Source organism: Taurulus bubalis (genome assembly GCF_910589615.1).
Source record: "Taurulus bubalis genome assembly, chromosome: 3".
Taxonomy (NCBI): domain Eukaryota; kingdom Metazoa; phylum Chordata; class Actinopteri; order Perciformes; family Cottidae; genus Taurulus; species Taurulus bubalis.
In genome coordinates this window covers 12,789,721-12,848,209 of record NC_136591.1, presented here as the reverse complement: position 1 = coordinate 12,848,209, position 58,489 = coordinate 12,789,721, and the positions used below count along the sequence as shown (strand labels likewise).

The 58,489-nt window shown below is 39.7% G+C and overlaps 3 protein-coding genes across 3 annotated transcripts; all 3 read right to left on the bottom strand.

Annotated features, from left to right (window-relative positions):
* Positions 1–3,067: 3,067 nt before the first annotated feature.
* On the bottom strand, positions 3,068–23,660 carry LOC306734290 (uncharacterized protein; the record flags this gene model as incomplete). The annotated part of the gene is made up of 7 exons (XM_079215647.1): positions 3,068–3,077; positions 3,523–3,676; positions 9,477–9,644; positions 17,114–17,236; positions 17,842–18,127; positions 23,108–23,412; positions 23,657–23,660. The coding sequence occupies 7 exons, from the start codon at positions 23,658–23,660 to the stop codon at positions 3,068–3,070; spliced, it is 1,050 nt and encodes a 349-aa protein (XP_079071773.1).
* Positions 23,661–26,329: 2,669 nt separating this feature from the next.
* LOC306734289 (immunoglobulin kappa light chain-like) lies at positions 26,330–28,012 on the bottom strand (the record flags this gene model as incomplete). Its single annotated transcript, XM_079215646.1, has 5 exons — positions 26,330–26,449; positions 26,613–26,620; positions 26,707–26,829; positions 27,098–27,805; positions 27,958–28,012. The coding sequence occupies 5 exons, from the start codon at positions 28,010–28,012 to the stop codon at positions 26,330–26,332; spliced, it is 1,014 nt and encodes a 337-aa protein (XP_079071772.1).
* A 6,302-nt stretch (positions 28,013–34,314) lies between these two features.
* Positions 34,315–41,460, bottom strand: LOC306734287 (uncharacterized protein; the record flags this gene model as incomplete). Its single annotated transcript, XM_079215643.1, has 7 exons — positions 34,315–34,434; positions 34,562–34,605; positions 34,690–34,812; positions 34,895–35,602; positions 39,679–39,801; positions 40,904–41,026; positions 41,253–41,460. The coding sequence occupies 7 exons, from the start codon at positions 41,458–41,460 to the stop codon at positions 34,315–34,317; spliced, it is 1,449 nt and encodes a 482-aa protein (XP_079071769.1).
* Positions 41,461–58,489: the final 17,029 nt, after the last annotated feature.

Sequence of the window (58,489 nt, the reverse complement as noted above, 5' to 3'; positions counted from 1 at the left end):
ATGCGTTTCACCTGGGTTTTAAATCAGTTTGCGATACTCTGCCTCTTGCCTGTTCATGCCAGCTCAGCTTTGTGGTTTGTACACAAACCAACTAGCCCACAGTTTGCAGAGCTGAGGTAGAGATGCATGTCCCAAAAAAATCCCACATTTATGGTCGGAAAGAAGAACACACATAATTGTTTTTTGAATTAATGAAAGACATATCAACAGGTTGATATGTGCAACTATAGTCATATCACATCATGGCGGTCGTTTTGGGGGGTGAGTATGCACAGCTGCATGTATACGGGTATTTTAGTGGACTTTTCAATTTCTTTAGCCGTGGAAAAAGTTTAGTCGGAATATTGTCTGTTTTTCCGAATAATGGCAGACATGCATGTAAACTTGTCAGTGTTGGCTGGAGTATTCTTTTGTAATCTTTCTCTCTCCACTATTTCTCACAAGTCTAAATGCTGCAGCTGATTTGGCCAGTTGTCTCAGCTTCCCCTCGTGGTTTCCACAGAGCTGTGACTTCAGATGATTATAACCTCAGTGGCATCAAACCACACTGCGCTGTCTCTTCCTGTCAAACAAGTGATGTTTACGTCCCTCCCTCCACAACACAAAGTCAGTGTCCTTTCTGACTCCTCCTCCATCATGCATTAAGCACACTCTTTTCCCCCTCACACAACACAAGAAGTATCGACACTTTGACTGAGAGACAGAAAGAAACACGAGTGAGAAAATACAGAATAATTATTCAAAATGTATTTGTTGCCAGTGGCTCCTTCCACTAAATATCCACACACAATCACACCAGCAGATCAATATAATGAAGCATCAGTTCTTCAGTCTATCTGGTGGCAGCATACACAACATTTGGTTCCAGCTCTCTCTCGCATGCAGCCCGGCGGCTTCTTTTTGGTTTCACCTGGAAATTTAGAGCCACGTAGTTCACTTCATCTGTGCCCAGATCCTGTAAAGAGTCAGAGTCACACGCTGTATCACACACACAATCTGAGGTTAAGAAAAAAATTGCAAAATGTTTAGATTTGTGGGGGTTTCAACAAAGGGATCATTGAAACTAATATGAGTGTAAACCATAGTAAAGCTTAGTCTTCGAAATGATGAAAACATGATTTTTATTTAAAACCTCGCTGTGCGGCACAATTGAGATGAAAACAAAGTGCCAGTACTCCCCTCATTCACATGTTGCTGTGTGTATCAGCCAGTATCAAGAATCTCATGCTACTTATGTATTATGTTGTTGCTATACTGTGCCAGTCATAGTCTGTTGTGATATTACTATAAAGTTATTATACTTGTGTTATGCATCTTCTATAGTACTCCTATAAAGTAGCCATAACATTACAGAGTTAAGGTGCTGTGTTTGTATATTTACCTGTAGTGTTAATATTTGAAGTGCTTTCTTGTGTCATTTGTGGCCTATAGTTTCACTCTATATAAGATATGACATGATGTCTGTAGCGTGGAATCAACACCAGAAGTCAGACAGGGTGAGCTATTCATTCTGTTTTAGGAGCAGAGTCTCAGTCAGGATGCTCGTCCATGCCTTTATCTCCTCAAGACTGGACTACTGTAATTCACTGTTCACTGGGATCACTGGCAAGGACATCCAGAAACTTCAATACATCCAAAACCGCGCTGCCAGGATCCTGAAGAGAGTCCGGAAATATGAACACATAAAACCCATTCTGCACTCACTACACTGGCTCCCTGTCTCATTCCGGATTGACTACAAAGTCCTACTACTCCCCTATAAATGCATAAATGGACATGCACCTCCCTACCTACAATAACTCATTACTCCCCAAACCTCCACCCGCACCCTCAGACAAACCGCTCGCTCCTCCGGGTCCCCAACACCAAACTCCGCACCATGGGCGACCGGGCCTTTTGCTCGGCAGCGCCGCGCCTCTGGAACAGTCTCCCGGGCAACTCAGACACTGAACTCTTTTAAGACTGACCTAAAAACCTTTTTACTCAGGAAGGCATTTTTTACCTTGTGCTGATTCATTGTCAGCTATTTTTATTTTTTTTAATAGGGGTGGCTTTAACAATGTTTTAGCTATGTTTTTATTTGTTTTTCTATATATGTTGGCTCTGTGGCACTCTGAGTTTCTTTTGAAAGAAAAGTGTGTTTAAAAATGAAATCTATTATTATTATTATTATTGTTATGCAGCAGGATAAAGAGACACATTTGGATTTCTACAGTGAAAAAAAGCCATGAGGAGATATTGAGTTTGGGGTTCCTCCCTCAAGAATAATTGAAGGGTTTTGATTTAAAACTATAATTTGCACCGTTGTTATTACTTTGGATACACCCCAAGACTTCCTATCGTTAAATCATTGTTATATTATTTACACATTGTCTGAACATTTAATACCTCTGGCAATGTTTGCCCTATAAAATGATATTCTGTAAATCAAAAGATGATATTCAGAAAACTTTTAAATAAAATCTTTTAATAATATTTGTTCATGAATTTCTATAGCACCGTGGTCGGCTCTTCCAGATAAAACATTTTTTATTTGTATGTTCTTATTGCGTATGAGGCGTGGCGCAAAAATGCTGGTGCTGAGCCGCTATGAGTCGCCATTATGAATAAAACAAGAGCCTGATAGGGAGATCTCAGGAAACAGTACTGGTAAGACGTGCAGAAATAGTCCTAATCATTTTAATTTGAGGTAAAAGAGGACTATTTTTCATTTGATGCCATCTGCAGCAGCTTGGGACAAAGGTCACTAACAGACTGGTCATGTGTTAAAATGCTGATTTAAAACAACAACATACAGTTTAGTTAAGGTAATAGTTTAGTTCACCTTGTTTCTTTCTGGCTGCGGTTTGTCATTCACAGCTAAAAAGCAAAAAACAAAAGTGTTATTAGTTAACTATTACTGATATATACATATAGATTGCTTTGGATTTATCCATTGTGTGCAACACAACATAAATCTATTGCACCTGTCTGAAGTTTTCTGATTTTAACGGCCAGAACAATGACGACTATAGCGAGGAACACAGACAGACCGACCAGGATCACACACATTAGGTTTGTCATTCCATCAGGATCCTCTGTAAGAAAAATCATATGAGACAGTTTTCAAAGACACGGTTAAAATATAATTACTGGCTGTGATGATTTGCACAGTGCAAAAGGAGAACCTTACTTTCAATCTCAGAATCCATTTCACCGTCAGATTCACTGTTACCTAACAAAAAAACATGGTGATGTATGATAAATATCACACATTGTTTTTTGTCTTTTTCCAAACAATATATTTGAGATGTACTGTAAATATGATGAGAAAAAGGCTTAAATACAATCTTACCTTGAACGATCAAATGTGTTGCATTGGTAATGACTGTGTGTCCGCCTATGTAGAATCCACAGAAATACCGTCCACAGTCAGATAAATTCACTTGCTTGATTTTAAGAAAGACAGTAAAGCTGTCGGAGCTCATTTCAAATCCATGTTGAAATCCAACACAGAACAAAGTTTCGCCTTCAGACCCGTACATTGAAGAGATGCAGCTGAGCTCGGTTCCGTTGGTCAGTCTGAACCACTGTGTCAGAGTTGGAGTGCTGGACATGTTTCTGCACGTCAGTGTGACTTCTTCACCAGGCTGGACCTCCACAGTCTGAGACTCAGACTCAGAGACAGAGATCCAGCCTGAAACAGACAGCAGAGACAACAAGAGATTTACTTATCAGCTATGAAACCTCAAAACACCTAAATTAGATAAATACCACCAATACCACCAAGTACAAAATAAATATTTGGGTTTCTGGATAACCTAGAGATTAAAATATTAGTTGATACTCAGGATAATTCAATATCGGTACTTACTGAGGCTGCTGAGAAGCAAGACGGTTATTAGGTTGAAGCTCTCCATTGTGCATTTACCCATGCAACAGCAAGGGCACTTTATATCCCTGTAGAGGGGCTTTCATTTGAAAGGGGCGGGGTATTGAATAGTTCATGTAAGGAAACTCAAATCTTTCATCATCAAATATCTGTACCAGAGGCAATTTGAGCAGTCTGATGCGGCATAAATCACATGCAAGTGTGTTCTCATTCAGACATATTGAAGTATGCAGTTAAACGTCAAAGTGCATAGAAAGCAAATCAATGTGGCCCACCCTGCTGCCCATTGCCATCTCTTCAGTCCACATGGAGCAACCCTGTCTCCTAAAAATTACGTTCCCCCAGAACTAATATGCATTCCCAATTACGTTTGATCCGAAACGTATCTCCTCCCTGATTATGTTTGTGTTTGACGTATTACACATACGTTCATAATCGTGTGTTTGTGTTATTGTTTTCTTGCTTTATTTAAGCATATTTAAATTTTTAAACTCTGCGGAGAAAAAAGAAAAGAGGGGCGGGGTGAGGCCAGTGACGGCCGGCCATGCCGGCCGAGCCGGCCACACCGGGAGCCTGAGAGTCGATCGCACCGGCAGCCGAAGACCGCTTGCCCGCCGCCGTCGGTAAAATACTAACTGATATGAATGTGTTCAGAACATTTCTGACCACATCCACACATCTTAACTGTACTGGTCTTACAGAAATGTTGTAATATGTCAAATACAACGTACTGTTACAGTTAAGATGTTTGGATGTGGTCAGAAATGTTCTGAACACATTCACATCAGTTAATATTTTGAAAACCGGACGTTGGGTCCCGTGACTCCTTCCGCCCGTTTGAATATTTTTCACGTCAGATTCTGCACTTGATGTGACCACAGAGATCCGAGTGTCTGCTGATGATCTCAGTGGTTTACTGCACTAGATGGAGTTTATCACACACTTTGGGCTGCATTCACAAACAACCCGACTCAGAGAAGACCGCAGCCGGCGCGAAGGAGGCTGTTACCGACGGCCTGACGGCGACGCCAAGCGTCTGAAGACCGAGCCCCGGTGCAAGCGGTCTGAAGACCGTCCCGTTACCGGCCCGTTACCGGCCTAACAATGGCGGGCAAGCGGTCTTCGGCTCCAGGTGCGGCCGACTCTCGGGCTCCCGGTGCGGCCGGTGTGGCTAGCGCGGCCGGCCGTCACTGGTCTCACCCCTCCCCTTTTTTATTTTTTCTCCGCAGAGTTTAAAAATATAAATATGCTTAAATAAAGCAAGAAAACAATAACACAAACACACAATTATAAACGTATTTGTAATACGTCAAACACAAACATAATCAGGGAGAAGATACGTTTCTGATCAAACGTAATTGGGAATGCATATTAGTTCTGGGGGAACGCAATTTTTAGGAGACAGGGTTGCACATTTTTATGCACATTTGGAAGTATCACATTAGAAGCCCTGTGTGGAAACAACAAAATTCAAGTTTTGCTTGAGGTGTTTTTTGGCCTTTGTGGAAAAAGACTTGATGTGCTTGAGGTGTTTCCATATCTCATTTGAGATATGGAAACACCTTACTTCTTCTACTACTACTACTACTTTACTGGCGAATTAGAGACATGCGTAACTCATAGTCCATGCCGCCGACTTCTAACCAAACTAGTTCATTCACTCAAAACCAGTAAATGTAAATGTCACTTTCATATATATTTTTCAACACTTAAAAAGTTCTCTTGAAATTTGCTGGACAATTGAATGGAATCATGACTATTACCTTTCATTTAGGTGATGCTTTTATCCAAAGCGACTTACATTTTTGCTCTATACACAGCAACGGGGAGCAATTCAGGGTTAAGTGTTTTGCTCAAGGACACATTGACGTGGACTAGCAGAGCTGGGGTTTGAACCACCGACCCTCTGAATGAAAGACAGGCATGCTGAGCCACAGTCGCCCCCATTTACATCAACAAAACATTTTATGCGGTCCATGTAAACAGGATATTGCTTTTGAATAGTCCGAATTAGGCCTTTTTTTTATGTAGCATTTTCAGATTAGGATTAGGACGGGGTATGCCGACATCTTTGGACATGTATACAGCACATTCGATGCGTTTCACCTGGGTTTTAAATCAGTTTGCGATACTCTGCCTCTTGCCTGTTCATGCCAGCTCAGCTTTGTGGTTTGTACACAAACCAACTAGCCCACAGTTTGCAGAGCTGAGGTAGAGATGCATGTCCCAAAAAAATCCCACATTTATGGTCGGAAAGAAGAACACACATAATTGTTTTTTGAATTAATGAAAGACATATCAACAGGTTGATATGTGCAACTATAGTCATATCACATCATGGCGGTCGTTTTGGGGGGTGAGTATGCACAGCTGCATGTATACGGGTATTTTAGTGGACTTTTCAATTTCTTTAGCCGTGGAAAAAGTTTAGTCGGAATATTGTCTGTTTTTCCGAATAATGGCAGACATGCATGTAAACTTGTCAGTGTTGGCTGGAGTGTTCTTTTGTAATCTTTCTCTCTCCACTATTTCTCACAAGTCTAAATGCTGCAGCTGATTTGGCCAGTTGTCTCAGCTTCCCCTCATGGTTTCCACAGAGCTGTGACTTCAGATGATTATAACCTCAGTGGCATCAAACCACACTGCGCTGTCTCTTCCTGTCAAACAAGTGATGTTTACGTCCCTCCCTCCACAACACAAAGTCAGTGTCCTTTCTGACTCCTCCTCCATCATGCATTAAGCACACTCTTTTCCCCCTCACACAACACAAGAAGTATCGACACTTTGACTGAGAGACAGAAAGAAACACGAGTGAGAAAATACAGAATAATTATTCAAAATGTATTTGTTGCCAGTGGCTCCTTCCACTAAATATCCACACACAATCACACCAGCAGATCAATATAATGAAGCATCAGTTCTTCAGTCTATCTGGTGGCAGCATACACAACATTTGGTTCCAGCTCTCTCTCGCATGCAGCCCGGCGGCTTCTTTTTGGTTTCACCTGGAAATTTAGAGCCACGTAGTTCACTTCATCTGTGCCCAGATCCTGTAAAGAGTCAGAGTCACACGCTGTATCACACACACAATCTGAGGTTAAGAAAAAAATTGCAAAATGTTTAGATTTGTGGGGGTTTTAACAAAGGGATCATTGAAACTAATATGAGTGTAAACCATAGTAAAGCTTAGTCTTCGAAATGATGAAAACATGATTTTTATTTAAAACCTCGCTGTGCGGCACAATTGAGATGAAAACAAAGTGCCAGTACTCCCCTCATTCACATGTTGCTGTGTGTATCAGCCAGTATCAAGAATCTCATGCTACTTATGTATTATGTTGTTGCTATACTGTGCCAGTCATAGTCTGTTGTGATATTACTATAAAGTTATTATACTTGTGTTATGCATCTTCTATAGTACTCCTATAAAGTAGCCATAACATTACAGGGTTAAGGTGCTGTGTTTGTATATTTACCTGTAGTGTTAATATTTTAAGTGCTTTCTTGTGTCATTTGTGGCCTATAGTTTCACTCTATATAAGATATGACATGATGTCTGTAGCGTGGAATCAACACCAGAAGTCAGACAGGGTGAGCTATTCATTCTGTTTTAGGAGCAGAGTCTCAGTCAGGATGCTCGTCCATGCCTTTATCTCCTCAAGACTGGACTACTGTAATTCACTGTTCACTGGGATCACTGGCAAGGACATCCAGAAACTTCAATACATCCAAAACCGCGCTGCCAGGATCCTGAAGAGAGTCCGGAAATATGAACACATAAAACCCATTCTGCACTCACTACACTGGCTCCCTGTCTCATTCCGGATTGACTACAAAGTCCTACTACTCCCCTATAAATGCATAAATGGACATGCACCTCCCTACCTACAATAACTCATTAATCCCCAAACCTCCACCCGCACCCTCAGACAAACCGCTCGCTCCTCCGGGTCCCCAACACCAAGCTCCGCACCATGGGCGACCGGGCCTTTTGCTCGGCAGCGCCGCGCCTCTGGAACAGTCTCCCGGGCAACTCAGACACTGAACTCTTTTAAGACTGACCTAAAAACCTTTTTACTCAGGAAGGCATTTTTTACCTTGTGCTGATTCATTGTCAGCTATTTTTATTTTTTTTAATAGGGGTGTTTTTAATGTTTTTTTTAATGTTTTAGCTATGTTTTTATTTGTTTTTCTATATATGTTGGCTCTGTGGCACTCTGAGTTTCTTTTGAAAGAAAAGTGTGTTTAAAAATGAAATCTATTATTATTATTATTATTATTATTGTTATGCAGCAGGATAAAGAGACACATTTGGATTTCTACAGTGAAAAAAAGCCATGAGGAGATATTGAGTTTGGGGTTCCTCCCTCAAGAAAAATTGAAGGGTTTTGATTTAAAACTATAATTTGGACTGTTGTTATTACTTTGGATACACCCCAAGACTTCCTATCGTTAAATCATTGTTATATTATTTACACATTGTCTGAACATTTAATACCTTTGGCAATGTTTGCCCTATAAAATGATATTCTGTAAATCAAAAGATGATATTCAGAAAACTTTTAAATAATATTTGTTCATGATTTTCTATAGCACCGTGGTTGGCTCTTCCAGATAAAACATTTTTTATTTGTATGTTCTTATTGCGTATGAGGCGTGGCGCAAAAATGCTGGTGCTGAGCCACTATGAGTCGCCATTATGAATAAAACAAGAGCCTGATAGGGAGACCTCAGGAAACAGTACTGGTAAGACGTGCAGAAATAGTCCTAATCATTTTAATTTGAGGTAAAAGAGGACTATTTTTCATTTGATGCCATCTGCAGCAGCTTGGGACAAAGGTCACTAACAGACTGGTCATGTGTTAAAATGCTGATTTAAAACAACAACATACAGTTTAGTTAAGGTAATAGTTTAGTTCACCTTGTTTCTTTCTGGCTGCGGTTTGTCATTCACAGCTAAAAAGCAAAAAACAAAAGTGTTATTAGTTAACTATTACTGATATATACATATAGATTGCTTTGGATTTATCCATTGTGTGCAACACAACATAAATCTATTGCACCTGTCTGAAGTTTTCTGATTTTAACGGCCAGAACAATGACGACTATAGCGAGGAACACAGACAGACCGACCAGGATCACACACATTAGGTTTGTCATTCCATCAGGATCCTCTGTAAGAAAAATCATATGAGACAGTTTTCAAAGACACGGTTAAAATATAATTACTGGCTGTGATGATTTGCACAGTGCAAAAGGAGAACCTTACTTTCAATCTCAGAATCCATTTCACCGTCAGATTCACTGTTACCTAACAAAAAAACATGGTGATGTATGATAAATATCACACATTGTTTTTTGTCTTTTTCCAAACAATATATTTGAGATGTACTGTAAATATGATGAGGAAAAGGCTTAAATACAATCTTACCTTGAACGATCAAATGTGTTGCATTGGTAATGACTGTGTGTCCGTCTATGTAGAATCCACAGAAATACCGTCCACAGTCAGATAAATTCACTTGCTTGATTTTAAGAAAGACAGTAAAGCTGTCGGAGCTCATTTCAAATCCATGTTGAAATCCAACACAGAACAAAGTTTTGCCTTCAGACTCGTACATTGAAGAGATGCAGCTGAGCTCGGTTCCGTTGGTCAGTCTGAACCACTGTGTCAGAGTTGGTCTGCTGGACATGTTTCTGCACGTCAGTGTGACTTCTTCACCAGGCTGGACCTCCACAGTCAGAGACTTAGACTCAGAGACAGAGATCCAGCCTGAAACAGACAGCAGAGACAACAAGAGATTTACTTATCAGCTATGAAACCTCAAAACACCTAAATTAGATAAATACCACCAATTTGCAAGTATAAAATAAATATTTGGGTTTCTGGATAACATAGCGATTGAAATATTAGTTGATACTCAGGATAATTCAATATCGGTACTTACTGAGGCTGCTGAGAAGCAAGACGGTTATTAGGTTGAAGCTCTCCATTGTGCATTTACCCATGCAACAGCAAGGGCACTTTATATCCCTGTAGAGGGGCTTTCATTTGAAAGGGGCGGGGTATTGAATAGTTCATGTAAGGAAACTCAAATCTTTCATCATCAAATATCTGTACCAGAGGCAATTTGAGCAGTCTGATGCGGCAGCTCAGCTGGTCCGACAGGCATAAATCACATGCAAGTGTGTTCTCATTCAGACATATTGAAGTATGCAGTTAAACGTCAAAGTGCATAGAAAGAAAATCAATGTGGCCCGCCCTGCTGCCCATTGCCATCTCTTCTGTCCTGTCCACATCAAGAGTCAATCCACCACTCTTGTGTCATTTAGTAACATGACTGAATGTCTGCTATGTATTATGTGTGAATGGCACTGGGCCGAGCATGTGAACCTGTTCTCCCTCTCAACTCATCAAATACTGACACGTGGTATGGACGTCTGCTAGTGATTCATTGAGGCTTCATTTAGCGACTGTATGAGACGAACCTTCACTACCTCCAATGTAAACCCTTTTGTGCAATTATTAGACGCCCGGAACAACTGAGGAAGTATAAAAAAACTGCAAAGTCAAATTAGGGAGAATATGGGGGTGCATGTTTGGGTTGAACAAATACACAGGACTTTCACCCAGGAGACTGCTCTCTGAATCTTGTGTAATACCAAGTCAATGCTACTTTTTGTATGTAACTTACACACTTAACTAATGCCACGCATGTAAGTTACGTAACAACCATACTTTTGTTGTTTAAACCTAACCATGTAAACCTAAAAAAGTGAGTCAACATACATCAGAAGTTTACTTTGAGCTTATTTTGAAAATACATTGCATTTAATGAGTGGAATCTGACGCATTCAAAACGGACACCAAAGGGGTACCTAGAACGTCATAGTTCGAAGAATAGCGCCACTGACCAAGCCGTCGGTATTTGACGAGCTGGGAGAGAGAACATGATGCACCATGGGTCAGCATTATGGAGCTAAAGATGTAGCCTATTGCCACAACATGTTGGGTCGGTTAAAGCCAAGATCCTAGTGACCGAGCGGTGTGTTGACAAGATGGGTAGAACGAACAGCCACAGACAAAACGTTAGGTACAAACAGCTGCTTTTATCAGATCAGAGGAGCCCCTGCTCATGTGCACACTACCATTCTCCCTGCTCTTGCGTAATCAGTTGACTCCTGCTCACCACATAAGTTCAACTTGTCCCCTTCAGGTGGCACTTTCTCACTGCAATAAACACTCTGAGCTCTGTGTTGGCTATTGTTACCTCAGTTATTTGGTTGAGGTTCACCTTGCAGTAAGATGTATGTGCAGATTTTTGACACAAGAGGCTGTTTTCACATGCATCTGCCAAAGGAGGGAAGTTCCTTGGTGCTCACATTAGATTTATATTTGAAGCTACTACGAGGAACTTTCCTATTGTGTTGATTTTGGCGTTGCTTCTAGTCAAAGATGACCGTGTGTCCGAGCACCAGCGTTCTTTTAGAAAACCTCTCATTATACCACAGGAGGGTCTGACAGTCTGCCCCCTGCAAGTCGGGGTCTGGTTATAACAACCTAAAGACGTTGGGATCAACTATCGAATTCGACAAGATTCCATAAACATTTTGGACGAAATGATTGACAATATCATCCGATGTGGTTTCAGAAGAAACTATAATTTCTCATCTCACTTTCTGTAAACTGTCACAGTGTTGAAGAGAAGCTTGGAACTGTATTTGACATGTTTTGCAATCCTAATATGTTAATTCATTTCCACTGACGCCAAGACAGATGTTGTCAAGTGTCACACAGTTTGACCCTCTTAGCAACCAATCAAACGTAACCCCATTTCCGAGCTGGTTTCTGCTATTTCGATCGAACCGTTTCGTTCTTGAGACCTCTGAGATGCACTTGTATATGATCGTCTGTGGAATATGTAAGTCTCTTCATATACATTATCTTCAGTGTATGTTCAGTGTCTAAATGAGCAAAAAACTTAATGTGAGCTTAAAACCGTTGTCTCTTTTTTACCTAGTTCAGCTGTCGGCAGGGATCCGGTCGGCAGCAGTGAAACAGGACATTGGGGTTATATCCGCCAGCGTTGGGGACAATGTGACTTTACATTGTTTCTACAATACCCAAGTGGCAATGCACTTCTCCTGGTACAGACAAACATTAGGAGGTGGACCTGAGCTCATGTCTAACTTTTACAAGTATGATGAACCATCCAAAGTCTTCCCCTGGTTGGAGAAGAACCCTCGTTTCTCTGTGCAAAGGAAAGAAGGGATGAATCATTTAAACATTGCATCCGTTAACATATCAGATTCAGCCACATACTTCTGTGGAAGCACACACTCCAACATGGCGGAAATTGGAGAGGGGGTCTTTCTCAGCGTCAAAGGTATCGTGCTGTTCTTTTTCATTGACTATTACTTGAGAATTAGCAAATCATCTAATTTCATTTTATTTTAGTCACCTAATGTATTTGCAAAATTGTCAGTGTTTGTTTGATTATAGCGTTTAAGCAATAGTAAATACGAATCATGGATTATATAACCCTTAATATTTGTAGTCAAAGAAACTTTTCAATCAACACTTGTCGAACTGAAATATGCTGTTTATTGGAAGTTTTCATATGTATGCACAGAAAAAGCACTGAATAAAAACAATTAATTCTCATGTTAAACCGCTTTTTAAAAATGTAAATTAAAAAAGCCCTACATACACTTAATGGCTCCAAAAATGTAATACAAATAAAGCCTTATTTTCTGTGGTTTGTAGAAGCCAACCTCAACGAAATAGTCCAGTGGCCAGTATCTGAGACCATCCAGTCAGGAGGCACAGTGACATTCAACTGTACCATACACTCTGTGATGGGGACCTGCGATGGAGAACACAGTGTTTACTGGTTCCGCCACGGATCTCGCCAAGGCGTCCTTCAGACAGGCAGGGATCATCGCACACACGTCTCCACACCACCAGGGCGTCCTTCACAGAGCTGCATCTACCATTTGCAGAAGGTGAACCTGAGCTCTTCAGATGCTGGAACCTACTACTGTGCTGTGGCCTCCTGCGGGGAAGTGCTGTTCGGTAATGGAAGCCAGCTGCTCGTCAAAGTTGATGGTGAAGACCAAAGGGCACAAATGAGAACCTTAGTCTGGCTCTCCATCACTAGAACTGTGATTCTCTTGCTCTTTGGAACTATTTGTGTCCTGGTTTACATCGGCAAGAGCTGGTGAAGTCTTCAATGCAGAATTTGGCTTTAAACATATTCGGCTAAGGATCTTTGTAATATGCTATCACAGAAAAAGAAAATATTTTTTACACATTATTTTGTTGTTTGACTGTATTACAATTTTCTCAATAAAAGTAACTTTGACCAAACTACTGCTTGTAGCTGGAGATTATGCATTAGGTCGTGTGTTCATCTCTGTGTCTGTCCACGTCATCAGCCTAATATTTTTCCTGCTCATTCATGACTGTGTGCTCAATGACCTTTTGTGGTGGGGTGATTCACAACTTTTGAAAATACATTTTATTGACTGCCTATTTTATTAACTACATATTTTATTGACATATACATTTATATTGTCTTTGACGGCTGACTCCTCCCTACTTTTCTTATGACGTTTCATCTCTTATTATGCCGGTAGGAGGAGAGGTAGTTTGCTGTTGGAGCCGGTGGGAATCCTGTGTTTAGCTAACAGAGCTAACAGCTAATGCAACTAAACTCACAGCAGCCAGCACAGGGTTAAACAGCTAGCATGAGGCGTTTCACAGTGAACTGCTGCATAGATTTAAAAGAGAGTTTATCTGTTGCGTGTGGCAGTGAAAATAAGTTGAATCTATTGTCTTAAACTAATATACTTATTATACTAAAATTAACTTTGCAACATAACCTATAGCGCAACATTACCTCTGTGTTTTTTACTCACAAGCAGTGTGGTTAAACACAGAGAAACTGAAATGCTGCTTCCAAACAAATAGTTTGATCCCAAAGATAGGTTCCTGTGATCCACTGTCTGCATGGTGGAGTGACACAGAGTTACTTGTGAGGACATCCTGCTTGAAACCACCGGCACTGAAACACAAGGAGAGTTTCCTCTGACGACCACAAGATTGCTTTGAAAAGATACTGACCGTGAAAGGTGCAGCCTGTTTTCTTTGAAGCAGTAACGTCATTGAACATAGAACAACATACAAAATAGACAGAATAGTGTTCTCACTGAGTGAATTTACATAATGACACACTCGGGGCTTTTACACAAACATGTTCTGTTGTTTTGCAGGTTATCTTTAGTTGGTGAATAACCAAATCCTCAATATTCTAAATGCTTATATTAATGTCGTGTAGTTTGACTACATGCAACAGTGTTGCCACTAATGCTAAATATTTGAGGAATGCAATGGTTTTTTTTGCATGGACGTAGTTGTCGTAACAATCCTACCAAAATTGTAGTTTTTCCTTAATTGTCTAACCACTTCTAAATTCAACCGACCTCATCATGATTGTGTGTAAAAATAGTCATGTTTCTGCTTTATTCCATTATGTTGTTCATTTGTGTTGCATCTACTAATTTGTCAGACAGGACTACATGATGAGACCATTATCCTTGACAAACTACAACTACTATGATTCATAGCACCAGGATTTTATTCTGCGTATACTGAATACAACTCTATATGTGGTTTTATTCCACATACAACTGCATATGTATGGTCATGCAAGGCCAGACTTTTCAGGTATTGTTTATTTTTAATGTGCACATTTGAATAACTTTCAAAAGACAAATTTTAAAATACATAATTTGTAGGATAAGTGAAAGATTACAAATATTCATCATGCAAAAGAGCCCAAACTGCATTAGCATTAAGTATGTAAAGGGAGGCTCTTGAATAGAATCCATTTTCATTCACATATTTTGAGGTGAGAGGTCAAGGCACCTGTCATCTCGTTTCATACCAATATCTTTAACCTACCCTCTTAAAGGCCGTAATGTTGACGCCGATTGTGTCTCAGAGGGTTTCGGAAAATGAGAGCAGATATAGCCGAAATAACCACACACAGAAAGGCAATACTGAAACAGGAAGGGGAAGAGGTTGGTAAGAAACAACATTATTTCCCCCCTACACCTATGTAAAACACACTTGTCTGTCTCTGTTCGAGGTCCTCACAGATCAAAGTAAAACAATCCTATTTAACCTCCAATAAAACATTAGATTATTACATAGAACATCTTCTTAATCTTGTAATGTGTGACTCAAATTGCTAAAAGTAATTATCATTTAAGAGAACAAATATTTTATATGGCTTCAGATTTTCTAAAATATTTAGTGATACCAAGTTAAATAATGTAATATCTGGATCCACTGATGTATTGACACACATACATGGGACCTGTGGCAGTGAACAAAGAGCCCGGTCAGACTCAGGACCTTGGTCAAGTCTCGGTTCTTCAAATCTGAGTGGACCTGTGAAGACCTCTAGCTGGGACCTCCTGAAGCTTAGTTGTGGCATTACTTATTATTTAGTCATGGAATGGAGATGCATCATAGGGTTATTGGTCTGGCCGGCAGTCCAAACGTGTACACAAGTGTATCTAGTGAAAAACTAAGAGTGCTGAAACCCCTCACACACTTTGGGCCGCAGTTGTGTGTAAACCAGAAGTGGAGTGTGGAATAGCCCTTTAACCTTGACAGAAAGGGAAGGTGGGGGAAGAGATAAATGAGACACACCTGAGGGCCCAGTGGGAACAAATAATTAAAGTAAGCATGGAGGAGATCAAGAGGAGGGAGAGTGGCTAGCATCACAAATGGAAATATTTGCTATAAAGAAAGATAGAGTGGATGTTGTCCCAAGAATTGGCTGGATTTCCCTGAGTTCCCTGGACAACAATGTGCTGCTGGAAGAGTGCTGATCCCAGGAGCGGGTTTGGATTGAACGTGTTCAACTATCTCTGTGGCCTGCATGCTCGGATGTGTGGACTTCCTGGTCTTGGTCGGACCTTCCCATGTCAAAGTATTTCTAATTTCCTGCAACTACTGTCTCATCATATTCTCCTGCCTCAATTTAATTCACCCCTCATATTCTACCATTTGCCAAATTCCCTTTATCTCCTCTGCAAAACTGCCTTCAAAATCCAAACTTGACAAAAGTCCTCCAGATCCACAGGAGACGCCATACTGTTCTCAGACTGATCTAGTTATATCATGTTCAGGGCAAAATAAAACAGTATAATTATGGAGCACTGCTTGTCTTGTCACGCCACAAACCCACCTTAGTCTACAGGGAGAAACATTGAGAAGCAGTGCTGAAGAGACATCCTGCCATTAACCACAGAGACAAAGAGCAAGATGGTTTGAGATATCCTCTCTTTACTGTGAACAGCAAAAATATTTTTACGTACACCCGGCTTTGTGGCAGCATGCACAACAAACAACTTGCGAAGAACGTTCTGTGGTGGTTTTGTCCTCACTGTGAACGCGATTTCTGCAATGCCGGACTGGTTAGAATTGTGGAAACTTTTCAGAATACACACCACCACCAGCAGCGCAGACCTGTGAGTGTAGTTACTTATCAATTGGTATATCAGTGAAAGTCCACAGTGATTTTTTTCTGTGAAAAAGCTTTTATTTTAAGGCAAGCCTTTGTATTTATGTAATTTGGGAAATTATGAGTGTTCCTCCTGCCAAGAACAATAACAGATGTCATAGTACACATAGTCATGTCTACGGCTGCACGCTGGAGTACACACATTCATTCAAGGTGTCGTCCCTCTGTCTTCTTGATCTGTTGCCGCTGTGATCCCTTAAAGCAACGTAATGGAGGTTCTCTGCATCTAGACATAACTGGTAACCAAATATAAAATGAATTCTTATTAATCGCTTTAATAAACAATACAGCACAAGAGAGACATGTGCGGAAACTGGCAGGCGTCATGGATAAACTTTTATATTAATACTCTTGAATTAATCATTTGATAAGAAAACATATCATTGTCAAGTTGTGAATGTAAATTATATTGACAACTTGATAACTGTACGCTGCACATACGTTATAGCAGCAGACGACATGTAAAGAATATGAAAATATTGCAGCGTGATTGAAATGAGTTATACATACCGCTGTATTCTGAGTGGAAGTCTCTGGAAATGTTACATTACGCTCTGGGTGTGACACACAAAATGAAAGCTGTGTTATTCAAATGGGATTTTGAACTCAATACTTGCTGTCAGATTCACAGAGTAACAGCTACCTGCACTTTGATTGTTTCTTTGGTTCATCTTACACACTGTGAAAGCCAGAAAAAACGCCAGGATGGTGGTGAATGCCAACGCTCCACTCAAGAAATACACCAAAACCAGGGAGCCCCCGTCACCTGGAGAGAGACAGATGTCAAGACAAATTACAGGGATTTTAGATGTTTTTTTTCAATGTTGATTTAAAGCACTCAATTTGCACTCTCTCAAGTATATCTGAAAAATAAATACTGACATGTCCAATTGTACATTGGTTATTGGAGAAGATTCCTTTCTAAAGATATTGCAAATTAAGTAACAGACAGCTTCAGCAGTCTGAGTCTGACAAATCAAGTGGGTGGTATCTTCCAACAAAAAATGACTTTCCCATATTACGAAATGCATTGACAATTACGCATTCCAAGAAATGTAATTTCTCCCAAATTATGTTTGTTTTTTACGTATAACTAAAATGTATTTTTCTTGTAACGTTGATATGAAATGTATTTTTAGTTTTAAAAAAACACACGTATCTAGAAATGTTGATTTGAAACGTATCTGTGCTTTGCAGAAACGTACAATGCTATAGTTTTCATTTCCGTGCAGACCTGTGGCAAATAGATAGTTGTTAGAGGAAAGCAATATTTATACATACAACAACTTGACCTGGCTAACTCAGAATGCTGAACCCTTATTTTAGCTTTTGCTACATACTTGATTGATACAAGGACTGTATATTGTGTACCTTTAAAGTCCAGCTTGGTCCCGTCTCCAAACAGGATGTGTCCACACGAGGCAACAGCGCAGTAGTAGGTCCCAGAGTGAGACAGATTCAGGCTCTTCATCGGCAGGTTGTAGAAACAGGTGTGTGTTTGTGTGCTGGGTTTCCTCTCACACTGATCATTCCTGCCTCCATGGGTGTAAATGAGTCCTGGATGAGACTCTTCAGAGTCTTTGAACCAGTAAACATTGTGTTGTCCATCACAGGTCCCAGTGTGAATTGTACAGTTCAGAGTCACAGACCCTCCTGGCTGGATGGTCTCAGATGCTGACTGATGGATGTTCAAACCTGAACCCTTTACATTAACAGTAGTGCTTTCGCAAAATTTGAATTCAAGCATATTGAACCCAATGCAGAAGTAAGTGGCTGAGTCTGAAATTTGCAGATCTGAAATCTTCAAGAGATTTTTATCACTTTCAGTGTCCAGTGAGAAACGTGGATTGTTCTTATATTCATTGTGGAAGGTGCCGTTACTGTTATACTTATAGAAAGAAGACATCAGCTTTGGCTTCTGTATCAGAGTTTGCTTATACCAGAAAGTTATCACCGCTGCATCATCACAGACGCATGGCAGAGTCACACTTTCCCCAACATCATACGATTGAAAATGTAATGGTGATTGATTCAAAGTTGCCATAGGAGCTGAGGAGAAAATGAAGAGGCAAAGCAAATACACAAGTAATTTAATGCTAGAATGTAAAGATGCATGAAAACATGTCACGAGCAAAGTAAACAACAGGCAGTAAAAAAACACACAACTTACCCATATTTGTCAAGAACAAACATGTGATATACAACGGCAAGTTTGGAGGTGTCATCTTGCTTCAAATGCTGTGATGAATGAAGTGTATCTCTGTATGTTCTTCACTCTTCACAGAGAAGATCGGCCAATCAGAATGGATGTCCTTTTTTGGGAAACGGTGAACACATGTTCAGTTACCCCAACCTTGGCTTTGTTGGTCCTTAAGAAGAGTCTCATCTTCAGCATGTGTGGAAACTACTAACCACAGTTGTAACTGCGTAGCATTGATTATTTGATAACTACTTGCCACATCTTAGGGACCGTTGTATGAGGATACTGGGGCAGGGCTGCTTGTATGAAGTCAGCCCTGCCCCTGTGAAGAGAAACATGGGAGGTTGGGGTAGATGGTCAAACAAGCATAGGACTCTCACCAGATAAGAGGAGATTGCTTATACCTTACTTTTGTTGCGATAATTACGGCAACAGACTATTCTTATTTTGAGCCAATCACAAGCTTTTCCAAAAGCTAAACAAACCCGTTGCCTAAACCGGCTCTGCCCTGCAGGGGCCCGCTCGTGTTTCTGGACACTCGTAGGAGAACGCATGGAAAATAACCAATAGCCTTTTATACCATTGTATTAGGATACTTCGCATATATTCATACGTATCTGTTTCGGCAACACATCCAGCCAACAAATCTGGCAAATGAAAAATGAAATTGGACTAAAGCAATACACAAAAATAAATGTGTGCAAAATGGGTGATCAATAATAAACCGATCTGACTAAATCATGGATGATGATAGGTTACCAGATTGCATTTCAGCCAATACAATACGCCTCTTTTGCTCTCAACACGGACTGTTAAATTCAACCAAAGTCTGCCCTTACGTGATTGGTCAATACTACAAACGGAAACCAGAACGCTTCCAATACCAAAATCTTGTCCCGATGTGTACAGATTCGGCAGATTTCTATTTATAGAGGTTATGAACTGGCAAATGCATAAAGGGGCAAGTCAATTGCAGTGGTTTCCGTGGTGATTGAAAATCATACGGAGGCTGACTCATTGATAGATGACAGTTTAAAGCTCATGCAACACTGTCTAAAACCATTAAAATATTTGAGTTGGTATAGTACACAATAGGCACCTGAACCTCAGATGATACGTAGTTTGTACAGTGGGATTGCATTTCCTATATTTGCATTTAAGACATGACAATACTTTTACATAGCTGCCCTCATAACATTACTTGTCTTTAAATGTGGTTTCTGACTGGGCCAGCCTTCCTGAGTTCAAGCTAGGACTGAAGTTTCCAGCAACGGAAACCTGTTCACGGCAGATCACGCCATATTTACCACAGCAGTCAGAACAAGAGAATGCAGAGAGCTGGTTAGTTTAAAGGTTGCACCTCCCGCTCACATTTCTGGTTAGAAGAAGTTATTATTAGAACAGAGGGGATTTTTTAAGCATGTTCTGCTCATGTCTGCATCCAATGCTGTATATTGTTTTTTATTTAAATGTTATATTTGAACTTTACACTAAAGAAATGGAGATAACACTTCATAATGACACTACACACTATTTAGCATTAGTGAAGTATGAGTAAACACTTAATTCATAATTTATAAAGCATTGTTCCAACATGAACACTCATTAGTAAGACATTAGTATGCAATTCATAAACACAGTTATAAATGTTTTATTCTTGATTAATAAGCTTGACTATTATGCATTTCATGATTGGGTTTTCATACTTTATAAATGACGGATTCCCCATTTGTAAATTATATTGCAAACCAATTATTAAGGACCTATAGATGTTAAACTAATGGTTAATATGTGCTTTTAAACGTGTTTTAATACTGCAATTCATAATTAATTCAGGTAGTTACAAGTCGTTAGTTAAGTATTAGTTAAGTATGTTCTGTGACCCCCCATCTGAAGTGAGGACTATCTATGCTTTACAACGCATTTATAAATGACATTGAAAGGCCAACAGTGCCTCAAAGCTAACAAAGGTCTCAGTTATCTTCTCAAGAGAAAAGGGAAATAGACACAACACAAAATTATAAAGAACATTCATATAATGGTGATGGGGTGATGTCCGTCAGTGGCACGAGTGGTGAGTATGTTTCATAGTTTGCTGGCACATAAATATTATTGATTATGACTATCTAGTCACATCTACCTCTGGACGGCGTCACAGTGACTACGTCCACCTCTTACATACAGTCTATAAATGTAACTCATCTCTTCTCAACACATACAGTAGATGACATGCCAGAAAGTTTTGTGTATTATAAAAATGGTATATATAGTAAGACTCACAGGCAGAAGGTTCTTTGCTTATTCATCATCTGCATTTATTACCACTGTACAAAATTCATGCAAGTTATTACACCACAGTTGAAGCAACTGTAGTATTCCTTCATACAATTTAGCATCATGTTCAGAATTATTTTTACATCAGAATCATTTACATGTTTAACATTAAAAAAACTTAGCTGATCTGCTTCATCGGGAATGTGTGTGTATGTGTGAGGTTTTTTAACACATTCGCCCACAACTGCCATCATATTTTGATTCAAGGATTGCAAAATTGCTTGATCGGTGGACAGAAATATGGATCCTGATTTTTTTCTACCTGCCCACTTCAAACTACTGAGAAGAACACAGGCCAAAGAGACAGAAAACTTTCATGTGAAATAACTAAAACAGTTGTAACAGAGTTTGTCTAGGATTCGACTATTCATGGTAGCAAGCTGATTAACAAAAGGGTCTTCAAATGTTGAAGAAATGTATGGACTTAAATATTTGGTTTATCATAAAGCCAATGCATGTTGACTGATTTCTGGAAGGTCAGTCCAATTTTGTTTTACTATTTTAGTGATAAATGTCTTGACAACAAGTTCTCACAAGACTTTCTTGCTCTAAATCTGATAATGACGCCGTAGCTGTGACTCATACTGCAGAGGCGACAAGGGACACTGACCAAACGTTGGTACTTGACACGTTGGGAGTGAGAGCGGGTTGGTCTTGAAGGCTGTTTGGCCAATGAGATGATGTCAAGGCTTTGATTGCTTTGACTTATTGTTCTGACGAAGGTCTTATTTCCACTTTTAGCCCTGTAACCGTTCTCTCTCCGACACACCTTCTCGCTCTCTTTTTCTTTCTGTTTCCTCTTTTTCTTGATGAAACAGTGAGCATTCATACAGTTCTCTCTTACATACAAGTTTGAACATGAAGCATATGTTGTACATTTCTTTAGTGACTGCATCTGATTTTCTCAAACATGACTTTGTTGGAGATCGGAACATTTCAAACTCCTAAAGTCCAAAAAAAGCCAGAAAGTAACAGTTTTAATCAACACTAGCTGCTTCAACCCATAGTCACAAGAAAGACATAATGATAAGATGACCTCGGTGTCTCAGGGGCTTGATGGAAACACTTAGAAGCATGTACACTTCTACTGCTTTATACTTGAGTATGTGCATTCGGTCTCGGTGTTGTTCCTTTGTCTTCTAGATCTGTTGATCTTGTTTTCCCTTACAACCGCGTAATGGATGTTTTCTTCATTTTGTTCACTCTGCTAACAAAACATAAACCACAATGTTGTACTTGACATACAAACTGTGGCCACATACATTGCTGTGCCTGATTATTTGAAGGGTAATACAGTTAATCTGCCCAATAAATACCTCTGCATTTGTTGTGAAGGGAGCTGAACATCTTCCATGAGGCTCTGAAAAAGACAGAAAAGTGCCCCGCACTATAAAACTGTTATATAGTGAGTATAATACTGTCAGCCACAAAGAATAGTAGTTACAGTACCTGTAGAGTCGCAGCGGTTTCTCTTGTTCATCATACACAGTAAGAAAACCAGTAAGACACTCAGGATGGTGGTGAATGCTAAAGTTCCACTCAAGAGATACACCAAGGCAACAGAGTCCTCATCTGCAGAGAGACAGACAGCAGGAGACATTGCAGGGCTTAAGTGAATAGGGTAAATAGTTAACCAATAGATATCAACATAAATCTACCCCAGTTGATTACATACAATAAGACAATATATATATATATATATATATATATATATATATATATATATATATATATATATATATATATTTTACATATACATATATGGTGGAAGTATTATACTGAATTTAAATAAATGTAAAAAAAAAAAAAGTACTCACCCTCAAAATTCAGCTTGGTCCCGTCTCCAAACAGGATGTGTCCACACGAGGCAACAGCGCAGTAGTAGGTCCCAGCATGAGACAGACTCAGGTTCTTTATCGGCAGGTTGTAGAAACAAGTGTGTGTTTTTGTGCTGGGTTTCCTCTCACACTGATCATTCCTGCCTCCGTGAGTGTAAATGAGTCCTGGATGAGACTCTTTAGAGTCTTTGAACCAGTAAACACTGTGATGTCCATCACAGGTCCCAGTGTGAACTGTACAGTTCAGAGTCACAGAGCCTCCTGGCTGGATGGTCTCTGATGCTGACTGATCGACCAAAACTGGCACATTTAAACCTGAACTCTCTACACTGACAACAATGGCCTCCAGGAAATCAAACTTGTATGAAAAGCTACTTGCACAGTTATAAGTAGCCGAGTCAGAAATTTGCAGATCTGTTATCGTCAAGTGATTTTTACCCATTCCAGCATCCAATGTGAAGCGTGGATTCTCGAATTCAGCATAAAAAGTTCCACTGGTGTCGTACTTGTAGAAGGTAGAGATGTGCCTTGATTTCTGTCCCAGAGTCTGTTTAAACCAGTAAAGCCTTCCTGCAACAATGTCTTCATAGAAACATTGCAATGTCAAGTTTTCCCCAGTTTGAACTGATAGAAAAATATCTTCTTGATGAACAGATGAGGAGAAATTCAGATCGATCGTCTGAACTGAAGTGAAAGGAGAGAAGAAGCAAACATACTTCATGTTAACATGAATCAACACATCAGAAGTCATGTCATGAGGAGTGGCCACACACTTTAAAAGATTCAAACTGCAGTCACAAAAAACACAACTCACCCATTTTCCCCAAGAACAAACATGTCAGATAGAAGACACACTTTGGAGATGCCATTGTGTTCAAATTCTCGTTCTGAATGAGAAAAATCTAGATCTCTTCGACACTTTTCACTCACAAGCCTGTTTGATTGGCCAACTAAAAGAGACACTACATCCTATTTAGGAAACTTGATCACATGCTCACTGCCACCTACAGAGTCAGATTAACATGTTGACATATTTAGAGATAAATGGGGAATATAATGATTTAAATCACTGGAAAATATCTTAGATCAGATATAAACATATTTTGAGCAGTTCCAACCAAGCATCCATAATGTATACTATACTGATATACTCAGCTCTCTTTTCAAGCTGCAGTAGGGATGCATTACAATGTACTGTGTGCTACATGAAAGAGGAATATTTTTTAAATAATAATCATAATAAAATGTTTTATTAATCTAGGGCAACAATTAATTGAAACAAAATAACAATCTTGATTCCGGCCTCTCTTTATGACACTAAGTGTGTTTCGCTCCACGTGGTAAACCGTGGTAAAGAGGAGGGTCAGGTCATGCATTTAAATATATCTAGACAGAGTGAGATGTGGTGGGAAAAAAAACCCGTAACAAGGAGGAATCCCAGAGATGGCGAGAAGAAACACATATATACTGTTCAGACAAAAACTCTGCATGTGCAGTCTGCTCTTTGGGACCAGATTTAAAGACAAAGAGAAAAATATATATATATGTATATTTTGTTTCTTTTTAATAGAACAGCATTTACATACTTAACCTATTTAGAGAACCGTTACCTTCGCTAACACAGAAAAGAACTGCTAATAACCTTTCTTCATTATTTAGACATGTATATTTATTAATGACAGAACGCATTAGTTTATGGATTAGCATGTAATGCTACAAAAACTAATAACTTTACATACTATTGGACAAATCAATGGTCATTTAAAGGGGACATCTCATGCTAATTTTCAGACTCATTCTTGAATTTGGGTTACTGCTAGAACATGTTAACATTATTTAATGTTCCACACAAACACTTCATTTTTCCCTTACTGTCCATCCGAATATACCCTGCCTGAAATGTTTCGTTTGACCACCCGTGTCTTTAAATGGCCAGTAAAATTGTGAAAGGCTCTCTCTCTGTAGAGCCAGTAGTTTATCTGTTCTGTGTTACTGTATAAACAAAATGCCACACACTGTACCTTTAAGTCCTGCTCCTGAAAAGCCCAGTCTGCTCTTATTGGCTCCTGAGGAAAATATGCAGCTCCTTTGCCAAGGGAGTTCTCAAGCAGTGGGTTGAGATACTCAGATATATTCTAATGAACCTGCATGTGGAGGTGGAGTCAAATCTGAATGTCTTGTTGAATCACATGTTTTCTGATCTAGAAGGCCCACACAGAACTGACTGGTTGTCTTTTTTCATACTCTAGATACCCAAATGCATTGGCACAAGCACTGAACAAGAGACTTTTTCATGATATATCCTCTTTCAGCTGCTGTTTGACTCCAGAGTTTAGAAAGGCAGGAGGTCATTTACAGTTCCAACAGCTCTGTGGCATCTTTCAGTTATTAGTTATCGGCTGAAATGCATTATTAAAACAAAAATACTGACTAAATGATATAAACCAAATATATATTGGCCACCAATATATTGTGCATCCCTGAAACCACCTAAAACGCACATTTAAAAAGCCAGAAAAATTAAACTCAGGCAAAATTCAATAAATCTTCCTTAATTGTGCGAAAATGTTTTTCCACCTGCTTGAGGTGGGTTTTGTCTGTCGAAAAAGAGTTGATGTGCTATTGGGATATGGAAACGCCTTTGCCAAATAAATACTGACATAGTAAACACCTGCTACAGTTTGGAGGTGGAAAAATGGGTTTGCATGATAAAGTTTATATGCTGCCTTGCTGAGAAGAGAATGTCCTCTTGTGGGACAGAAAAGACAACTTCACTATTTTAGTCCCAACTCTTAATTTAAGATCATAAACTAAAGCCTCATGCTTTTAGGTCAACAAGAAGAAAGAAAAACACCTTCCTGTGCCAATTTAGTTTCACCACTGTGTGTGTGTGTGTGTGTGTGTGTGTGTGTGTGTGTGTGTGTGTGTGTGTGTGTGTGTGTGTGGGGGGGGGGGGGGGGGGGGGGGTTTGAGGTCAACCTCTTTCTCTGTTAAATATGTGAAGAAGCTCCTCAGTTGAACATGCAGACACAAATTGTTTCAAGCTCAAAGTGTTCAACGTTTTGATTATGTTTATTTTCTTTCCTTGATGTCATGAATTTCACAAACAAAACCCCACATGTGATTTGGTTATAAAAAACAACGAGGATGAACACAAAACGTAAAAGCTGATCTTGAAGTTAGAAGCGTTTGAGTGACTTTAACAGGATCGGTAAATCTGAGCTTCTAAATATACTGGTTAAGACATAAAAACTGTTATTTGTAAAAAATAATCTAGATATATGGTTTAAAGAAAACCTGCTTCAGACCACACACACAACAAATGAGTATCCTACATATGCACATCGGCGAAGGATAGAAAGATTTAATATTGGCTGCAAAAGAAGATATTCAATCATACTTATTTCCAACTGAGATATACATCTCCATTACACTTTAAAAGAGAAACCCTGTCTTGCTCAAAAGTACAAATGTAATACGTCCAGTTCTACTGCTTCACGCTGTAGTACACACATTCACTCCAGGTCTGATCCTTCTGTCTTCTGTATCCGTTGTGCAGGTGGACACTTAAAGCCGCATAATACAGGATTTCTGCGTGTTGGTGACCCTGGTAACAGATCATATATCAGTTGATCATTATTAGATTAAACAATATCCAGGAAACAATGCATTGTCCAATAAAGAACAGTATCCGAATGGGAGTTCAGCAGTAAATTTAACAGTTGTTTATTCACCATTGCATTTGCTGTGGAGGTAGCTGGACATCTTGCCTGAGACCCTGGTTGTAAAAGAGAAAAAAAGCTCTTTTATTCAAAGGCCAAATTCAGTGAAACCAAGCTGCCAGATACAAACAGCACAAGTTACCTGTGTTTTGGCAGCTGTTTCCTTTGTTCAAGATGCACACTGAGAGAGCCAGTAAGACACTCAGGATGGTGGTGAACGTCAAAGCTCCACTCAAGAGATACACCAAGAAAAGAGAATCCTCATCTGCAGAGACAGACAGCAGGAGACATTACAGGCTTAAGTGAAAAGGGTCAAATGTTGACTAATAGATAACATAAATCTTCCCAAGTTGATTACTTGCTATAAGACAATACTTTACATACTTTTTAATTCTGTCTGTATATTTAATATTGCTACTGTATTCTTCTTTACTGTTATGTATATATATATATATATATATATATATATATATATATAGATATTTGTGGAAGAATTATACTGACTATGTGAATATTAATAAAAAATAACTCGCCCTCAAAGTCCAGCTTTGTCCCGTTTCCAAACAGGATGTGTCCACACGAGGCAACAGCACAGTAGTAGGTCCCAGCATGAGACAGACTCAGGTTCTTTATCGGCAGGTTGTAGAAACAGGTGTGTGTTTGTGTGCTGGGTTTCCTCTCACATTGATCATTCCTGCCTCCGTGAGTGTAAATGAGTCCTGGATGAGACTCTTGAGAGTCTTTGAGCCAGTAAACACTGCGTTGTCCATCACAGGTCCCAGTGTGAACTGTACAGTTCAGAGTCACAGAGCCTCCTGGCTGGATGGTCTCAGATGCTGACTGATGGACCAAAGCTGGGACATTCAAACCTGAACTCTCTACACTGACAACAATGCCCTCGGCAAAAGTCAACACAAATGTAGTGCTACTTGCGCAGTAGTAAGTAGCTGAGTCTGCAATGTCCACATCAAAAACCGTCAAGTGATTTTTACCTTTTTCAGTATCCAGTGTGAAGCGTGGATTGTTGTTGAATTCATGATAAAAAGTGGCTTTTGTATCATACACATAAACGGTGGAGATCAGCTTTGGTTTCTCTCCTAGTATTTGCTTATACCAGTAAAGCCATGCTGGATCATCATTGGTATAGAAACATCGCAAAGTAATTTTGTCTCCAACATTAGCTGATACAAAACCTCTCTCTTGAAGCACAGGTGAGGACAATGTCAGATCAGTTGCATGAGCTGAAGTTAAATGAGACAAAGCAAATACACAATTGATTAAATCTGATGGAAGTCAGCATAATGATTACACATTATATATGTATAAAAAGATACGCATTTCCATGAAAAGTTGCAAAAGATGGAAAAGATAGAAACACAAAAACACAACTCACCTATTTTACACAAGAACAACCACGTCACAACGGAGGTAATCCTTGGAGATGTCATCGTGTTGAAATTCTTGTGTTGAATGAAGAGAATCTTACTTTCTTCACTCTTCAGAGGCAAGACAGTGTTTGATTGGCCAACCTGATGTGACAGTGCTGTACATCCTACTAAGGAAATAATCTTCTTCTTCTTAGAATTAATATATCAATAGTTTGGTTAGCTTTAGTATTATTGGTATTAGCTTTTGACTTTATAAGCACTACATTGCTTTGGGATATTTTAGTGGTCTTTGGCTAAATTGGCTACTAATTTCCAAACCAATGTAAGAGCTGTGTACAAAGGAACAAAACGACAATTATTTATTTGCTTAGTCCACCCCAGTTTTTTTCAATACCCTCTGCTGCTGCCGCCTGCTCTCGTCTACTTTCCAGTTGAGGCACAGTTCATCTTTAACGAACTGATGAACTGCGCCTCATCTGGAAAGTAGACTAGAGCAGGCGGCAGTAGCAGGAGGCGTTGACAAAAAACTGGGGTCAAGTCGAACAGTTTTCAGCTGCCTTTAAAGAATACACAGGAAGTCACAGAAACAGTTACTTACTTTTAGATTCGATCAGTAGGCTACTTGTAGTTTACAGACATCTTTCGGATTTGTGTTTATGAATATATATTTACGTAGAAATGTGTGTGTATCCGCATCGTCTGTTCTTTTTATGTCTGCCTGTGAAATGCATTGCACTGCTGCTCGTTTTTACTTATAAATAAGTTATTATTATTATTATCCACCACACAAGATACGTTTTAAGATTAAACCTGAGACTAACAGTCAACAATCGAGCGTTAAGTATTACAACTACACAGAAAAATAGGATTTTTTTACAAAACATGGTGTTTGTTGTCAAATCTAAGAGCAATCAGCTCTCTGATCTGGCACCAGCTAGGAATTTCCCATCATGCATTGGGCCATGCAGTCGGTAGAGAGCTACTGCGGCGTCTGGCTTTAAAAACTGCAGCCGCCTCGCTCTCGTGAGGTTATCGTCGACCGCGTGTGTCAGAGCAAGTCAGGATCAAGTCAGATAACAAATCTAACCTCCATCTACTGTGCGTCGAACAAGCCGTCAAACAAGCCTATTAACTCTGGGGGCAACTCTAACTTTTTTTGTTGTTGCTTTTTCAACACAACAGAACAGTCCTTGGCATACAACCTCCGAAGACAAGGTAGAGACTGACTTAAACAAAGATATCCGGGGAAGATTAATTTTTACCATCTCAGTTCCACCAAATGGTAAGAGAGGAAGGATTTTCAATAACACCAATTGGGTTACTTACACTCCCATCAAATTATTAATGTTTCATAATACATTACATTAACTATTAATCATTTTCACCTCAGGATTGACAATGTCTCTTTACAGGTGTGAGCTTAAGAAGCCTCTAACAACAGAATTAACTTCTGCATCGGGTGCTCCATTATGTAGAGTTTTCTGAGGCACTCACCCTTCTTGTTCAGTCTCTTATCTACCACAGAGATTTTCACTCCTTAGTCTATCTTTACTACTGACGGTCTCTAAGACCCTTGCTACTCTCCATTGACCTCTGGGCAACAGTTCATTCATGTCCATCACTACATCACCCACAGATGTATCATCGGTGCATGCCAGCGCTGCCTTGTAATGATGTTGTGAAGATATTCTCGTTTCCAACGACTCCAGAACTGCTCAGCCAAATACTGTACGCGACGCCATCTTTTTGCTCCATACATGTCCTCTCCGAGAAACGTTCCAGGTGCCGGAAGAGCTCTTCCGGATTTCATGTCGATCAGACAATTGATTGGGGGTAAATAATTCCAGGCTGTCAGGACTGTTTAAGTTATCCATAGTGAGGGGGTCTACTGTTTACTATGGCCATAGCTTCCTAGAGTAGAGTTAGTTTTTGAGTCTGCCATGGGGAAGTGTTAAGAGTGGAATTCAGAACACTCCTGACCATCTTTATCTGGCGCTCCCTCACGCCGCCTGCATGACTGGAGTGGGACGGACTGCACCCAGAACTGCAATGAAACATCGCAAGCCGTTGATGAAAGCGTCCGTGCACAAATCCTCCAACGTCTTGATGTGGATGGCCCTTGAGCAGAAACAGGTAAAGAGTAGCCAGTATCGAGGTGGTGCAGTTTGTTGCAACGCTGTAATTGACTTCCTTTGTTTACCAGCTGGATTTCTTTATTGTACGTTTGTCTTTGCAGTTCTGGGATTATGACATGTTCAGCACTTTCCGAAAAGATGTACAGTACCTTCATTCGATATTCCTGAGGTTATGTGCCTGTGTCTCCATCTTTCCAACACAGAAAGCGTAGGTAGTCGCGGTCCTCCCAGACATGCAACTGGTGAAACATTTTCTCGACATCACACATGAGAGCAATAGGATGCCGTCTGAAACGTAGGTAAGTGTGGCCGTTGCTTAAAGGGAGCGGGACACCGGAAACCGCTGGGGCTCCTCCGGGGAGCGGGGCTCGATGCCGCTCCGAGTGGCAGCTGGAACTCAGGACACGTAGGGTCACTCCACCGACTCAGGAACTGGTGTTGACTGTGCTTGTTGGATCCCGGAGTGGACCAGAGCAGGTGGCGGCACGATGGTCTGGGCTAGGGGTCAGCAACTTTTCCTATCTGAAGAGCCATTTTGCCCTTTTTTCCCACCCCCAAAAATGTGTCTGGAGCCGCAAAAGCTATTTGATATCACAGCTTATAAAGTTTTATATATATATGTATAAAAACTATAGTTAGTTGTATTTATGAAATCATAGAACAAGAACAAAGACAATTATTGACATTGTATTGTACCTGTTAACTAGCAAACTCTCATGAAGAGAAAAAAAAAATACACTGTCATGTGTCGGCCTACATTGAGGTCAATTAAAAACACAACTATGCAGAAGATAAGTCTCATCTATATATGTGGCTAATGTGGTAGAGTATTCGCCCTGTAATCTCAAGGTAGAAGAGTCGATTCCTGGCATCTTCTTCACGTGAGGGTTCTGTTTTAAAACGCATATATTTTGCTACATTTACATTTTGTGTCCTCAATAAGCCAGACTTTTAGAGCACTGCAAACGGAGGACGGATCCGTTTTTACTAACGGACGCCTCACTGTCTCATGAGCTGCCACAGAATTAGCAGCAGTAGTTAAGTTTGGAGACTTTATCCACTTCCTGAAAGTATATCTACTTTACTCAGTTTGCTGCAGCAGTTGAGAAATCTGCAGCTTGATACTTTTCAGCCAATGCTGTGTGTTTGTTCTGGAAGTATCTTTTAACAATAAATCTTTTTGTTGTTTGATAATTTTTCACCACATATCAAGCATACAGGTCAGCCAGCATTGTTAGCAAATGAATAAGCCCACGCAGAATTAAGTGTGTGTGTGTGTGTGTGTGTCTGGGAGAAGCAGGTGAGTGTACTAGAGCTAACGAGGTGTGACCAACAGGTGTACTGAATGAACTGATTAAGTGTGTGTGAAACAGAGTGACAGGAGAAAATGGAAGCTCAACTGTGACAGACAAACATTATTAGTTTATTGATTAGCATGTTATGCTACAAAAACTAATAACTTTACTAATTGGACAAGTTCATGGTTATTTAAAGGGGACAAATGCTAATTTTCAGACTCATGCTTGTATCCGGGTTGTTATTAGAACATGTTAACATTCCTTCATGTTCCACACAAACACTTACTTTTTCCCTTACTGTCCATCTGAATATACCTGCACCCTCTGTCTGAAATGTTCTGTTTTAGCACCCGTCTCTTTAAAAGGTCCAGTATGTGTTTTTTAGTTGCATCTAGTTGTTTTAATGGTCGCAGATTGTATTATAATGGAGACAACATATTGAATATATAAATGGTAAAATGTCCAAGTCAATAGCAATACTGTATAAATGTAGAGATGTACTAACTTCTAAGGCCTTGTATATAATTTATTGCTCACTTATACTTCTATATTTATCTTATTGTGTGGAGGTGTGGGGGTCAACTTTTAAAACATATATAAATTCAACAGTTTTGTTACAAAAACGAGCGATACGTATCATAAATAATGCTGGCTACTATGAGCACACAAATCCTTTGTTTTACAGATCACATAAATATGATTTGAGAGATGTTTGTAATTTTGTTGTACAAAAAGCTAAAAAGGGGATTAAAAGAAGATGTATGTCTATTGTAGGAGTTCAGTTATGGAACAATGCTAAAATGGATGTAAGAACGGTCAACTCATTTTTGGTTTTCAAAAGGATTATTTATAAAACAATTTTTGAGGGTTACAAATGTGAATGAAATGTATGTATATGGAATATGTATGTATATATATATATATATATATATATATATATATATATATATATATATATGTGTGTATGTATATATTTTAAATATATATATTAAATTAATTATCTGATTTAATTGATAATAATTATTTAGGATAGGAATATATAAGAATGCTTTGCTTATACCTTTTCAGTCTTTCTGTTTTGTATAATGTAGAATATTGTAATGATTGACTGAATAAAACACACAAACAAACAAATAATACTTCTCAATCTTTCCTTTTGAAGGCCTTTGGTAATGCCTTCACATATAAACAATACATTTGGAGCAAGTCACGTGCGGCTGGCGTTAACACGGTTTTGCATTCGGCTGCTCATTTTACAGCAGTTTCACAAGTTTGTAGGTAAACTACGGTGGCCTTCAGGTAATGTAAAATAGTGAAAGACTCTGTCTAGAGCCAGTGTTTTGTTTACCTGTTCTGGGCTACTGGGCAGAAAAATGGCGGTGCAACACAGCTGAATTTGTGAAGAGGACCAGCTCCCTATATAAAGGGCTCATTCTAAGTTCATGAAAACACATTCTTAGTTTCAGGTTATTATACACTATAGAAAACATAGTCATGAATATCACATTTATGCTAATAGATCCCACACAATGCCACACACTGTACCTTTAAGTCCTGCTCCTGAAAAGCCCAGTCTGCTCTTATTGGCTCCTGAGGAAAATATGCAGCTCCTTTGCCAAGGGAGTTCTCAAGCAGTGGGTTGAGATACTCAGATATATTCTAATGAACCTGCATGTGGAGGTGGAGTCAAATCTGAATGTCTTGTTGAATCACATGTTTTCTGATCTAGAAGGTCCACACAGAACTGACTGGTTGTCTTTTTTCATACTCTAGATACCCAAATGTATTGGCACAAGCACTGAACAAGAGACTTTTTTTCATGATATATCCTCTTTCATCTGCTGTTTGACTCCAGCGTTTAAAATTCAGCAGATCTTTTACAGTTAACTGGCCAACAGCTCTGTGTAATAACAATACTGACTAAATGTTCTTTCCTATCAACCAAATATATATTGGCTACCAATGAATTGTGCAAAAAGATTTAGGCAAAATGTATTAAATCTTCCTTAATTGTACAAAAAAGTGTTTCCACCTGCTTGAGGTGTTTTTTGCCTTCGTCGAAAAAGAGTTGATGTGCAAAGGGGATATGAAAACGCCTTTGCCAAATAAGTTCTGATGTAGCAAACATGAATTCCTTTCACCTGCTACAGTTTGGAGGTGGAAAAATGGGTTTGTATGATAAAGTTTATATGCTGCCTTGCTGAGAAGAGAATGTCCTCTTGTGGGACAGAAAAGACAACTTCACTATTTTAGTCCCAACTCTTAATTTAAGATCATAAACTAAAGCCTCATGCTTTTAGGTCAACAAGAAGAAAGAAAAACACCTTCCTGTGCCAATTTAGTTTCACCACTGTGTGAGTGTATGTGTGTGTGTGTGTGTGTGGGGGGAGGGGGGGGGGGGGGGGAGGGGCTGAGGTCAACCTCATTCTCTGTTAAATATGTGAAGAAGCTCCTCAGTTGAACATGCAGACAAAAATTGTTTCAAGCTCAAAGTGTTCAACGTTTTGATTATGTTTATTTTCTTTCCTTGATGTCATGAATTTCACAAACAAAACCCCACATGTGATTTGGTTATAAAAAACAATGAGGATGAACACAAAACGTAAAAGCTGATCATGAAGTTAGAAGCGTTTGAGTGACTTTAACAGGATCGGTAAATCTGAGCTTCTAAATATACTGGTTAAGACATAAAAACTGTTATTTGTAAAAAATAATCTAGATATATGGTTTAAAGAAAACCTGCTTCAGACCACACACACAACAAATGAGTATCCTACATATGCACATCGGCGAAGGATAGAAAGATTTAATATTGGCTGCAAAAGAAGATATTCAATCATACTTATTTCCAACTGAGATATACATCTCCATTACACTTTAAAAGAGAAACCCTGTCTTGCTCAAAAGTACAAATGTAATACGTCCAGTTCTACTGCTTCACGCTGTAGTACACACATTCACTCCAGGTCTGATCCTTCTGTCTTCTGTATCCGTTGTGCAGGTGGACACTTAAAGCCGCATAATACAGGATTTCTGCGTGTTGGTGACCCTGGTAACAGATCATATATCAGTTGATCATTATTAGATTAAACAATATCCAGGAAACAATGCATTGTCCAATAAAGAAAAGTCTCTGAATGGGAGTTCAGCAGTAAATTTAACAGTTGTTTATTCACCATTGCATTTGCTGTGGAGGAAGCTGGACATCTTGCCTGAGACTCTGGTTGTAAAAGAGAAAAACATATTTTATTCAAAAGCCAAATTCAGTAAAACCAAGCTGCCAGATACAAACAGCACAAGTTACCTGTGCTTTGGCAGCTGTTTCCTTTGTTCATCGTGCACACTGAGAGAGCCAGTAAGACACTCAGGATGGTGGTGAACGTCAAAGCTCCACTCAAGAGATACACCAAGAAAAGAGAATCCTCATCTGCAGAGAGACAGACAGTAGAAACATATCGCTTTCAAGCGCCAATGAGATGCAACAACCCCGGCTAAAAAAAGTCACTCACCCTCAATGTCCAGCTTGGTCCCGTCTCCAAACAGGATGTGTCCACACGAGGCAACAGCACAGTAGTAGGTCCCAGCATGAGACAGACTCAGGTTCTTTATCGGCAGGTTGTAGAAACAAGTGTGTGTTTGTGTGCTGGGTTTTCTCTCACATTGATCATTCCTGCCTCCGTGAGTGTAAATGAGTTCTGGAGGAGTCTCTTTAGAGTCTTTGAACCAGTAAACACTGTGTTGTCCATCACAGGTCCCAGTGTGAACTGTACAGTTCAGAGTCACAGAGTCTCCTGGCTGGATGGTCTCAGATGCTGACTGATGGACCAAAACTGGGACGTTCAAACCTGAACCCTTTACATTAATGGTAATGCTCACCAAAATTTCTAATGTGTATAGATAGCTACTCATGCAGAAGTAAGTAGCTGAGTCTGAAACGTGCAAGTCTGCGATTGTCAGGTGATTGTTACCATTTTCAATATCCAATGTAAAGCGTGAATTGTTCTTGAATTCACCGTAGAGATATTTTTTTTGATCATACATATAGAAGGTAGAGATTAGCTTTGGTTTTTCTCCCAGCTTTTGCTTGTACCAGTAAAGCCTCGCAGCAACAATGCCTTCAAAGAAACACTGCAACGTCAAGTTCTCCCCCGTTTTCATCGACACAAAATTACTCTCTTGTTGAACGGATGAGGAGAAATTCGGATTGGCCGTCTGAGCTGGAGTGAAATAAAGAGACGAGGCAAATGTAGATTTAAATAATTTTGGAAGAATTCAGCACTATTGAAATATGAGTAATATTTATATGAGGAGTGATCGTACACCCATACACTTTTAAATTACATTTGTACTCACCCATTTCCCCCCACAACAGACATGTGAGATACAGAGCCAACACTGGAGATGTCATAGTCTTCAATTTGCTGTGAGAAATGAAAAGACCGTCGACCCTTTCTCCACTCTTTGGAGCCGAGAATGCGTTTGATTGGCCAACCAGAGGTGACACTGAACTCTATGTCCTATTTAAGAAGGCAACACCATTTCACAGCCACATATGTGTGGCATTGAGGATGTGATGTTTTGAGCGCCATAATCAGCCATTCAATTCCATTAATTACTCTGGAAACAGAAGTCAAACGGAATCAGCGCTATCTGCATGAATAACTTCAACTGGGCATACAGTTGGACATGCTTTTAGCTTTTAAACAGACACCGTGCAAAGTTGACCTATTTAAGATGGTGCCGGTTGTATATAGACCACGATTGTAGATTGTTTTATATATATATATATATATATTTCATAATTAAAAGTTATAGCTATTTTATAATTGTATTGTTTTTCACAAATACACTACATGTATTATAATCATTTTCCCAATTAGCTTATTTTCTCATTGCCCAGCTCCTGTGTTGCTCTGTTGTCTGCCTTCTCTTCAGCCTTCAGCAGCCTTCAGCCTGATGTGTGGCACGGCGCCGCTGCTTTTTGAGGGTCTTATCATCCAATCACATTTCACCTCTGTTTCTCTATGCAATCGAGAGCTGGTTAAACTATATGGAGAGGCCTGCTAGCATTATGAAACGTGTGTTTGGCCACACGGCCCGCGTGACCATTAACGTGCGCTGTGATAGCGTCTACCCAACCTACAACCTAGAAGCTAGAATCTCAGGCTGAAGCCTGAGAAATGGACTTGCATGGTGGATTTACTGATGACGTCTTTCGCACAGAGGGTTATGTGCATGTGGTGAGTGAAATGCTGGTTGTGTCACAGTTTTTACACCTGCAGTCGTATTTAATCAAACAAGCCACCGCACTGTTGCTGCTGCTGGTTGAGCAGGAGTCAGTAATGCTAGTCTCCCCGCGCCAAGGTGCCAGCAGTGGCTGGAGATGTCGTGTGTGTGTGCAGTGTCTTAGTGCCGCGGTTTTGTTGGATTGTTTTGTTATAACTATATGTGACTTGTTGTTGATTTGGACTTAATGACACAGCAATGGCGAGGTTGGAGGCTTGCTCCAAGTAGTGTCCGCTGTTTGCGCACCAAGCCCCCAGAGCCTGAATTTTCTGAGAAAAAAAGAAAGTTTTTAAAAATGGCACCTTAATTATCTCCGCAACCACATGGTTGTTTAACTTCATTTAAATTGCTACAATACCGTAACCCTTGTTAATAAAAAGTCTTATTTTCTCGTCTTATGTGGTAAGAATAGCTCCGCAGGTCGGTCCACACCCCGTGTGACCTCCATCCGTGCCCGTAATAGTGCACAAAAATTGTCCGTATAGCAGAGTGAGCGTATGACAGTCTTTATGAATGCACCGGGCAGCGCACCGTGTTGAATACACATGCAGGTCGGTCTGACAGTAACTCCCGGGACACTTTTTTTCATTCCGCACCTGATGTGGACTACACGTCACTGAAGGCCTTGGACGATAACGCACGGCCCGCCACTGACCCCCCCGCCCCCCACACACACACATTGTAGCAATCCACAGATAAAAGAGAAACCACAGCGAAGTAATTTAGAATCAGAAGAGACAGTCAAAACTGCAGTGTCTACACCTCCCGCTGATTTTCACAGAGAGTCATTCGAATAAATGTATTCTTTGATTTTGGTCTTTCTTGGACAGATGACAGTTTAGAGGCAGACTAGAAAAGAGGGATGTGGGGAGCAAAAACATCAGAATTGAACCATGAATTTGTTTGGCATGCTCTCTAACCATTTGGCTACCAAGAAGCCCCTAGCGAATCTTGTGTTATAAAATACATTTGAACTTATTTTGGAGGCAGCTGGATGCCTGCGAGATCACATATTACACACAAATCCATCTCGTCAGGCTTCAAGTAATGCGTTTGTGTCATTGAAAATGGACATTGTGTCCTGACCGGGTGTAGTGGGGCAGAAACTCAGGAGCAGAGGAGACGATGTGAGTCATGGTTGGGCAAAATCAAAAAGGTACTTACTAAACAAAGTTACAAAACAAGGAAAAAGACTGGTCCTGGAAACAAATACAACTACAGCTCGAAGGCAACATACAGCCATGGGAGACAAAGAAGACAATCCTGCATCTGACAAGGGAAAGACACAGACTAAATACACAGGGGAATGCAGGCAACGAGGCACAGGCGGAAACAATGAGGGTGGGGCTTCACAATCCCACAGGGGAAGGAGGTTTTAACTAAGCAATAAGGTACAAGAGGCAGTACTGTGTCATGCAATAATGCACTGTTTAAGGGTGTTGTGAGGCCTGACGCGCAGCGGAGGGCCGGCAAACCCTTGAACTGTATGCAAACCCTTGAAACGTATGTGTATGGCGGTTGCCGCCATACACATACGGGACTACAGGCCGGTTGAAAGCAGGGTGGAGGATGACACTCGATGTAAAGAAGTGCTCTTGCTGCTTCCCAGGTAGTCAGAACGATCTGGCCCAGATCTGGCACGGGTTCGCCGGAAGAAACACTGTCGGCCCGCGTCCGATTGCCGATTCGGCTGCGACTCGGCATGGATAGCGCCCCAGAATCGGGCCGAATACACTGGCCTGATTCCGGCGGACGGGGTGGTGCAGTGACGGGAGTCAGTGCCGAACAGCATCACTCGTCGAGAAGCTGACAAACTATGATCATTTTGGGTTTTATTTCTTCTTTTGACAATACCCAAGTGTACACAAACACACATTATATATATATATATATATATATATATATATATATATATATATATATATATATATATATATATATATATATATATACTACCGTTCAAAAGTTTGGGGTTACCCAGACAAATGTTCAGTTTCTTCGCAATTTCTCGCATGGAATAGCCTTTATTTCGAAGAACAGACTGGCGAGTTTCACATGAAAGTTCTCTTTTTCTGGCCATTTTGAGAGTATAATGGAACCCACAAATGTGATGCTATGCATAGGAAGGCCAGTTGTATAGCTTCTCTCACCAGCATAACTGTTTTAAGTTGTGCTAACATAATTGCACAAGGGTTTTCTAATCATCTGTTAGTCTTCTATGCGATGAGCAAACACAATGTACCATTAGAAAACTGAGTGGAAGTTGCTGGAAATTGTCTTTAGAAAATAAGGACATTTCTAAGTGACCCCAAACTTTTGAACGGTTGTGTGTGTATGTATATATATATATATATATATATATATATATATATATATATATATATATATATATATATATATATATATATATATATATATATATATATATATGTATATATATATATATATATATATATATATCTCATGTATTTTGTAGACTTGTAGACATGTATTTTGTAGACTTAATACTTACAATATGCAATACTGCTGTACTATACTGAATATTGTTTTGCTACTACTACATTTCACTTCATAATATTACACTTATATACAATAATATGTATAATGTACCAGCCTTTTTATTTTATTTTTATTTGACCATATTATGTCATACTGTTACACCACTTTACTTTGAGGAGATGTCACTGTTAGTCTAGAACACTGATTGTTTCCACCAGGTAAACCTGAACATGCACACCTCTCTCTGTGTGACAGCGTAACTATATAGATTATAATTAACTGGAGGATACACTTTTTTCTACACATAGATCTTAAACCCTTACATATAAACAGGAGACCAGCCATCCTAGGGAGGAAGCTCATTTCGTTTTTTTTGTTAAAATAAAAGTTGGATAAAATCTCCACTTGTCCTCTCCTTATATGTAGTGAGGTGTCGGTAGGTAGAACTGCAGTACCGCTGAACTTAATTGCTGCAGTGTTAAATGTGGCAGGATTGAACAGCTATTACCTGTGCAGTGGCAGTTGTTTCTCTTCCTCATCTTGTACACTGAGAAAGCCAGTAGAACAGCCAGGATGGTGGTGAACGCCAAAGCGGCACTCAGGAAATACACAAGAGAGTCGGGGAGTCCACCTTACTGGAAGAGAGCCAGACATCATGAGATATTACAAACCAACCTCTCGGCCGATAACTTATTGCATATTTACGAGTATTGGTGTATATGTCGGCAGAAATTGAGAAATGGTGTCTCTAGGTATCTGTCACAATTAAAAGCACAATCTAATCAAAGGTATACGTATCAAGATTGTGTAATGCTTATGTTGGTGTTTTCATTTGCCTTTCAGCTGTTATCCCTGCATTGAATGAATAGAATTGTTAGAATTGTTGGAATAGTAGAATGACAATTGTTTGAAGCTCAAAGTGTTCAACATTTTTATTATGTTTATTGTCTTTCCTTGATGACATGAATTTCACAAACAAAAGCCCACATGTGATTTGGTTATAAAAAACAACAACGAGGACGAACACAAAACGTAAAAGCTGATCTTGAAGCTAGAATCATTTGAGTGACTTTAACAGGGTCGGTAAATCTGAGCTTCTAAATATACTGGTTAAGACATCCAAAAACATTTATTCGTAAAAAATATATAGATACATGGTTTAAAGATAACCTGCTTCATACCACACATAACAAATGAGTATCCTAAATATGCACATTGGTGAAGGATAGAAAGATTTAATATTGGCTGCAAAAGAAGATATAAAATCATACTTATTTCTAACTGAGATATACATCTCCATTACACTTTAAAAGAGAAACCCTGTCTTGCTCAAAAATACAAATGTAATACTTCCAGTTCTACTGCTTCACGCTGTAGTACACACATTCACTCCAGGTCTGATCCTTCTGTCTTCTGTATCCGTTGTGCAGGTGGACACTTAAAGCCGCATAATACAGGATTTCTGCGTGTTGGTGACCCTGGTAACAGATCATATATCAGTTGATCATTATTAGATTAAACAATATCCAGGAAACAATGCATTGTCCAATAAAGAAAAGTCTCTGGATGGGAGTTCAGCAGTAAATTTAACAGTTGTTTATTCACCATTGCATTTGCTGTGGAGGAAGCTGGACATCTTGCCTGAGACCCTGGTTGTAAAAGAGAAAAACATATTTTATTCAAAAGCCAAATTCAGTGAAACCAAGCTGCCAGATACAAACAGCACACGTTACCTGTGCTTTTGCAGCAGTTTCCTTTGTTCAAGATGCACACTGAGAGAGCCAGTAAGACACTCAGGATGGTGGTGAACGTCAAAGCTCCACTCAAGAGATACACCAAGAAAAGAGAATCCTCATCTGCAGAGAGACAGACAGCAGGAGACATTACAGGCTTAAGTGAAAAGGGTAAAATGTTATCTAATAGATAACATAAATCTATTATCCCCAGTTGATTACTTACTATTAGACAATATATATATATATATATATATATATATATATATATATATATATATATATATATATATATATACATATATATATATTTGTGGAAGAATTACACTGACTGTGAAAAATAACTCACCCTCAAAGTCCAGCTTGGTCCTGTCTCCAAACAGGATGTGTCCACACGAGGCAACAGCACAGTAGTAGGTCCCAGCATGAGACAGACTCAGGTTCTTTATCGGCAGGTTGTAGAAACAGGTGTGTGTTTGTGTGCTGGGTTTTCTCTCACATTGATTCATTGATTGACTCTTCAGAGTCTTTGAACCAGTAAACACTGTGATGTCCATCACAGGTCCCAGTGTGAACTGTACAGTTCAGAGTCACAGAACCTTCTGGCTGGATAGTCTCAGATGCTGACTGATGGACCAAACCTGAACCCTTTACATTAACAGTAGCGCCATCGCAAAATTCAACCCTGTATTTATTGCAACTCATGCAGAAGTAAGTAGCAGAGTCTGAAACGTGCAAGTCTGCGATTGTCAAGTGATTGTTCTTGTAATTAGTTTCCAGTGTGAAGCGTGGATTGTTTTTAAATCCATCATTAAAACTGATATTATTAGTATATTTATAGAAGCTGGCGATGAGCTTTGGTTTCTTTCCCATCTTCGTTTCTTTCGCGGTCACCAACATGAGCTGACACAAAACCACTTTCTTGACGGACAGTAGTTGTCGTAGCTGAATAGAAAAGACACCAAAAAGAGTATAATTAATGCAATGATATAAGTTTTATGATGATTAAAAATTATAGCGACAAAGAAATATTTAATCATGAGGATACAAATGCATTCATAGAATATCCAGCTTACCTATTCTCCACAAGCAAAGAAAAGTCAGATACAAAACAAAGTTCAGAGATGTCATCGTGATCAAAATGTCTTCATGAATGTGGAGAACCTCCAAACTTTCTCTTCTCTTAGAGAGAGGACTGCGTTTGATTGGCTAACAAGAAGTGACACTGAATATCTTATTTTGGAAACAGTGAACACGTGTTCAGGCAAGACACGTGGCAAGGGGTACTAGAATGATGTATTAAAATACCATAAAAAACTTGGAAAGTGGAGTCAGCAGGAGAAAGAGCTCTAACAGGTTGACCGGTATTTATTGAGGGATTTGAGAACCAATAGACAAAAACACAAAATGTATTTTCAGACATTTCCCCTCATATTAGTGTTGAAAAGTAGTAAAGTAAAAGACTTGGTATAGTTCAAACATTTAAAAGTGGGCTTGATTGAAAGATGTATTGTATTAGATCTTTGTCAGGATCAGTGGTGGCTGGTGGATTTTTTTTGAGTAGAGCCAGCCAATCAATTTCAGCAAACATCCCAGTATGATTCAATGCAAAAAAAAAGAAATATCACACATTACTACTTTGCAGTTAAATAAACACCGGGGATAGACATAAACACCGGGGATAACCAAAGTCAGCACAGTAGGAGTCAGCTTCTGGGGACCATGAATGTCTGCGCCAAATGTTGTGCCAATCCAAGATGAGCAGTTTAGACTTCCAGCAAAGTGCCACTCCCTTCGCCAATCGATAGTTACACTGCCCTCTAAATTTTACAGATAAAAACAATGCCATAATTGACTGCATCTATGTCAATGATGCAGAGTTGTAATGTGTTGATTACCAGTTATTATACTATCTAAACCTAGTCAAGCTTTTTGTCTCCGATTGTCTTATTGATACAATCTACTCAAGTAGTCTGGGCATTAGAGTTGTACTGTGTGGCTGCTGTGCATGAAACAGTGCAGAGACTTCCGGTCTGAAACCACAAAGACAACGAGACCGAGAGATAATCTTTGACTGCCGACCACACAGATGCTAAATGAAGATCCTTACATCTCTGGGTGTGTCTGTACTCAGCCTTGTTTCCATCATGCGATGAGAGGGCCGACACTGCTTTTCCTGAGCATGTAGTACAGAAGAAGTCACGTCCGCATCATTCATGCCTGATGTTTGCATAGGCTTGGTAAGTTCCGAATGTTAATAGTATGTTAAAAGCACTTGAAATATGACCTACCTTATTGATTTTTTATTTGCTTTTTGTCACCACTCAGACAGGTCAGTTATATATAGATGTACCTTCTCTGCTCCTGTGCACTCCCTCCAGCACTTTCTCTCTCTCACTCATTATTGTAAAGAAATGTCTTAATGGACAAATGCTGCTTTTTGTCTGCTGAAGAGGGAAACACTGGGTGAGCGAGAAATCACATCTGAATAACAAAAAAATTACAACGATAAACCCAGTTTTTAAACAAGCATGTGAATGCATATATTTAATCTGCTAAAGCGCTGCCCAATGACTCCAGCTCACCTTCCGTGTCTCCCTGTACCAGCGGCAAGGTTTAAATGAAAGGAATTGAGAAAATAACTATGACAAAGTGTCTCCCAGGCATTAATTAAGAGGCAATAAACAGACGGGTGTGGCCAGCTTCTGTGGTCATGTACTCACTCACAATAATAAAGCACCACCTGTTGAGCTCTTAAAAGCACTTGTTTTATTTGTTTACTGCAAAGAAAGGATCTGACAGCGATGCTCCTATTTAAGAATCAGAGACATTGTATAGCTTGATAGACACATTCCTCTTGAACAGAAATGACGTAAACATGAAATATCCCCAGCTCTATGACCTTACACTGGAGTACACACATTCACTCTGTGTGCCGTCTCTCTGTCTTGTTGATCTGTTGGCCTGGTGTCCCCTTAAAGCAGCGTAATGGAGGTTGTCTGAATCTTGGTAATCCTGGTCATAAAATATCATTTTTAATTACGCTATCAATACACATCACTTGTATGACACACACATAAACACAATAACAGCAACACATATCAAATACAATGACACATATCGAAAGCGTTCTGGTTTGTACACACAGTGGACATTTAGGTGGTTGAAACTAGAACCAAAGATTTATCATTTTTTAAGTTCAGGTAGTGGGAAAGGCCAACCAGCTACTGTATGCAGTATATATTTATATTAAATTGAATTGCCTTCATTTTCAAAGGCTAAACACAATGATCTATCGTCCAATTAATTTCTCATCTCTTGGTTACCTTGTTAGGCTTCCTTATCCGTGAAATATAGTTGTATGTTTTAATATTTTTGGTGTGGGCCTCTGGGCCTTTTCTTTGTCAGTATACCCCTCGATTTCAAAAAGAAAATGGTAAGATGAACCTCAAGAGAATCATATAAATACATAAAAGGTTGTTGTGTTACCTGACTATTACTGAGGGCTATTAGACCACATATCTTAAATAAACTTGTTTTATTAATTTTTTCATTTTAATATAATTAACCATAGTAACATCTATGGTGTCACGGGTCAATTTCAACCCATATATATTTACTTCAAGAAAAAGGCTAAAAAGTCAGCAATTTTTCAGCAATAGAACTTGAATACAAACACAAAATGAAAAGCAGACCAAGTCATAACACAAAATATAGATTTGCAAGGTCAAACAAACAACAACCAATTAAGCAAATCTTATTTTTACAACTGGGTCGGAACCGACCCTAACAACACAAAGTCAAAAAGCCTTGATGCAATAAACAAATTGATTTGGTTCTTTTATGCACTTAAAAACCTAAAACGGGTCGGTGCCGACCCTAACACAAGAGGAAGGTTATATCTGTTGTGTATATTTTTATGTTTATAGTGAGGAAATACTTGAAAAGTACTCACCACTGCATTTTGAGTCAAAGCAGCTGAAGATCTTAAGTCTGATAAAGAAAAACAAATAGCATAATGATTTTATGAGTAATACTTACCAACACAAATTAATTGATAAAGACCGAAACTAAAAGTAATTTATACTGTAAAACCAGCACCATTTAACACTGTAAAGTCTGAGTCAATCATCTCACAGCCTCAATAGTTAATGTATGTGTTGACTGACCTGAAAGTGATGACTGAAAATAAGATAAACCATAAATATATCCCCATGGTGGCAGTAATTAGTATGGTGGAATACATTGATTTCTGAAACTCTTGTCTTGATTAGGTTGACTTCATTCTTCGTATCAACCTGAAATGGTCGCCCCACCAAGTGAATAAATACACACTATCAGAAGTTACTAATGATAGTAAGCCTACCTGTACATTGGCAGCGGTTTCTGTTATTCATTGTAAATGCTGCGTATGCCACTAGGACAACCAGGATGGTGGTGAATGCCAGAGCTCCACTCAAGAAATACACCAAGACAAAAGAGTAGACGTCCTCTGCAGATCAAGATGATAGGAGACATTACCGAGCTGTGGAACATCAAGGAGGTAGTAATGACAACTACGATGTCTATTGATCTGATGAGCTGGAGTGTTACTAACCCTTTAAGTTCAGCTTGGTCCCGTCTCCAAACAGGATGTGTCCACACGAGGCAACAGCACAGTAGTAGGTCCCAGCATGAGACAGACTCAGGTTCTTTATCGGCAGGTTGTAGAAACAGGTGTGTGTTTGTGTGCTGGGTTTTCTCTCACACTGATCATTCCTGCCTCCGTGAGTGTAAATGAGTCCTGGATGAGACTCTTCAGAGTCTTTGAACCAGTAAACACTGTGTTGTCCATCACAGGTCCCAGTGTGAACTGTACAATTCAGAGTCACAGAGTCTCCTGGCTGGATGGTCTCAGATGCTGACTGATGGACCAAAGCTGGGACGTTTAAACCTGAACCCTTTACATTAACAGTAGCGCCCTCTACAAACTCAAAATTGTATGTATAATAACCTGCACAGTAGTAAGTAGCCGAGTCTGAAATGTGTAAATCAGAGATTGTCAAGTCATTTTTAGCGTTTCCTGGGTCGAGTGTGAAACGAGGATTGTTCTGAAATTCGTGATGAAAGGTGCCATTTTTTTCATGTTTATAGAATGTGGACATCAGCATTGGTTTCTCTCCCAAAGTTTGTTTATACCAGTAATAGATCATTGCAATGCCTTTGTAGGAACATCGTAAAGTCAAGCTGTCGCCAACATCTACCGAATAAAAACCACTGTCTTGATGCACTTTTATGGACGATTCCACATTGGTCATCTGAGCTGAAAACAAGAGAGATCCAGGAGAAGCACATTTAATTCAATGATGTACATTTATCACAATGCCTGCATGCAACATTTGTAATCATATTAAATATAGAAGTATGCAAATACATTCACAACAGACAACTAACCTGTTGTTCCCAGGAACAGATAAGTCAGGCACAGAGCAAACCTTGAAGATGTCATCGTGTTCACAAGCCCAAGTTGAATGAAGGAATCTCAATACGTTCTCCACTGTTCAAAGAGAAGACGCTGTTTGATTGGCCAACAAGAAGTAACACGTAATCCTGATTTGAAAACACTCAGTGCTGCCTCCCTTACATTGCTTCAAGAGAGATCTACGTTCTCAAACAGGTCTTCAGAGACGTTCCACTTGTCTGATTTCTACACTTTGATTCCGTACATGCGATCATGAATGCGGGCAATGTAATGTATTTTTCTGTGAAATGACTAGTTACTTAGTTAATGTTCTGTAAATGTTTTATTGAAAATAACTCATTAGGGTAGTTTCAGGTTATACAACACTTAAGTTCACTTCAGTCGTTTAAAAAAAGCACCAGCATTTGTGATGACACAATGTTGTGTCTGTACTATCTTTAAGTCTTGCCAACATTCCATGCATCAACTATTCCCCGTGGACCATACACTGGCATTGTGTGGCACAACAGGAGGTTGGAACATTTGGTCAAAGACTAACCGAAAGAAGGAAGATGATGGTGCGTTGCTGTAACCTGCTCCGTAAATTATTTCCAGGATTTCACGACATTTAGCTATAATATTTCGAAATAATTTCCATTATTACCACCTCACAGGCTTTAACTATGACATTTTCCAGCGTAAGACCATATTTAGAATGTAATTCAACAGGAGCATACTGCCAAATCACACTAATATCCTGGCATAGCTACTGTAAGGTCTTAATATACAGTTGTTATTTAACAGCAATTTACTGTGAAAATGATTCAGTAACTTATTATTAAAATAATACCTATACTAGCCAGTAATTTACTGTAAATGTATAGTGAAATATTTTACAGTGATATGTCCATATTACATCAGCCATTGTAATCATATATATATATATATATATATATATATATATATATACGTATATATACATGTACATGTGTATATATATATATATATATATATATATATATATATATATATATATATATATATATATATATATATATATATTTATATATACATATATTGTATTGCTGGTAACAGTAGCTTGATGTTCACTGCAACACCAAAAACCCACATGTCATGACCACTGCTTGGTAGATACATCAGTATGGAATGCCTGTGTTAGCACAGCTGTCTATCCGTTGAAAATACCAGGCTAACTTTGATTAATCATAATAGGAAATCTGTTATATAGCATCTGTAAACATTTACACACTAATATGTAAGCTAGTGGACATATTCTGGGCATTAGAGTAGTGCTGTGTCGCTGCTGTGCATAAAAAACACAACACCCTTCCTGTTTGAAGCCACAAAGACAAAGAGAGCGGAGGGTCCTTGAGAAGTATGCGACCAAATGTATCGAGAGATTGTTTTCGACTGCCGACCACACCGAGGCTAAAAAAAGATCCTCACATCTCTGGGTGTCTGGTGTGCAATCGGCACATTTACTGTCAACAACCTGGGATGGTTACTCACACATTAGTTTGTGCTGCACGCAAAGTTAATTCTATAAATGACGTGTCTTGTTGGGCCGGCTGTGATGTTTCTGACCTTGAAAGAGTCGCGAGATGCTACACGAGAGTGCAAAAATGACACCTTGATCACATCAAGGAAACTGAAAAGGAATGTGTTAATTATGGCTTTGTAAGGTCAATCTTTACATTTTAGGTGAAATCTGACAAAAATGCCCCCTCTAGTAACAGACTAATGAAACATATACAGCTCTGCTGCGCCTTCCACTGGAGTACACACATTCACTCAGGTGACGTCTCTCTGCTTTGTTCCTTCATAAAAGCAGCATATAATAGGTTGTCTGCGTCCTGGCAATGCCGAGAATAAGACATGAAATAGTGAATTGCCAAATTGGTCAATGTCTCATGACTGATATAAAAAGTATCAGCATCACTTACATCCGTCTGGTCTAATTCACTCTAAAAAGTAATTGTTGTTGAGACTGTCAGACAGGTGTCCTGTTGTGTGTTTGCATTTCAAGGAGTGGACAAATGACCAGAACCTCTGCATTCGGAGCCGAGGGTCCAGCTTTAGAGTTTGGTTATGAAAAAAAAAGAGCCTTCTTTAAAATGAACTACGCTTTATGGTTCTCATTAAGTTATTTCCTGCTCTCTTCCGTACCACATAAATTGAACACCAACAAACACAAAGAATAACTTGTTTGTCCTGCCTGTGCATTTGGCAGTTGTTTGTGTTGTACATTGAGTGTGCCGCTGAAGCCAGGGAAACAACCAGGATGGTGGTGAATGCTAAAGCTCCAATCAAGACCAAAGCTGGGACTTCAAACCTTAACCCTTATAGCCACTACCTGACTCCGAAGCATGTGTCGTTCTTAAATCCACCATTGAGAGTGGTATTTTTGTCATGTTAAAGATTTTAGACACCTGCTGTGATTTCACTTCAAAAGCCTTTTGATACCAGCAATCTTCATAGGAACATTTCAATGTCACGTCTTCACCCTAAGAGCGAACATGCCACAAACAACGCAAATATCGGAGGGGTCATCTCTATATGTTCGCTACTGTGCTACTGATTGGTCAATCCGAGATGACTAATTGATCACATGATCGGTGTTCTGTGAAGCGCAGGGTCACTTGCAACTTAACATTGACCTCTTGATAGTAGTATATTTATAATAATCTTCTGTTTTGACATTTCTTAGCGCTGGTATTGATACAAGGAAGATATGGAGTGTAACTAGGTGACAGGAAAAGGATTGTAACGATAGTTTCTGTTAATTGTAGTGAAGAAAAAGGTGGTTCTTTAGCCTTTTTTTTATACCAGTGGATGGACGTTTGTGTGTTCCGCTCACTTTGTGCACTTTATCAACCAGAAGAACCTCATGTGGGATCGGAGAAGAAGTTGTGCACATGTCATTTTGATGAGTTTAACAAGAAAACAAACACGTCTTCTGATGGAGTGTGTTCATGCTCTGCTAGGACTCGTGTTTCGCGCCTTCACCACAGGTGTGAGTGATAAACGGTGAGAGATTGAAAGGTACAACATACGTATCTGCCAAAAGAAGATATTAATAGATGTAGGGGATTTTTTATTTTGTGTACGAGGAAGAGCCATGTGACCGTGGCACAAATTGAAATAACATTTTTTTAAATTTTCTTTCAACATTATTTTATGTTGTACATTTAGTCACATAAAGAGTTGCTTTCTGGCAAATGATTGACAGGACAGATAGATAATAGGTTGTAAAGGCAAAGTCTAACTACTGTTTTCTACTCTTTACTCTGGAGTATACACAGACGCTCTCCTCGGTGTTCTCTGTGCGCTGTCGTTCACTTGCTCTGTTCAGACTCAGTGCAGCATAATAGAGCTCTGCATCTTGGTTCTGGTAACGACAAAATAAAAAACTATATGTTAGACATGTAGGACTAGAAAAAAACATGAAATAGCTGTCATTAAAATTATGCATAGGTATACATTTGATCATGCAGTTGTTTCACCTACCATGACGTCAGAAGCTGCAGAATACGCCAGATGAGATACAGCTTCTGAAAATCAAGACATGAATCATCAAGCCAGATCGATACTGAAAAGAAAAAGTTGAATGCTTTTATTTTGAAAGTCTTACCTTTGCAGACAATGCAAGACTTTTTTTTCAACTCGTACACGACGAAAGCCAAGACAAGCAGCACGGCAATGACAACTGCCAATGCTGCACTCAGGCAATACACCAGGAGAAAAGAACCTCCTAACATGCAGCGAAGAGGAAACATGTCAAATCCTTTTCATGTATTGATATTGATGGATATACGATAAATATGATTCATTTAAAGGCTGTTTTAGACAATAGAAGGATGGAACAAACAATCATCAGCTTTATCACCTACCTGCAATCTCCACTCTCGTTCCACTGCCAAACACTACCTCCCCACAGGAGGCCAGCGCACAGTAGTACATCCCTGCATCGAGGGAGCTCACAGACTTCAAAGCGAGGTTTGAAGTGCAATCTTTCATGTGAGGCTCGTCGTTAGGGAGATATTCGGCCGCACTGTGAATCGCACTGTGATTCATGATTCCAGGCTGAGCAGCACCATGTCTGAACCAGTAGAGATTCTGCTCCCCCGCACATGCTCCAGCATACACCGTACACCTCAAATTCAAAGAGTCTCCCGCCCGAAGGCGCGCCAACGTCGGCTGATGGACGACAGCGCCGATGTTGGACGGTGATGCTTTGACATGTAGGAAAGCTCCCTCTCCAAATTCAATCGTGTGGAATTCTAAAGCCCCACAGAAATATGTCGCTGAATCTGACACGTGAAGATCTTCGATTACGAGGTGGTTGGTGCCTTCTTCTTCCAAGATTCGAAACCTCTCTTTATACGCAGGGGAGATGGACATCTCTCCTTTTCGCATCCCAGTTGATATAATAACAGGTTTGTATCCCATTTTTTGCTGGTACCAAGAGAGAAAAGTGACAGAAACATCCTGACAAAAGCACTTTAAAGTCACATTCTGCCCAACGTTAGCTGTGACGATCCCACTGTCCTGAGTTATACTTGAGGTTTTGTTAACAGCTGGCACCTGACCTGCAGAGGAGAGATGTATAGGATTAGAGTATCTCTGCCTTTAACACCTCATCTCTCTCTCTCTCTTTCTCTCTCTCTTTCTCTCTCTCTCTCTCTCTCTCTCTCTCTCTCTCTCTTCAAATCATAGCCATGCACATACAAAAAGAGTTTAAAATACTCACAGATTTGACTGAGAAGCAAAAGAAAAACGCAAAGTGGCATCGTCCCTGAAGCTCTGCAGTCTGACTCCTGTGTTTTGACGGACGCGGCCAACCCTTAAAAGGAGACGAAGGCTGTTTGTGATTGGCTAAGCTGACTGGTTTCATTTAGAGTCCTGCTATTTGTCTCTTTTCTAAATATGAGTCTGTGTAGGTGACCAGAGGTGTAACTTAGGTTGATGGAGTCTCTTTGGTCACACCATTGTTGGAGGACAGAAGTTGTGACAGCATATTTGTGTCCATGAAAAGGACCTTTTGTTTTAGGATGGAGGCGTTGTGCACGTCAGTGTTTGTTCTCCACACAATGCACAGTGCTTGGAGGGGATTTTTTTTCTTATTCAATTTGGCCAATTTAGATGTGCTTATATGATTACAGATATGATTACTTATATAAGTGTTTGTTTGGGCATGTGTTTGGTTAAGTGTGTTCAAAGGGAGTGTGTGAGAGAGATTCAACCCATTTTACTTTATTGCGATATACTTGTAGCACCCGTCATGCCAGTGATGCAGACTTTGTTCCAATGCTTCTCTTTAACACCACACGTACACTTCATTAGAGTCTGCAGTTTAGAGGAAACCACATATGAAAACTGATGTCATTTTTTTTTTCGTCCTCTGACGGTGTTTCTAGTCATGAATTGCATCTGATTTGGTGTTGCATTACTGCTCTCTTCTGTACTATTTTTAACTTGTTCACAAGGTGTTATGTTGTATGCTATGGTTAGCCGCCAATGCCAAGTGCAGCTTGGATAAAAGAAGGTTGAGACTGAAGGAAGAGGTAGTCAATCAATCAAACTTTTATTACAGACTCATGGTCCAGATAATACAAAAGACATTGAATAGAATAAAATACATACAAAAGCACAATTGAAATACATAGACCTATCAATGCTTTATAAATAGACAGCTGTATCAATGTCTCCACAGATGGGACTGGTAGTGTGTTGTACTATACTTTATGCTTGAAAAAACCACGATGATCTCATTTTCAGAGTCAATACATAAGAATTCTCACAATTTATTTGGGGACACCTCTTTGACTAAATTTTAAAAACGATCAAAAGCTTTGTAGGCGTCAATAAAACACATGAGGACGGATGAGTTTTGACCTCTATATTTGTTGACAATTTCCTTTAAGGCATATACAAGTCAGTGCCATGTTTGGCTTTAAAGCCAAACTGGTTATCTGTTGAGTGAATAAACTAATGTAATCTGTCCAACAGCATTCTTTCTAGGACTTTTGACAGTATGCTGGCCAAAACATTGAGCTCTGTCTTTAATGACGGGCACTAACAGAACCGACAGCATTGAGTCTATCTCAAAGCTCTCAATTTAACCTATTATGCAAATAGTACACTCTGTGTTGATATGCATCCCATTAGCTTCACATGGAACATACCTCAAACCGTAGTATCTTAAAGTGAATTTGAATTCTTCTTTTTTTGTGTATATGGAAATATAAACAAATAATGACATTGCACCACCAGTGTTGAGGGCTGGCATTTGTAGGAGACCCCATCAACATCAATACAGAGGTGCACTGCTGACTGGAGCACATCATAGACCGATATAGCCTATGGCTGTTGATACAAAACATTTCTTCCCCTTTTCCAATACACATGTTTGATTTACTATTTGGGAGCAGCCATTGTGATGCAAAGTTTGTATTGCACTCAGAAAGTGGCAGCTAGCTGGCTAGTTAGCCTAGCTTTCTAACATTAGTGGTTGCACCCATGGATGTATAAAGAGAGCGGGATACAGCGTTGGAGGCCTTGTTCAATTCTATGGAAGTTGCTCAGTGGCGCATGAAGCCCAAAACGTTTGACTTCCCAGTTAAAAGGAACTGAATCTTCTGGCAATCATCTGCATCCATGAGCCCATAGAGCAAGTGCACTAGCGTTTCCTTTCCCCATGAGGCAACCTCCGAAGTGAAGCCAATGCGGAAGTGTTTTCAACTTTCTTTCTTTCTAATGGCCTTCAGGGGGCCAGAGCCGTATACAGCGTTTCTACATCTCTCCTTTGCAGACCAAATATGGTAACTTCCGTTCACTGGTTGCAAAAAGCCATGATGGCGATGACCGAATTCCAAGATGCCGACGGCCAAATCACCAAACTCAAGGCTTCAAAGCAGCAGTCCACAAACCTGTGGGTGACTTCACGATGACGTTGCCTCAAATATAAATATATATATATATATATATATATATATATATATATATATATATATATAGTTTATGATCCAGCCTTGTTCTTGGGCACATTCACATGAACAGAGGAAGGAAAATAGCTTTTAATACATTTTACTATTTTAAGACCTAATGAATAAGCTCTATTCAAGGTTTCGGTCTAGACAGTCAGGCGATGGGGTAAAGTATTTTTTGACCCGGAGGTTGTAATTCCACAGTTTGGCCACTTTAAACCCCACTGCTCTTCCAGAGGGCTTGGTTCCCACCCAACGCTGATTTTCATTTATGTTATTTCAATAAGTCACAGGTTACTGAATAATAAGAAAAGAGTGGCGCTAGCTAGCAATACCTGTTTATTTTTCATGCGTTTTTTTTTTCACGTGGGAAACATTTAACATTCTATGGCTTTAACTAACAAAACACCACTAATATGAGTGGACAGGTGTGGACAGTGAAATGTCAACATTACTATCGTGCTGCCACAGTTCAGCTTCTCTTTTCCCCTGCCATTCTATTCCTTACTCACCTCATCAGCTCATCCGTGCACCTGTTAGTCACACCCACCTAATCAGCTTATTCAGTGCACCTGTTAGTCACACTCATTTACCTACTTACCCTCGGACAGTTACAGGTACATTATATTTTGCACACATTACACGCTGAGGTAGGTAATACTACTACTGTAACTTGAGATAAAGTAATGAATAAGATTGAAAACACATGTATATTTATGATTTATCTTGCCTACTACAAGTGTTAGGCAAGTGTTGTTGCTGTCTAGAACGCTGTTGGTTTCAGTATGGTGAAATTTAATTGCAATTCTCAGAAATATAATCCACCATAGTGAAAATAAAGCTGCTTCTGCTATGGTATTTACCAAGCAGAGGCAGGCTACTGCGTATGACTCAAATAAATTGTTTGATGTTTGTAGTCTGTACATGCTTTAACAAAACTGCGGTGAAGGCTTTACGGTTGTTGACACCTTAGAGACGAGTCCCAACTGACCAACGCTCTCTCACTTTAGCCCGACGCGACATTCTGAGTCGTGCAAAGTGACAGTACAAGATGAGAATGTGAGTCAGACTGTGTGGAAAACAATGAGACGAGGAAGCAACCCTGCACGTTAAAAGCCTTGCATGTTGAGCATTTGGCTGCTGTATTTGGAAATACAAATATCTATATTTCAAACTCCTATACCAGTGCAGTACGTGCCACTTTAAATCAAGTTGGATTTTTCAGAGATCACATTTTGAAGTTCATGTGGTCCCTTCCTGTCAATTTAAGAGGGCTGGGGACAAGTTATATGGAGTGATTACATTAATCTTATCACACTTATCGCAACAGTTATCTCTTCAAACACCAGCGATGGAGCATCTTGAATGTGGTTTTGCACCATGTGGACACTGCTCTGCTGCCCTGTGTCAACAGGATATGGTAAATGTTATGCTTGAGGTTTTCTCTTAACCATTTGTTCATCATAAGTGTTGAAAATAGGTCAGAGCACCACCTTCAGCAGCAGATACATGTTTGTTTTTTTCCACTGAGCTTTTGGCATTAAGAAGTAAATCAGGTCAGTTAGGGGCTGATATGAACTTCTTTTGCACGTCTGCACTGTTAAACACAAAGAACAAATGCAATCTTTTTGGTGGCATTTTATGATTTACAACTTCAAAATATACATCAACTTTGAGCTAGAATGAAAATAACATGCGGTTGCAGAGAAGAGAAGTTAAAGCTCGGCCCACAAAAACCTTGTCTCCTCCGTCACAGCTTAAAGTTTTGAGCTAGAATGAAAATAACATGCGGTTGCAGAGAAGAGAAGTTAAAGCTCGGCCCACAAAAACCTTGTCTCCTCCGTCACAGCTTAAAGTACTTAGTTACTTAAAGTACTATCAACACCTTTTATCATTTGTGTTTGTTTATATAAAGTGTGAGTTTATATATTATATTTGTGTTTTAAGCTGTTAATTCACATGCAAGTTCATATATGCATGAGATGGAGAAGTGAAAGAGCGGAGGTGTTATTGTGAAGCGACTGGGAAAAACAAACAGCATCACAAATAAGACCACAAAGACATCCTGTCAGGAGGGAAGGGGGGCGACAAAATCGCAGGTTTGAACTCGATACGAGCGAGCTTGACCAGAGCGGGAACTCAGACCTGAGAGGTTTCGTTTCTTTTTTTCTTTTCTTTTTTTTTTCTCTTCTTTTCTTTTCTCAATAGCCAGTTGACTGCATGACTTGTAAAGACATCACTGGCTTTATGAGTGTTTGAGAGGATCAAGTTCAAAGTTGAACAAAACACCAAAGCTTTATTACATAGTTCTCAACTTGATTGGGGACGATGAGGGATGGGAGAAGCACTTTTGTGACTGATACATGTATATATAATAAATGATCATAATACGTATTTAAGATGATTTAAAAGCTGACCTTCTTAAAGCTGAAATTCTACAATTTCAAAATGAATGAATGAATAAAGAATTTTGACAAACATAAAACTGAGCATTTTTCATTACTATAGTGACATGGCATGTTGTTGTCATGGTACCGACGGTGCTCAGGTGCTTTAAAAAAAGGGGGCGGAGGTGAGCTATTTGCTCTCCGTCAGTCAACCACAACAACACCTCCAAACACATCACTCTATGGGTGGAACAAACAGGACACACCTAACAAGTGTCTCTGAGACGTTCTCTGTGGTGTGTTCACTTTATATAGCGTATCTTTCCATTTGGTGACCACGGCAACATGTAACTGCTGTATGATGAGTCAAGCAAAATGTGTTGATTTAAAAAAAGTTAAAATGGTACAAGCATCATGATGGAGCACTTATGTGAGTGTCGGTTGACTGCTGCTCTCTACCGACCGACAGCTTAAGTGCACCCAACTAACTGAGTCGAAACGAGGCCTGATGCTGAATTTAAAGGGACGCTTGGTTTACTCGCCAAGAGGGGAGTTACGATAATGTCCTCTGAACGTAGAAATTCGAAAAATAATAATCCTGTAATAGCTTGTACAGGAATAATAAGAAGTTTAACACAGAAAAGCTGATCTTGCGCTGTAAATTTGATTTCAGAGCGCATCTATGATGGAGGGTTTTGTTGGCAGCTGGAAGCTGACGGTGCTTAACAACACTTACAGTGCAAACAGCAGCACAGTGCTGACCTTGTTAAGCTGGGGGGGTACTAGCGACACCGTTATCGGCGGCAACAGCCAGTGCAGAGCGTTTAGCGAGCCAGTGTAGCATGAGGTCATACAGCAACGTGCACTAAAATGCATGCAGGGTTTGACCGGCGAAGAAAACAAACAAAGCACAGAGAAGCTTGAATTACAACACACTGAGAGCTCAGGTAGACATTAGTCCACTACATCTTTTCAAAACTAGTTCTTTGTTGAATATTAATGGCATGAATTTCAAATTTAGCCCTTTTTTTAATAAAATATTATAAGAACTGAAAGTACAGGAATCGGTGGGAGGTGTAAAGTGTGGTCACTTCAGGTCTGACAGCCTAACTCCGGTGTAAATGGTCTCCTCCTCTGGGCTCCTGTGCCTCCTGCTCTTGCCTGGCCTCTTCTTGAAGTCCAGAGATACGTAGTGCAAAGCATCAGATTCCTCATTCTGCAGGAAATACGAGAGCTATTAATATTAATAACGGGTGCTAAACTTATTAAGGAATGGGATGTGTCTATGTAAAAACATATAAATACAGCTCATGTTGGGAAGATTTTTGAGCTAACCTGACTGTCAGTGGTGTCTTCTGGGACACTCAATTGGGGGTTCAGCACTATAGTTTAAAAAAAGAAAATATCGGATTTTATAGTCATCAGCTTGAGTCATTCAAAGACCAGTTTATGATTTAAAAGTATACCATTGATATTTAGTTATATTAAATTATATTTAGAATCACTTTAGTGCTGTAAACTCCACAAATAAAGCTCGAGACAAAAGTCTATAGGACGGAAACATCAAAAGAAAACCCAAACTGTAAGTATGTAAGACGATGTGGTTTAGAAAAGTGTGTGTGACTCAACCCTTCCTTAAAGGACAACAGAAAGACTTTAGAGACTTCTTCTCTGATAGGAAATAGGAATGAGTTGCACCTTGAGAATGGAGATGTTTCCTCCTGGACATTTTGCAGAGGATGCCCATGAGGATGATGTTGAAGACACCAGATACAAGCAGCGCTGCGACCGAGCATTGCATCAAGAGAGGAAGAGTGTCAGCCTGTTGCCCTGGGAAGACACAAAGCAATGGAGACATTCGATGAAAAAAAAGAAAGAACTGGCTTCATATCAGTTTTTTTCTCTCTAAACTTTGCTCACCTTCAACCTCCAGTCTTGTTCCGTTCCCAAACAGTATCTCTCCACATATCGCCACGGCACAGTAGTACGTCCCAGCATCCGACTGGCTCGCATTCCTCTTCCATAAGCTGTGCACACAGCTCTGTGCAGGAGGCTCCAGGCTGTGTGCACACTGACTGCTGCTGCTGCTGCTGTGGATGTACATAATTCCCAAGTGGGAGTTTCTTGAATTCTCTTCTTTGAACCAATACACACTGTGTTCTGCGTCACTGGTTCCACTGTTCACGGTGCAGTTCAGAGTCACAGATCCTCCTAGCTTCACAGAGCCGGACGCCTGCTGCTGGAGGAAGGACCTGCGGCTGGACTCTGAGAAACACACGTGTATAGAAAGAGTTATGAAGTGGAAAATCAAATGGGAAAGAGAGTTCTGTGGGTCCTAAATCTAAAATGAAATGTACCTTTCAAAACCAAAAATGTTCCGTTATCAAATTCGGTGACTGCAATACTGATATGTCCGCAGTAGTACATCGCTGAATCCGAGGCCTGAACATTGGAGATGTTCAGATGGTAGAAGCCTGCTCCAGTGTGAACTGAAAAGCGCTTGTTGTCTTTAAACTGGTAGTGGAAGATGTTGCTGTCTGGTAGATGCTTGTAGACCGAGGAGATGATCTGAGGTTGCTCCCCTGCAACCTGCTTGTACCAACACACATTGTTGGCCCCGGAGATGTAGAAACACGGTAAAGTCACATCGTGTCCGGGCTCCACGTAGAGCAGAGCGCCATCTGAAATGCAGAGAAACAAGAAATCAATGAGCGTTAAAAAAAATCTCATTTTCAGCACATAGAAAATATTG